Genomic DNA, 69645 nt, shown 5'->3' on the forward strand with positions numbered 1-69645 from the left:
TATTTGTTAAATAACCATTACCATAAATCATTTAATTACACTTTTTTTTTTTTTTTTGGTCTATTGTTTGTGCCACCTAAAGTCCCTAAACTTTTTTGAATTTACTTTATTCTATCATTTTTATTTAGATGCATCAATTTCTATATAAAAAAAGTTTCTAATTAAATGCATCACTTTTCTTCTATCTCTATCTATTTTAAAAATTGGTTACGATTCTGCAATTACAAAAGTATTTCATCTATTAAAAAACAGAGAAAGATTTGATTACCCTGATTTTAGAGGAGTATTATAAATACACATGATTGAATTTGATCAATGCGGAGTAATCATGAAGGATGTAGAAATTGTATAGTAGATTGTAGACCAACATCATTATTTTAATTTTAAAAATTGATGTTGGTCTACAATCTACTACAGTATATATCTCCTTTTGAGTAGGTTTTTTTTAATGTTTATTTTTCTTACATTGTATATAATTTTCAGGTTTTCATACCGAAAAATTAAGAATGATAGTATTGATTCTGAATGAGAGCATTTGATTTCGTGGAATATTAACCGCTGAATAAATACTCAATTATGCTAACATTATTCTCTATGTGTGCAGACTATATGATGAATAATTTTAATTTTTTAAATTAAATGTAAGAAAGATTAACATTAGAAATATGATGAATTGATGATATATGCATGGTATACTAAAATACTTATATGCTAATCGAAACATTTTGAGATTCCAAAAAAAAAAAAAAATCTGAGATAAAATACCAAAAATAACATTGCATAGATGCTGCCAATTGCATTGCCATGCATGCGGTGATTCCTATTATTATTGATTTGCAGATATTAACCATCTTATTCTAGCCTGCAAATACCATGATCATTATTTTCAATATATTCTTATTCTTTAATTATTATTTATGAATTTTATTTGAAAATAGTTTCAATATATAATATTAATTTAATTATCTCTACATATGTGTATATATATATAGTTTGCAAAATCTCCTAGATCATGCACACTTTTCTCTCCTTCAAAATTGTACGTTCTATATTTAAAAATGAATGTTAAAAGGGGTAATATTGACATTCACATTCCTATTAAAATAGAAAATACAAGTAGTACCATTGCAACCTCCAAAGAAACCACAAATAGTATGAAAGTTAAGGGAATTATTTGGGTTAAGAATGTTTGTAAGTTTTATGTAGACGACATTAATAGAATAATCTTCCCATTTGTTTTCAAAAAAAAAAAAAAAAAAAAAAAAAAATCTTCCCATTTAAAGTAGGATTAGCAGTTGTTATGGTTTCATTACTAATCTTAATTCCAGCTCCTTATCATTTTTTTGGTGGCAACAATCTCATTTGGGCTATTCTTACTACTGCTGTCATGTTCGAATACACTGTTGGTATGTACTCGTACTCCTTTACTTCTTCGGTTCACTATTCATTAGTAAGAGTTTACGGTCATCATTGATAAGCTTTGTTAATCGTATAATATTATTGTTTGGTACCAAAATCGCTACTTATAGTAGTGGTTTTTTTCTCCGAAAAACAATTACATACTCTGTATAGTATAGTTTGGTACCAAAATTGCTACCTCTACATAGTTATTAACCCGTATTATTACGAGATTGGAATTTAATTTTATGTAATTAATCCAGGCATGACATTTAGTAAGGGGTTCAACCGTGCAATAGGAAGCTCATTCGCTGGAATCTTGGGCATTGCCATTGCTCAAGTTGCATTAAGTACAGGAACAATTGCTGCACCTATAATAATTGGTGTTAGTATATTTTTCATTGGTACGTACTTTAAGTTAAACTATAAAGTCTAAAACTACTGAAACGTTACAAATAATGTTGCACTAACACAATACATGTGTGTTGATGTACATGTAGGTATAATAACATCATTCATGAAGATATGGCCATCACTAGTACAATATGAATACGCGTTTAGGGTTACCCTATTTACTTTCTGTTTGATTGTAGTTTCTGGCTACCGGATGGGACACTCTATCACGGTGGCTGTGGACCGCCTATACTCGATCGGTGGCGATTGGAGGGATCATAGCTGTTTTAGTGAATGTGCTTGTCTTCCCTATATGGGCAGGGGAGGAATTGCACAAGGAATTGGTTAATTGTTTTAATATGGTGGCTGATTCACTTGAAGGTAAGGGCTCCATCATACATATACTCTCTTTGTACGACTGTTCATCAGAATTGATTTTTCACTTTAAAGCTATACTATATATTAAAAGGCGTTCATAAAGAACTTAAGATGCCACGTAATGCTCTTCTCATTTAATCTGATTTTCAGTCCATGTCTAAAAATATGGTTCTTACAAAATTTGAACCCACGACCTCAAGTTTAAATTCCAACGTGGTAAGCTGTTACCATATTACATGTCATTCAATAAAAATCAATATTAATAAAGATTTTAGGCATGGAAATAATGCAACAATCCGGGGGATTGCCTGGGCCTAACATTAGTTTGTTGTTTAAAAGTAAGCCATAATATCACTCAAATTGCAAAACTAAATAAACGTTTGGTGTGTTTAAAATCTTATTGTTATCCAAGTATAATGCAGTAACACTGTCACTAACGTGCTCTTGTTTATACCTTTTTCGTCAGAATGCGTGATAAATTATACAGAGTTTGATGATCCAAAAGACATAAACTCTTCGAGGATTGTTTTTGATGATCAGTTTTCCAATGAACCTGCTTATAAAAGATGTAGAAACAATCTAGTTGCCTCTGTCAAGTTGCAAACTTTGGTAACTTCTCTTGTTAATATAATTTGATTAAGCGTTTTGTAATTCGTGTTTTTATTTATTTATTTATTTATTTATTATTATATACAAAAAAATCGATCAACGATCAAATATAAATTTCAATTTGAATTCATTTACAGTCAAGTTCAGCAAAATGGGAACCACCTCATGGTAGATTCAAGCAATTTTCCTATCCATGGTATCAGTATGTCAAAATCGGTACCATTTTAAGGGAATGTGCTTATGAAATTATGGCCCTCTATGGTGTCCTCCATTCTGAATCACAGGTACTTCAACCTTTCTATTTTTATTTTGTCTTTAATAAAAATTACAAATGCACAATAAGTATACCCTTGTTAAAAAACAAAACATTTGTGGTCTTTTCATAAAAAAGTTGCTTTATTTTGACTTTTACACTATTCGTTTACAACTACTCTATATTACGGAGTAGTTTTTGATAAAATTTTAATCATATGTAAAGTAAATATTATTATGCAAAATGTTACCGAATTTAATTAACTATTAAGAAACATGAGTGATTAAAGTTGTATATTCGTAAACTTAAATATTAAATTGTTTGTAGTTTCTATAAAACAATTGAATCCAAAATTGATTTACATTGACAATGTCAATATACATAATTTTACAGGCGCCCTACAATCTTCGAGTATTGTTCAAGCAAGAGATGCAAGACTTAACCGACCTAGCCACAAAATTATTGAGGGGTTTGGGGCAGGACATTAACAACATGAAGAGAAATCTACAAACAAGCACAACACTTCTTAAGGGGTTACATGGCTCAAAAAATGGTGAATGTGTTCTTGCAACATATGTTAAAGAGAAAATACTTTAAATATCTGTATGCTGTAAATACTATCGAGTATCTCTTGTAATCCAAATCTTACTTCTATATGAATGAGTAAGTCGTAAGTTTTGTGACTTGCATTGACTATAAACACATTAACACGGACCATGTTGAGCATTGACCAGACCTCGTCTAGCTCATCCCTCAATCCCACCAATTGAATTTGTCAAACCCGTTCAAACCCAACCCAACCCAACCCAACCCAACCCAACCCACCTTCATCTTCAGACATATAAATCCCCCATTTTCCCACTTCTTCCGCCATATCCAATTCTCCCCCATTTTCTCTCTCCTCCAAAAATGGGTAACTGCAATGGCTTACCCTCCACTCTCTCTCAACTCCGCTCTTACGACAACCGCCCCGACCCTCCCCTTACTCCGCCACCCCCTCAACAACCTCACGACCACCCTGACCCTCCGCTGCAACAACCGTCGCAGCAGCCGCAACAAAATCAAAATCAAAACCAACAGCAAAATCATTCTCACAGTAGTACTTCCAATATCGGGCGAGTCCTCGGCCGACCAATGGAAGACGTCCGCGCCAGCTACATTTTGGGCCGCGAATTAGGGCGCGGACAATTCGGGGTCACCTACTTAGTCACCCACAAAGAATCCAAACTCCAATTCGCTTGTAAATCAATTTCAACTCGGAAGCTACTCAACCAAGACGATGTTGATGATGTTCGCCGTGAAGTTCAGATTATGCACCATCTTACTGGTCACAGGAACATTGTTGAGCTTAAAGGTGCATATGAAGATAAACACTCTGTCAATTTGGTAATGGAATTGTGTGCCGGCGGCGAGCTCTTTGATCGGATTATTGCGAAAGGGCATTATTCGGAGCGCGAGGCGGCGAGGTTGTTTCGGCAGATTGTTACTGTTGTGTATAATTGTCATTCTATGGGGGTTATGCATAGAGATCTTAAACCTGAGAATTTCTTGTTTTTAAGCTCTCTTGAAGATTCGCCACTGAAAGCAACTGATTTTGGTCTTTCTGTTTTCTTCAAACCAGGTATGAGTTTTCGGTTGTTTTAATTGTTGATTTTTGTAGGTTTGTGTAAGAGATGGTAAATGACTAAATGATGTTATAATTATGTATTGTTGATTGTTAGGTTATTGCAAGATTGTAAATGATGATGGTAGTATTGATAGTGCCAGAATTAATTCTAATTATAGATTTTAATCATCGTATTAAATTAATCGGTATACAATAAAAAGCGGATTATTACTCGGTATACAATAGTTGCGGAAGCAATTTACTGCTAAGTATACAGTGTAATGGGCGTGGAAGCATAATCATTACTGAGTACTCCGTATAATGGATTTTGGTATTAGGGAATGTTGATAGGATATTATGTCATACGGAGTAATCCATTTATTTTTCAACTCTAATTTAATGTTAAACCAACTAAAAAAATGCGATTGCACATGTAAAGTTGGGTACTTGGTGAGAAAGGTATTAATGATTGAGATCATTATGTTCTTTGGGGTTTTATGGACTAATTATTTGGATTTGACAATTAGCTGCCAACAAGTATATTGTAATGTTTGTAGATAGGTGTTTCTATTTGAAACCAGAGATCATACCGGCCCTGTATAGCTTTATACCATACCATATTGTACCTTAGCTTCATTATTTTGCTCCTTGTTACGGAGTATATGTTTTTAAAAATACCCACCTAACAATTTCCTTTTTATTTGTCAATTGATTATACAACTGTTATCAAACTCATCAGCTTTATATCCCCTCCTATCTACCCCCCTTTCTCCAATTTCTGTTTGCGTGAGTCAGTGCCACCTATCTTGATATGCACTGAAAGCATGTTCGTAGATCAACTCTTATGAAATGGTTTCAACTTTCAAATTTTGAGATTGTAGTGTTCAAGGCTTGTTGAAAAGCGTGTACGTAGTAATTAAGTTTATTTGGAGTCTTAAGTACTACGACTCCCAAGTCACTGGAAAATTACCACTGAGTACTCCCATTATGATTATAAACAATTCTTAGTCATGCTTCCCTGATTTCCCCAGCTAGAGCAAGCCATCCTCATTTGTTTCCCACTAGTGACCATTCTTTGAGTGGGAGAATTCTTTCTGTTTGACTTGTGCATAAACCTACTGAATGACTTGTAGAAAAACTGAAAGAATTAACAGCACATATTTTTTTCATAGGAAAATACAGAGGAAGATTAGGTCCATTTTCTCTCAAGAAATCTTTTGTAGGAGTATATTATAAACTGTTTTGTTTGGACTTTCTGTAAATCCAAGTTCAGGCATTCAGGCCAAATTTAATCACTTTTGGATTTTGTCTTAAATTCATTGGAAGTTGTATAAAATCTTAAATAACTCAATTCATGTAATTGCATTCTAATTTGGATCTTAACCGCTTTTTTAGGACTCATTATTTGCACAAATTAAGCTTTTGTCTGTATAACCAAGTCATATAAACCCATATAAAGTTCTACGTCTGAGATATTACTTAGTGCATGAGTCTTGTGCTATGCTATCTAAATATAGTAATACAAAAATATATAATTATAGTTACAAATTTGGCTTATTAACTTTTGACTATCCAAATACCCAGTGTCCTAATTAAAAGTCTATTTTTGAATGTTTTTTTTTAAAAAAAGTCTGTTTTTGAATCTTTTTAAATTCCACTATCTATTAAGATTTCAGTTTGGTTAATTTGTCTTTGAACATCATCTAAAAATTTTCTATTCATATTTTGAATCCATTATGAAGGCAATTCCTGTCTTATCAAATCACCTAAAACCATAGTAAGCTTCTGTGTTTTATTTTTCCAATCCAATCCTCTTATCACAAATTTTTCATCTGGAATAGTAATTCATTTTTATCCACCAAATAAAGCATATAAAAAAATCACTCCATTTTTATGTATAGTCTTTGTTTCATATTGATGTTAAACTATAATTTTGGCACACTTCACAAATTTCACTTTGACCATCGTGTGTAATTTATATCTAAATCAATAGTGTAGTGATGTGCAATCTTACTAGATTCGCTTCAACTTGTATTTTCAAGATAATAATTGTTTATAATTTGTACAGACTACAGATACAGAATTAGGCTGGGTAGACATAATAATGATCAAAGTTTTACATTAACAAGCGTGAAAAAGTAAAATGTTAACATTAATATGAAATGGTGGTAGTATCTATCATTTTTTTTTTCTTGAAAAAATAACTAAATTTTAAACATCTGAAAGTACCTCTATTTCAGACGTAAATTAGCAACTATAATAGTCAAGCTTCTGGAAAATTTCCATCCTTCTCATATGCAGCACTTGCTAAAATGGTTTCAGTGATAGTAATCGCAGTCTTCTAGATTATGATTTCGTGCTCCCTAATTTTGCGCAGCTATTCTACTAGCCCATCAGCATGCAAATTGATACTTGGTATGGGATGACTTTGTGGACTAGTTGAACAGATCTAGGTAGTGAAATATGCTTCCATTTCTGTTTTAAGTGCCTCTTATGTTCCACATTTAGGTGAAATCAGTTTATAACAGAAAGAACACTCTTTATTAGAGTATTTGAGAGGATTTATCTTCTTAAGATTGTCTTGGTTGGAATCCTATTTTGTAGAGCTTGGCAACAAAGATTAAATTAGGCACTCACCACATATGATGAAAATTCTCAACTAGTCTTAAAAAGGCAACCAAGCTGATTGTTGCAAAGGCAACTTACAGAGCCTATTTATTTTTCTTCCTTCCTGAAATCAAAACTGTCTTCTAAGAAAAAAGGTGCTTAATTTAGGAAATTTCCCAGCTGTGGATGCAATAAATCTTTTTTCATCTTTTGGGCATTTTTCTTTAGTGAAGGTTTTAGAACCAAAATTTGAGTATTTGACCCACCCAATAGCTTCTTATTACTCGCGGTGCTTGGAGTAAAGAAAAAGTATCATACAGAAACCTCCCTTCCAATTCCTTGTCAAGCCGAATTTTGTCCTTGTTATCATTGTTAGAACATCGGTTTGAAACTTTTAGTAATCAAGGAAGCAGTGTTTTCATTGATGCCTATGGACTACCTTGAATGGATTAAAGTTTTCCATAATTTATTAACAAAGCCACTTCCAACAAGTATTTCCCCTGATAGAGCTGAGATTTTTTTCTTGTGAAAATCTGTTGTTTAGTTGCTAAGAAATCTGTATGGTTATTAGAAAATTGAGGTCAGTCGGTCACTAACAGCAACATCAAGAAGTACTGATTCAGAGAATGCAGACATAAGAAAGATGATAAAAATTCAAGGAAAACCAAACTACCAAAGGTGATTAGGATGGAAGGGGTGATAAGGGACATGAAACAATTGCGTCTTCAGGATCATATTGCATTGGATAAGGATGAGTGGAGACTGAAGAGAAAAAATTTATCTAAGAAACTCGCAGGGATGACATGTTGGTCCATGTAGGTGAACCATAGTAAATGGGTAGAATTTTAAAGTGGGAGTACTTTATTTTGTCCCAACAGCAAATTAGTCTCAAGGATAAGACTGAGTTTCCGGTGTTTTGTAAAAAACTACTACCTCATTTGCTATAAGGAACTATTTTTATGTTTTGTGTACTAAAAGCAAATTAGGTATCACTGATTATGGAGTTCATAATCCCTTCGCTTATTGACAGATGTTTGGCAATGGTTCTTTGTGAATTTCCAATCAAGTTAATAGTATTACATTGACACTCAATGCATTAGAAACTTGGGGAATCAACAACCACTTCAATGTAATAAAAGGAATAGTTGATGCTTCTTTTGGGAGATTGGATAGATCTTGTACAGTTGTCCTATTGTCTCTGAAGAAATTGAAATCCGTGAAGTTATTCTTCTTTCCTCTTCTAAAATGGGTCTTTCTAGCCTGATTATTAACTTCTTTTGGAGGATTATAAGAATCTACAGGAAAGAGCCATGGGCTCCTAGCACTTCCTCAAAAATACTCACATCACTACATTTGGCCGATAATATCTCTAAAATATGTATTGATTACTTTTGATAAGTAATTTTAGTAGATTCATATATTGAAGAACTCCATTTGTTCTTTTATGTCCTATCCAATTACTATAGATATGCAATTTTAGAAAATGTTGAAGAATGTAAGTGAGTGTAAGATAGAGTAGGATTAAGTAAGAGAGAGAATGTAAAAAGATGTGTTTGTGTAAGAAAAAGGTGAATAAAGTATGAGAAAGTGTATGAAAAGGTGTATTTATTGTAGAGTTGAAGGGGCAAGATGGTAAAAAGGGTATTCCATAGTTGAATAAAGCAAAACAAGTAAATCAAAGAAGAACGACTGAAAACAAAACATGAGTTGAACAAAAAGAATGGAAGAAATACTTTTAAATTATTAATCTATAAGAAAATTTTATGATATGTAACGAGATAACCTAGGCTCTCTCCATCCCTACTTATCTTAGTTGAACTTAACTTATTTTTATTGAAAACTTGCTGAACCTTTTTTTTTTTTGTTTTTTTTTGAAATGCCAAGGAGCCTTTAAAGCCAAAATTCAATCTCAAAAAGAAAAAGTGACAACTTGTATAAAGCACGGGGAATAATTTTTAGTGCCAATATGTTGTCGCAATATTAGCATTAAATACATTTTTGTCCTGGCTCTGTCTCTCTGGTTAGGTTTTACACTTTCCTTTGTATGTGTCTGAGTTATTTTTACACTTCTATTTTGGCAAATCTCCACTCTTATCTCAAAACATCTCTCTTTCCCCTACCAAAAAGCTAGGGCCACACACTATCTCACATTCAATAAAAATTATCATCTATTACATCTACCTTTTTAATAAAATAATACTTATATTTATCTTTCCACATCAATTGATAACCATTAAACAATTGTTCACCTGAAACTATGAGCCATGTTAAGTGTCAAAACTGATGTGGGAAGGAGGGACTAATTGCCAACATCAATCCAACAACATTCAACCGAACCGCTTTGGTTTTATGCTAGCTAACATATACCTAATAAAAAATTCCAGGTAATATTACTTTAAATTTTTCATAAATCATCACCATTGAGCAATTTTATTCTACATGAGACACAGTTGTTTATGGAGGAAGTTTATTATCTGTCCCTAGTTGAAGTTTATGAACAGTTTTGTACTTGTGGATGCAGGAAATGTTTTCAAAGACCTCGTTGGGAGTGCATATTATGTAGCTCCTGAGGTTTTACGTCGTAGTTATGGTGCTGAAGCTGATGTTTGGAGTGCTGGAGTGATATTATACATCCTCCTAAGTGGAGTTCCACCATTTTGGGGAGGTATTCTTTTTCTACTTCATTAAGATATCATATAAAATGGAAATTTTTTGAATTCTCTTGCCTTGTTGTTCATTTAAACATAGTTTTTCATTTCTGAGTGATGGAAACTTTTTATGTTGTTCTCTCAATTGTTCCATTATTACTTTTTATATATAAGCCTTACAAAGATTAATTGGCCAATAGATGCCTTTATATATATAATTTCATTCTTGTTTGGATAGATACCAACTTGAACTTGTTTTATAAGGGCTATATAGTTTACCATATCTTCTGCTTATTGATGCACAACAACAATACTGACTTTTTTCCCCCCTTTTCCATGTAAGAGAATGAGCAGGGTATCTTTGATGCTATTTTACGGGGCATTCTTGATTTCACATCTGATCCATGGCCTTCAATATCCAGTAGTGCCAAAGATCTTGTGAAGAAGATGTTGCGTCAGGATCCTAAGGAAAGGCTTTCTGCTCTTGATGCTTTAAGTAAGTTTTATGCAAGATTTATAGTCTAAAACAAGGATTTTAAGACAAAAGCATGACTATATGAAAGTGGTAAATGACTTACCATTTTCATCAATATGAATCACTTCATATATCGGAGTACTATAGTTAAATGAAATTTCGCCATCCCATAATCAAGAATAACATCAAAAACTGTTTAATTTCGCTAAAAATGATGTAATGTCATAAAATAATTGTTATTTGATGTTCATTAGTGTGGTCATCTTGCTGATAGGCTTACAGCTTACTTCATCCTTTTTAGATAGATTAGTTATTTTAATTATAATGATCCCAAACTCTGGATGATTGAACAATTATTTACTTAACTTCATACTAGGATGTCAATAGTCCCAACTTTAGGAGAGGGTGGGTTCTAATGACTGAAGTTATTATGTTCTACAAGTTTCTTTCCTTTTTTTTTTTTATTTTTATTTTTTATTTATTTTTTTATTTATTGGTTTTATAAAAAAAAAAAAGAAATTTCTACTTTTACTGCTGGTATTATTTAGTAACCTTGGGATCATGTGACTTCCCAATGCAAATTAATTCATCCTTTTGCTGTTGAGAAAATAACTTTTCAGTTACAAACCATGCAAAGTCTTCAAGAAAAATTGCTAACTTAGAATTCTTTGGGAAAATATTACACCGGTACCATCAAAGTTAGAAGGTTGATCCCCCCACCCCCCCCCCCCCCTCCCCCGGCACACGCAAACTCCTACAGTTTTGATTATATAGATCCAATTTTTTTTTGTAAATATGCCTTAATGCCCTTCTATAATTGAACTTGACCACGTATTTCTGAATGAACCGCAGACCATCCATGGATGAGAGAAGATGGAGAAGCTCCTGACAAGCCAATTGATATTGCTGTTTTAACCAGAATGAAGCAATTCAGAGCAATGAACAAACTGAAAAAAGTAGCATTAAGGGTGAGATTTGAAGGCTCAGTTATTCTCTCCTGAATTCCATTTCTATTTTCTGGCTTATTATTTAGGAAGCTTCATATGCCTGCTCTCCTTCCTTTCTAGGTAATTGCTGAGAACCTTTCTGAAGAAGAAATAATGGGTTTGAAAGAAATGTTTAGATCTATGGATACAGACAACAGCGGAACTATTACCTATGAAGAGTTAAAGGCTGGTCTTCCAAAGCTGGGAACCAAACTTTCAGAGTCTGAAGTCAGGCAGTTGATGGAAGCGGTATGCCCCTTGTGTTTTCATTCATTTCGTTGTTAATTGTGTCTTATACAGGGTGAATGTTCAACCTTTGGCATTATAGATTAAAAACCTTATGGCAACAGATTTAAGGCATGAAGGTATAGATTTTGAGGATCATTACATGTTCACTCTAGTCAATTAGTCAGTACTTCCTCTGTTCATATATTATTGCGGCACTTGGACTTTTTCAATTTTCATTCTTTAACTTTGACTATTTGTTTTACAATAAAAGGAAATTTCATTATGTTATATCTTGTTGAATTAGTCTCAAGGTATTTTTTTTTTTTTTAATTAATAGATAATTAAAAAACAATTGTTAGACTTGTGCAAGGGCAAATGTGAAATTACAAATGTTGCAATACTAAAGTGGGAAAGAAGTATACTTGACCTTGAGCTCCATATTATTTTGGGATTATAATAGTCACCTAACCTAAGTACCGATGGTTTGTAATTAGATTTTCTTAAATACCCAACTTATATTGATGATGGGAAAATGATAGGAATGAACCAACTATTTGAAAGACCATTCATAAATCATGTGAAATGCTACTTGAGTTCCTTTTTGTTCTCTACACTTGGACGTTGTTCTATTTTGGGAAATGATTTTCTTACACTTGCATCCTCCTCTTCTCTACTTAAGTAACCCAATTTATGAGTCACTAGTCGTAAATTAGTCCAATGTCATGTTTTTTTGCCATTTTTTTCCCCACTTTATCATTCTGTCTCTCCGCCCCTAAATTCTTGTGCAAATTGTAACTGTCAAAAATACTAAAGAACATAGATATTACCTTTTTAGTAGGTATTAGAACAATGTGACAATTATGGAGGAAGTACATATTTACTGATGTGAATTATATGGTATAATTTCATGCAATTAAAGCTGATATTATACTTGCCGATTTTATGGAAAAAAAGGAAAAGGATAATCTGTGCCTTGATTTGCTGGGTATGTTCCTTAATGCTTCACTACAATTGTCATTAGGTGTTTTGAGCTAGAGGATTGTGTGTTTGTAACTTTGTGTGCTGCCAAACTATGAAGGAAGTTCCTGTTTTCCATCTTTATATGAAGGAAGTTCCTGTCATGTTAAAGAAATTAGCTCTCATTATTAATTGAAACCTTTTCCTGTTTTCCATCTTTATATGAAGGAAGTTCCTGTTTTCCACGTATAAGTTCTTAACCTATAAGTATAAATGGGATTCAATGTGTAAACTAATTAATTTTGGAAATAACTTCATTGTAAACTTTGCTGCCATGTTTAGCTTTATCATAGCAATTCTTCTAACAAGCAGTTTCACAGATTTTGTTTTAAGATTACTAGCTCCGCAAATTGAGCATAAGATAACTTTATGTCAATGTGTTTCATCTATCACATTATCAATTGCAGGCTGATGTCGATGGTAATGGAACCATTGATTACATGGAGTTCATCACAGCCACAATGCATATGAATAGAATGGAGAAGGAGGACCATCTGTACAAGGCCTTTGAATATTTTGATGAGGACAAGAGCGGGTAACTCAGCTTGCTCATGGTTTTTAAATGTGTTGTCTACTTTTGAAATAATTTCAACAGCTTTGTATCCTGATAAATGAATACTGCCTTGCTTGTTTGTTTCACATCATTAGGTACATAACCATGGAGGAACTAGAGCAAGCCTTGAAGAAGTATAACATGGGTGATGAAAAAACAATAAAAGAGATAATTGCTGAAGTTGACACAGATAATGTATCTTCTTGTCTATGACTCCTTATGTCCCATGTAGTAGATAATCGTAACTCATAATCATGCTAGCTGCTGCCTCATTTTTTTAAGCATAGCTTTTGTTATTTTTATTGTTATGTTCTTATTCATCTCGAAGAGACTCAAATTATGCTATATGGCATTGTTATAAATTTGACTAAATTATAATTCTCCTCTCCTATGCAGGATGGTAGAATTAATTATGAGGAATTTGTAGCTATGATGAAGAAAGGCAACCCTGATTTGGGTTTAACCAGACGGAGGAGATGATTCATAGGACAGTAACTTTGTAATATGACTACTATGACTGTCGTATGAAGCTCGTCTACACCAGTTCTTGAACGATGGCAGAGATTTTGTCAATATCCAAACTTCTCCAATTATTTATGCCTTTGGAGTAGAGTGGATCTGATCCAGTGTTGTCCAATTATTATGTAAGGTCCTGTGTATATGTATTTGGTAATCCTAGAATAGTTTTTTTTTGTTTTTTTTTTTCCTTTGTCACTGTACAATTGTTAATTGTTTACGTATATGCCATTCATCTGGTGAGCTGAATACATTTTGCTGTAAATTAGTTGTGCCAGTGGTTTATACATATATATACAGGTCTGTAATTTTTCTAAAATTGAGCTACGGAGACTTGGAGCCTGTTGAGTATGGCAGGCATATGATTATTGAATGTATACTTTTGAGATATAAAGGGTATGATTTGGTCCCTAATTTGAGCTTGATTATAAAGGCAGAGATTTCATCTGTTCTTTCTTTGTGGTCGGGAATTTTATGTCACATTTCATGCATGCGGTGTTACATCGGTGATATTACCAATATATTGCTTATATAGTTCTAAGTCCTAACTATTATTAGTTCATGTCATCCAAAAAAAAAAAGAAAAAACAAATTGCTCCTGTTTCCCTTGTATGAAGTGTTATTTTGATTTATTGAACAGATTAATGTTTATGATGTGATACTTTTTATGATATGATACTTGTATATAGGGAAGATAGAAATACGAGTATACTCATATCATAAAGTTTTTTTTTTTTTTTGAAAGGATTTCATAAGGTTTTTATGTATCTTTTGTTTGGACAATATGCTTACTTTTACTCCAGAAATCTTTCTTTTGAAGACGGATGCACTGTGCTATGATGGTTATGTATTGGCTACATTTTAGATGTATTATTTTTTTGAAGAACATTTTTGATGTATTAAAAAAAAAAAAAAAAAAAAGGAAAATTGCTGACATGGAACGAAATGCCCTAGAGCTTTGGATCGGTTGCCACAACGTTCAACAAACTCATCATAATAGTTGTATTCCATTTTACATTTGTTTCTTTGTTTGCCAATCACCCTCTAAACAAACCATCGATTAACAACAATTTTCATATTTCATGCTTCCATGTTTTTGAGAAAGATTGCGAGAGATCATCTCCTTCGTCGACTATGGTAAGTTTTTTCTCATTTCTGAAACATCTTCATATTTATCAGACCTACATTTCCAACACTATATTTCATGTATGAAATCCTGATCTCCTTCGTTAAGTCACATGGAAATGATAGCTGGTTACTAATTCTTCTCCATAATCCAAAATTATAAGTCACTATGTAATTTAAATTACTCTGTGATAACTAAATGTGGACGGAGGGAGTAATTTGTGTGGGTAACTCAATGACAGATAGGTACATTTTTAATGGCAATGCAATACTGAAAACTCAGAGGAATCAAACTCTTGTATGTTTTTTTTTTTTAAAATATGCTCTACATAATGTGCTCTTCATTTGTGCAATTTTTGACACGGACTAATAAACCCTGTGTAAACTCTGCAATGTAAACTAGCAAGTTCTGAACTTTTTGTGCACTTAAGAAATCAGGAATAACTGTTGGACAGTAACATGAAGTCAAGTTTCTAAAACTGATTATTAACATTGCATCAAATGGATGTATTTCCCGTCTAAAAAGAAGCAATTATGTGGTTTTTTTGTAAGCCTGAAAAGATTGTGGAGTTATATTAAAGGGTGTGGTAAATGTTTCATGCAGAATGAAGAAGCATCACTTGGTAGTAAGAAGAGACATGTGCTTCTTTTATCATACCAAAGTCTCGGAATAGTTTATGGAGCCTTAAGTATATCTCCCTTGTATGTCTATAAAAGTGCCTTCTCTGGATCATTGCGTCAGCATCAATCCGAAGAAGTTATTTTCGGGGTTTTATCATTAATCTTTTGGAGCCTAACTCTTTTCCCTTTGCTCAAGTATGCTGTCATTATGTTGAGTGCAAATGATAATGGTGAAGGTAATTCTTTTTCTTTTTTTTTTTAAACGTCTTCGTCTCCAATAGAGTTTGAAAATATTATTTTTCTCAGGGGGAACTTTGGCTTTGTACTCGCTTCTGCGCAGACATACAAAATTCAGTTTGCTCCCAAATCATCAAGCAGCAGATGAGGAGCTTCAAGCGTACTATAGGCCTGGATATGTAACCAGACCCTCCTCTTTTAGAAGATTCCTTGAGAGACACAAAAAGTTCAGAACTTGTTTACTTCTTATTGTTTTGTTTGCGGCCTGCATGGTCATTGGTGATGGTGTAATTAATCCGGCTCTTTCAGGTAATATTGTCTCAATTATTTTGTAAGGGACTAGACATTTTCTGCTTATAATTCAGTATGTACTTAAGTTTAATTCATGCTATTTTCATGTCATTTCTCTAGCTCAGCCAATTTACTAATTGGTTTTCCACAGTTTTGTCATCATTTCAGGGGCTCAGAGCTCATAACGCGAGCCTAAATCATGGTTAGTTCATTGTCATTGTATATTTCTAGCTCTTCTTCAACCTGTATGAGGATACTCTCTCTTAGTGACAAAAATATTTTCTCAGGTGCGGTTATGACTATTGTCTGCAGTGTGCTGGTTGGCATCTTTGCTTTACAGCACTGTGGTGCCCATAAGGTCTCATTCTTGTTTGCCCCCATCGTAAGCATTTGGTTGTTGTCAATTGCTGCTCTTGGCATCTATAATATCATTAAGTGGAACCTAGGAGTCTACCAAGCTCTCTCTCCATATTACATCTACAAGTTCTTGAAATTGACTCGGAATGTTGGGTGGAGTTCTATAGGAGGGTTACTTCTGTGCATCACAGGTAAGACTGTCGTCTCCCCCTCTGTTTAATTATCTTCATCTAATACTTATACAAGGTTTGTCACCATTTACAGGTGCAGAGGCTATGTTTGTGAACCTTGGTCACTTCTCGACTGCATCAATAAGGGTTTGTCTTGTCAACATTGTATTTTTTGCCAACAGATGCATGATTTTGATGCAGCTTCCACACAGGAAATTAAAACAGTTTTTCTTGATCAAATTCTGGCTTAAATTACATGTCATGCTCAATTATACCTCAAATCATAGTCTAAAAGTTTGCTGTGCAATTTTTTTATTTAATATGTATGTAGTTACATATATTTAAGGAATTATTAAGCATAAGGTTTATTATGAAACTAACATACTGTCCTTTCCATATCTAATGAATTGTCAAATTGGATACATATTACTCCTGCTTTCACTTCAATTGATTTTATATCACCCTATTAAAATAAATTGCGAAGACTTTATGGACCTGTAAATTAATACATTTCACTATTGCAGAGTTGGCTGCTAGAGTTTTGATCAGACGGGTACTTGTGATGCAGGTTGCCTTTTCTTGTGTTGTTTACCCTTGTTTAGTTCTTCAGTACATGGGGCAAGCAGCATTTCTTTCAAAAAACTTCTCTGCAACTGCATCAAGTTTTTATAGCTCGATACCAGGTGAGTTTACAACACCACTCTCTTGAAAGCTTCATGGCATCTGTACTGCAGAAAAGCTACCAAGGTCAACTGCAAGCTTCACCCTCCTTTCACTTGAGAAGTTTTAATTACCTATATTTAGTGTACTTGTTCTGAACAACATTGTTGCTATCAAGTTCAGTATACTTGACCTCTACTTATCTAAATTCTAGAAGAAGGTTAGTAAATTGTCACCCGAAACAAGTGTCTGACAGAAATAGCCTCATGACAGTTGCATGTCCACATAGGTGTAGCCGTGTAGGTTGCACCCATTTGACTCCCTCCCCTCTGCCAAGGGTATCAAAGACACAGGATGGCAGTGGAAATGATAATTGTAAATACTTTCTTTACTATTAGGCTGCACAGTTCAAGAGTCTGTTGTCAGAACACTCAGAAGTTATTCTAGAGTCAGTCGAAAGAATTTATACTAGAGTTGATGATGTACAAAAATAAAGAGATGTGATTGAGTGTCTTGGAAAGCAGCCAAACAGAAGTTATTCTAGAGTACTAGGATAATCAATAAGAGCTCCATATATATATGTTTCCGGGGAGGAGAGATGTTATTTTATAATTTTGATATATTTGTGTTGCCTTTTTGTAGATCCCTTTTTTTGGCCAATGTTTGTACTAGCCATTCTGGCTGCTATCACAGCCAGTCAAGCTGTCATATCTGCAACATTTTCAATAGTGCAACAATGCCGAGCACTAGGGTGTTTCCCTCGCGTTAAGGTGGTACACACATCAAGATGGATTCAGGGTCAAGTTTACATCCCGGAAATAAATTGGCTACTTATGATTCTCAGTCTGGCTGTGACCATTGGATTCCAAGATACCACTCCCATAGGCAATGCATATGGTAAAATATTTTTGATAACTTGTGTTTAACCATTCATTATTATTTATGAACATAGTACTACAATCTGTACATTTTTTTTGTAGCTCGTAAAATAATTTGTATATTGGCCCCTGAATCATGGTTAGGATCTGATATTCATTTCTTTTTTTCGTTCTCCTTGTGCTGCTTTTCTTCAGGGTTAGCCTTCATGAGCGTGAACTTAGTGAATACATGGTTACTATCACTTGTAATCATTTTTGTATGGTATCAGAACATCGTGTTAGCATTACTACCCTTGTTATTCTTCACACCGATTGAACTGATCTACCTCTCCTCATCCTTTGTAAGAGTATCTAAAGGAGGGTGGACTCAACTTGTGTTCGCCGTGATCTTGATGTTTGTAATGTATATATGGCACTTTGGCAGTAGGCGCAAATACTTGCTAGAAGTACAGAACAAGGTGCCTATGAAATGGATCTTCGGATTGGGGCCTAACCTTGGTATTGTTAGGGTTCCTGGTATCACCTTCATATACACCAAATTAGTCAGTGGAGTTCCTTCCATTTTTACTGACTTTATAACCAACTTACCAGCCATTCATCAAATAGTGGTTTTTGTCTGCATCAAATCTGTTCCTGTACCTCATGTCACAGACAAAGAGCGGTATGTTGTAGGCCGAGTTGGGCCTAAATCTTATCGTATGTATCGCTGCATCATACGTTATGGCTACAAAGATGTTGCTAAATATGCTGATGACTTTGAAGACAACCTTGTCATGAGCATTGCAGAGTTCATCAGAATGGAGGCAGAAGGGTCCGAATCTTTTGATGGTATGGTTGATGGCTGGATGGCTTTGGTGAAAACATCTGATAAGTTTGGAACAAGATTAGTTGCATCAGATAGCAGTTCTGACTGTAAGGGTAGCTGCTCAAACCATAAAGAACGTATCAAAGGAGGTAAGTCGCCAACCTTGCGTAGTCTACATGACAAATATCTAGTGGAAGAGGCTCCAAAGTTTCGTCAGAGGCATACCAGGTTTCAGTTATCAGGTACCGAGAATTTAAAGGAGGAATTAAAGGAAGAACTAATACAGCTTTTGGAAGCTAAGGAGGCTGGGGTAGCATACATAGTTGGGCACTCATATATTAAGGCTCGAAAAAGTGGATCTAATCTCAAAAGATTTGTGATTAATGTTGTGTATTCATTCCTTCGAAAAAACAGTCGTTCTCCTGCTGTGATACTTCATGTTCCTCATATCAGTTTGATTGAGGTGGGTGTGGTTTATAATTTGTAAGTTATATTTCTTCATTTTGTTTGCAGATTCATTCAACTACTTGCTGCAAAATTTGGCAAATTCCCTGTTGTAATTCGTTCATTACAGAGTTTTTCGAGTATTTAGTGGATTGTGCAGACTATGCAAGGCTATTTTCTTTGAGTTTGATCTTGCTGAGCGCCTGAACTTGTAGTCTTATTGTGTGGCTCCATGTATTTGCCATCTCAAAGTGTGGCATTCAATTTCATTATGAAAGTGAAAGTATGACTTTTACACATCAAAGCATACTAGCTATTCTTTCTTTGTATGAATGCATCATGTTAATCCAAGCAAGGTAACCAAACGATTAAAGCATGCATATGGCTTTAACAGTTTTTATTTTAGTTTAAATAGCATGAGGGTTGAACCCTTTGGAATATAAAAACAATTAATTATATTGATTTTTCAAATTATTTTGATGGAGAGAAAGTCATAAAAGGCAAATGATGTAGATGAAATTTGATCCTAAATTTTGGATATCACTCCTTATTTGAATAAGTATTTGATATCTATAGCTAACAACTAAGTTTAATTACTACCCATCGAACATAGAGAAATGGGTTGATGTGAAATGTTATGGTAGATAGTTTTAACTACATTAGGCTTTACATCAATCAAGTAAATCGATAACAAGTAACAACTAACAACAATAACCAAACATTCCCTATTTTTTTAAAAAGGAGATCTTCAACAATAATGTACTATATTGAACTTAGTAAATGATTTTTAAGGAAGATTAAGAAAGAATCAAATTTAAGAATTTTTTCATTTTAAAGGTAACATATGATACTAGTACTTAATTATTCATATCTATCTTCATTATTATAAACGATAGGTGCAACAAACTCCACTACTCTTCATAAAATACATACGTACAATTGTACTTAATTATTCACATTTATGTTTATTATTATAAATGATACGTATAACAAAATCCGCTACTCGATCTGCCCATGAAGCACACAACATGTACAAGAGTACAAGTCCTATGGTAGTGGCAAAATCTTGAAGTGTAGCTAATGTAAGCTAATTGGAAGCACAAATGAATTGAGTGGTTGGTAATCTTGGTATGATAAAATTCAAGCCTTTCCTTTCTAAGAAAACTCGTGTGCACTTGAAGCTTCCTCGATTCTTTCCAATCCAAAATCCCCAAAAAAATTCTCAAAATCGAAATTTTTTGTCTCATTTCTAGCACTGGGAAACATTGAATTCAACAATTAGGGTTTATATTTTTCTGATTGATGCTTGTGGCTGTTTGAATTTGGGGAATTAGGGTTTTTGATTCATCTGTAATTTTCCCCAAATGCATAGGTTTGGTATAATCGACGAGAAGACGCGGAGAAAACCCTAAATTCTCACTTCAATGTTGAGCTCCTCTTCTTATTGTATCTCTCATCGTCCCCTAACTTTACCTCCATTAACTAGAATTAGGGTTCCTAATCGTCCTGTTAGCTTATCGTTACTTAATCGTAGTTATCGCGCAACCGATTCTCAATTTAGCGCTTCAAAATCTGTAAGTTATTATATAATGCTTGTTCTTTCAATTTAATTTGTAAAAAGTTCACTTTGTGTTGAAATTGCAGTGATTATGTGATTTGGGGTTTTATTTTTTATGCAATTAGTTGTAGCTGGGTTAGGAATTTGAAGTAATTGATTTTGTTTGTTTGTGTTTTGGGATTATTGTAGAGATGGAAGATTTGTTGCTTTAGGCAAGAGGAGTTTCCAGCTGAGAACTTGAAACCTGAGGTGGTTGAAGATATTTTAGCTGAGGAATTGGTAAAGCCGAAGCTCGATTTTCAGACAGCTCTTAAAAAGGATTGGAGGTCGGGTTTTCGAGAGGTAATTATGAGCTCAATTTATCTGCAAATGTTTAGTGAATTGATGCATCTGTTTAAGTTTATGACATCGTAATTGGTATCGACCTCACGAGCTGTGCAAGATGTAGTTTTCATGTCGAACTGTAATAGAATGAAATGATTGTCTTGGAAAATAGTTACTTTTATATAGGCTATAGACGTGTTATGGCAATTAATCTTCATCTAGAGCTTTAAGAGTGCACTTTGTCATTGGCCTCCCTTGAATTTATTTGTGGTTTGCATCAATCCAATGACAAAGCTTTCGTTCAAAACTCCTGAGGTTGGTTAATGAGCTTTTAAAAGGTGAGGGTTTACCGTAGTGAATATGTCCGCTCCCAAGAATTGCAGCTAGAATAGAGGAATTCGAACACACACTCTAAGCCGAGTTTGCTGTTGGCCTCTGTCAGTTGATGTTAGCTATAGACGTGATCTTTTTCCATCACACAAGTGACATAACTAAAGAGATTGTTAGAAAAATACTAGAAAGTTATAGATTTATATAGAGGAATAATATTAAGTTGTCGGAAATCAGGGCTTGCCGTCAATTTCCTCAATTTTCCAAGTATCTGAGATAAAAATCTTGACCTAGATGAGAGTTTTTAAGCATCAAAGCCTTGTACTAGTGGCTGCACAACATGTACCTATATGAACCTAAATCTCTCCACTAATTAGATCCAACATTCTCCCATTACGTATATATTTGGTATTGTACATGAGGCTAGCAGCTACTTAAAGAGCCATTACATACAAGACTATGTTTTCTTTAACCACATTGAATATCAACCAAAAACCTTCACATTGAATTGTTAATGACAGGTGATTGAATCTTTAGAATATATCTCTATATTTCAAAGGGACTTTTTGTAAACTTGTTAAATAAGAACCTAAGCTAACTTGTATATCTTCTTTGTCTATAACTTAATGACATATAAACATACCTAAAAACTCTGAGTTCTAGACAGAAATCATTTAGTATAGTTTCACTTTTGTACTTCTGCATTTCCTGATTGACATTATACCAGAGATTTCTTTCATGGATAATCATTTCATAGCACTTGATTGTCTACTGCTTCTTCGTGAATGCCAGAGGTAGAAGTTTTATATTCATCATGCTAGTGAGTTTTTGATCCATCTTCTTTTCTTTCAAAGAGGCAGAATGTATTAACTTGATTGAGGGATTTGAAGCATAAAACTTGTTTAATGTATTGTATGTCCCAGATCAAGCCCTGTTTATGACTTTATTCATAATTTTTCCTTGTTCCCTGTTTAAATACTTCAAATTTCTTTTTTCCATTTGCATAATTGCATGCAATATAATACTAGGTATAGTCAGCCGAAATGTAACAAACTCCTGGCTGGTTCAAACCCTTTTGGAACCAAATTATTTTCTGTATAGGTGTAACATTGCTAGTATATTTATGCCTTACATTTTCCCTTTATTTAGGTAAAAAGAAAGTATGTGATCTAACTGGGTTGTAGCTATATGAGTGGATTAATCTGAGCATAAATTTTAGGCTAAGACTGGATTGAGAACTATGATTGTATCGCTAAGTAGAACAAAGGCCAAATTGTCTTGTCTTTACATCACAGATTTGCTTAATCATTTAATTGCATAGATGCTTACGTATTTCTACTTAGCAATGAAGGGATCATTGAACCTAGATGAACTAGTTAAATTTCAAACCTTAGCCACCATTTTGTCAAGTTATACATGGATCACATTTTTTAGGCTTTTTTGGATGGACCTGAGTCTCTTTCTGCAATATTTAAATGAATATACTGTCTCCAAATACTATGTATCTATTTCTTTTAGGTGCAATGTTTAAGAAAGTGCACTTATGTGGCAAGGATGAAGATAAATGTAAATGTAATTGGAGATAGTGGGCAATTATATATTGAGGAGGGGCAGTGGAAACAGATGTGAGTGGAGGTAGTGATTTGGAAGGTGCAAGGCACAACTGGTGAATTTGGAAATGGAGTAAATGCAAGCCAAATAAGTTTTCAGGGTGGAAGGCCATAAATGCAGTGGCTGTAAAATTCTGTCTTGTGAAAACTGAAAAGTTGCTGGTTCTTAAGGTACACATCAAAGTAAGATCAAGGAGGATGGGAACTCGAGCATACAATTAGGTTTGGAGATTATAAGGCAGTCCACTAATTTGTTTGAAAGAAAGATTAACCTCTAGAGGTATTAGTATGTCCACTTGATCAAGTTGAAGGGTAGCATTAGTAATATATGAAGGAAATTTTTTTAAGAATCCAAGAATTTTCATTGACGTTGGTACAACATGGTAAAATGAACCGTGAGATTAGAAGAGAATATTGTGTACAAGGATGCAATAGCAAAGGCAGCGGCAGCGCCTGTATGATTAATTAGTACTTGAAGGATGGAGAAAGCAATACTAACAAGATGGTGTGAGAATAGGAATTGAAGTCCTGAGATCTTTGTTTAGTAAGTGAATTAAGAGTAAAGATGTTAGGAACTTAGGATCAGTGAACATTTTCATAAGGGTCAAATTACAATGCAAGAGATCTCACTATGCTCATAAAATGCAGAGAGGTCAATGAATAGAAGTGGAGTAAACACTAAAGGTGACAAAAGTATAGAACTCACTCGGTTAGATTAGATTGCCATTAAAGTGTGAAGATGTTGATATTTTGTTGATTCACTTAAGGTTTGGCCGTTTGAGTAATAGGGGCAGGTCATTTGAATGTCAATTTATAATAACAAAGGATATGTGCATTGAGAGAGAAACCAATGAGGTATACTAAAAGGTTGTATGAAAGAGTGATATAGCATGTACCTATGAAGTGGTGAAGGTTTTGAAGGAATTACTTTAGGTTTATACCCCAAAGGTCAACTTTAGATTGAATCTTTCCTATAGGGAATTAGGGAGCATCAACGTATAATGAAAAGTTTACACATGATTATCCATATTTAGAAACCTTTTAATAAGGAACGAAAGGAACTACTTTGGTGGATGCTGGCAAAGAGAGTGTATCTCACTAATATATTGACAATGTAAGGTACTCCGATACAGCTGCACCATATGAAAGAGAGAAAGGGAGGAAGGGAGAAGGAGCTGAAGTACTTTTAGTTTACTTGATTCCCTTTCCTACTTATTCTCTCTCCCTGGCTGTAAAAAAAAAGGGAGGAAAAAGATAGAGACTGAGAGAGCCACACATAAGAGAAAAACTCAAACAAAGTCCAAACAGAAAATGGAAAAATACTATTAATATTTTTCTTAAAAAAAAAGTGATAATATTGTCCAAAACTCAAACAGAGTCCTCATCATGAAATTTTGGGATTGATGTATCACTCTTGGCTCCATATCTGTACGGTAGCCTCCTACCTAAGTTTGTGTAGCATAGGTTGGGACATGAGATTAATTATGATTGGGTTACAGGTTGCAGGTCTTTCATCTTTTCATTGGTTATCAATGAGCTACACTAGATTGTTAGCACTATAACAAATGAGGTGTTAGGTGTATGTTGTTTGCAGATAAATTATTTTAGTGGGTGATCATAGCGTAGGTATTAAAGACAAGTAGAGCTATGGAAATCAGAGGTGAAACTTGAAATATTAATTATGAGTCTAAGAAAAGTGGAATAAGTGCTAATTTGGTATAGAAATTGATACAAATCAAGATACTGTGAGATTTGTCAATAGGGAAGTGAGTATTCAGGTGTTTGGGGTCACTCATTATGAGATTTTAGGTATTGATCAAGATATTGGTCCTTCATCCACAATGGGGGAGCATATCACATCGTTTGACGATGTTAAGTTCCCTTTTTAAGTGTCAGAAAGATATATTGTGGACGGTGGGAGTATATTGCTAGTTAAAGTCTGGGATATTTTGTGGTCACATTATGTCTCTAAAGGTAAAGGAAATGTTATAGATTTGTTGTTTGTCCTGGATGTTGATCTGTTAGATAGATCATGTTCTGACAATGAAAGTGTCATAAATGTATGTTGGGGTGGATGCTTAATTGCATGAGAAGTCATAGATATAAGCTGCAATGAAGTAAATGACATAATTCACAATTATCTTTGAAAACAAAACTTATGGAAAATTTTTATTAGGTCATAGATAAGATTGCAAAAGAGAGAGAGAGAGAGAGAGAGAGAGAGAGGAAAAAAAACTTACCGTGAAAATACAGTTAGAATTTGCTTGTTATTGCATACTGTATTTATTTTGTTAAATAACCACAGTTTTTCTGTTAGTTTTGAAGTTATGAAGCTAAATGAACAGACCATAATTGATCCCCGCCCCCAAAAAAAAACTAAAATTTGGGTATCTATAATTATATGGATACTTCAACTTCTGTGCTACATTTATGTTATGAAACACATTTATAGTAGTTTGTTGGAATTAACTTGGTAATTTTTTTAATTTTTTGAGTGGTTGTACTATCTTCAATTGTTGTTTATCTAGGAAATAACTATAGTTAGTGCCGAGAACCTTTATCCCTAGAAAAACTCTATGGAACTGTGCCTTTTAAAGACATAAATGCTCTTTAGATGTGAGGGATGGATAACTTAGTGGCTGAAGCGGTACATTATTGATCTCTACCTCGGCTGAATTCCCTAGAGCTGTTCAAAGTTGCAAACTGTCTTGCTTTGGCATGTTGCCATTTTGACCTGGAAGCTAGAACTTTTATTTTTGATGACATTTTCAAGGCAACGTCATGAGTAGTCCCTGCGGACGAGAGGATCGATACTTGAATACATGCTTTTGACTTTTTCAGTAAGAACGAGAGAATTGTTTAGAGACATTAATATTATGATACGAAATACAATATAACGTGGACCATGTGGTGGGCAAGGAGGGATAAAATTGACTATTTTCTTTACTATTAAGTTAAAGAAATTAAGCAAATGAAAGAAGATATAAAAAAAAATATATATATATATATATATATATAAAAGAATAGAGGTAGCTTTACTTTCTCTATTTTTGGGGTGATTTATATTTAATACGGAGTAAAAAAATATAGTCATGTGGGTTTTTTTAGATTCTTCTCAATGGTGAAATATGCATTGGCAAAGTTGAAAAGAGAAATGTTTAGTTTCACAAAAACGGAGCAAGTATATAAAGTTTACTTCCGAGTTGACTCACTTTTTACTTAGTATGCAATATGAAATCAGGATTATGTGAAAATGTAATATTTTTCTATTCTTCCAAGGTGATTAAAATCCTATAAATGGCTTAAAATGCTTCAGGCTGCTGCTTCCGTGTTTAGAGCAATTGGTGACCGCTGGAATGTACCATGGACAGGAGAAACCATATTGCAAGTAAGTTCATTTCAAATAATATATCATTATTTATGCTTCCAAGTTAGTTCATTTGAAATAATATATCTTACCTAGAAACCAAAGATGCTGCTGTTTTGTGTTTATGCATTTTGGGTGGAGGAGAATTGGTTGAAGGAGGGCTGGGTTCGGTGTTCCAGTTGATGTGCTGCTGAAATTTTGACACAGCTATGCCAGCTCTGGGGACCTATTGGCTTCCATTTTAGCATTTAATCCAGTTTAGCAATCTTTGCCATATCTTACAGAAAGAAAGGTCCTCTGCAGTCTGTGGTTTCAGCTTCATTTTTACACAATGTATACACTTTATCACAGTTTAGACCAAACATTTCGCATTATGTTGATTACATTATAGAGTTGTGGAGAAAAGGCACAACAGAATTTGCTCATATGGTTACGTCGTATAGCAAATGAGACTTTTCCATGATATATTGTCAAAGACCTGCATCTCTAATTGAACCTTGCTTGTCTTCATTGCCTGCCTCTAATCTTGCATCACCTGCATGTGCTCTCAACTAAATTTCATAATAAAACCGAACTATTAGCAGAACTAACTCAGATATTCAATACAAAAACCAAACTTTTACCAGAAGTCACAGCAGCATCTTGTTCTTTAATACCTGTAGGAGCAGCCATCTCTATATGTTGTTACGTGTCCAAACACTAAACTGTTATACATTCTATTTGTTGACATTTTATTGATTACTAATGTGTCAATCATGATTGGCAAAACTTATTTTGTAAACTTTGCAAGGTTCATCCCCTCAGTCTTAGCAACTCTGAAATTATGTGATCACATGCAAAAAGCTCATTGGACTATCTTCTCTGTTTATCCAGGTTATGTTATTATGGATTGCCTCATTTTGGTTTGTGGGTTCTTGGATGATGCCATTTGCAGCACACATAGCTGGCTTCAGTAAAGAGTCTTTGACATATAGGGGACAAGCATTTTACAGTCTTTTGACCGATGTGACAGAAGGCCTAGCAGGGATTGCCATCCTTCATCGATGCCTGTCACGTTTTCGTCCACTTCCTCCAGGATGGTTTAAATTCAGCCTGAAAGGGAACTGGCATTTTGATGTTGCCCTTGGATGTCTCATGTTTCCCCTGGTTAATCGTCTCTCTCAATTCAATCTTGACATACTTCCTTTATTGCCATCAACACCTGGCACTCTGTCAAGCGTTGAGCAGTCTATCTTAGCACGGGATCCAGTTGCAATGGGATTGTATGTTGTGGTTGTTTCTGTGTGTGCTCCCATTTGGGAGGAGATAGTCTTCCGGGGTTTCCTTCTACCCTCCTTGACAAAGTACATGCCTGTATGGTGCTCTATTCTGGTAAGCTCAGTTGTCTTTGCTCTAGCACATTTCAATGTACAGAGGATGCTTCCGCTTATTTTTCTGGGGGTTGTCATGGGTGCTCTCTTTGCTCGAACGAGGAATCTTATGCCCTCCATGTTGTTGCACAGTCTCTGGAATGCATTTGTATTCTTAGATCTAATGAAGTAATACCTTACAACTTCACCTGATATATAAACCAATAATTCATTGGCAATGCTTCAATTGAAGCATTACGGTCTACAAAGTTGCTCAACCGTTTGGTGTTCCATTCAAGCAAAATCATCGCATAGATTAATGTATTGGATTTTAATTGAATTACGAAACTCGCTAGCATTAATGAAGTTGGTGTCCTTAATGTATAAATTTTTATATTTGCAGTCCTAACCTAGTGAGAGCTTAATGGTAGAGCTCTCACTTTGCAACCTAGAGGTTGTAGATTCGACCTCTCCTAACCCATCATTGGACTGCTAGCATGGCTTCCGATCAGGTAATTTACTCAATTACCAACCTTAGTATACGGCCGTAAACAGTTTCTGATTGAAATCTGTTCAGAGGGTGTATGCCTGTGTTTCATTCCCTTTGATCTTGAAGGTGATGAGTTGTAACTTGTAAGCTCCTAAAAGGATCCGATTCGGTATGATATATGGAAAAGTTTCCACAAATTTGATGAGTCTGTTACTCTGTTATCTAGTCTTAAACCTAAAGAAAGTATGGACTATGAAGTAAGGAGTATAATTCGGTATTGTAATTCTATAGAGTGTATAGGGTCCTTCGAGTTCATCCATCCCTGTATGTTGGTTGAACATCTCATGTTTGATGCACAGACTATCCTCGATCCTCCAATTTGTACTGTCAATATGTCCATATCCAATTTAACCTCACAAAAAGAACATTTTTTTTAACTAACAGTTAATCAGACCAACTGTTTTCAGCAACTTGTTTGTTCATGTAAGGGAAGAAGAGTGTAATAATTTGAAGATATGCTTAATTATACAACTCTCATTTTATCATAACCACCAAGATTTCAGTTTTACTCTATCACCTACTAAAGTTCTATTTACACTCCATATAAAACTACGTATTATTGTGCTAAATTATACTTCGTATACAATTTTTAAAAAGTAAAAGGTGAAATTAAATTAGGATTCCTTCTTATCTAGGGTCAATCCTAACTTGTCACATGTTTATTTTATTTTTAAGTAAGAAAAATATGAAAAACGTTAGAAATCCCTTCTCATGAGGGGAATGTCAAAATGTTTTAATTGAATGTAATTCACTACTGTCATTACAATCAATATCCAATTTCGCCAACAATGATTTAAGTTACGTTGTTTACAAACCAATCAGTTCCACAATTTCCTTCTTTATAAACATCAATTGTCAAGCTTCCTTCCCATAAGCTTGATTTGATGAATAGTGGAGCCTTACCAGTCAATATTGTCAAAGAGAACTACGGGTACAACGTTACAGTTTTAAATCAATACGTTCATACTCTAATTCAATTCATCGACATAAATAGCATAATCATAGTGCAATAGATCACAATTCTAACTTAGCAAACAATACTTGACTTATGAGATGCAAGTATGTGATACAAGAGCAAAAACAACTAAGGTTCTCCCAACAAAGGGAATCACTCTATTAGGGCTTCAATTTCATCACCATCCTTCAGCCGTTCTTCCTCTACTGTCTTTGAACCCATGAGTCTGCGCCCCTTATACATGAAAGTAGCTTCATTTTGCACTGATAAAAGCTTACGGTATCTATTGAACACCTTGGACAATAGAGAAGTTTGTCTCACTCTGAAGACGTAGTCTCTGTGATTCGGATTCACCACTTTAAGAGAAATACATGGTGGTTCATATATACTTAAGGAGGAACCTGAAGGTTGTAGAAAACAAAAAACAAAAATAGTTACAACAACTGTCATCACAATATGTAAAGAGTTTGAGGCTCTTGTTAATAAGTACATGGCAAGTGCAAAGGACTGCAAACTGAAATCCCAGAAATAAACAGTGCTACTAACCATGTTTGCCCGAAATAAGTCTGATCCAAGTATATATACATTATATACACATTGGCTGTTTACCAGCAGACAAATTTTGAACTCCAAAACTTGAACAGATACTACAGAAGGGCACGGATATTAGATACTCACACAGACACTGTGTCTGAAAGAAACAAGCATGATGATGAAGTTATGCATAACTACACAACAAGATGAGTACTGAAGCTACATTATTGACTTAAACAAAAGATGAAACTTACTGCTCTTATCAAAATCAAAGGCATCAATAATGTCTCCATCCTCCAATTCATGATCATCAGCCGTGACATCCCCAGTCAACCGACACCAATCATAAACAAAACACAAGGAACCAACATCATCAGAGAAGTTACGCATAAGCTGAGGCAGTAATGGTGCAGCACATCTCACTCTAATAAATGTGTCTCTCTCCTTGGGCACACGAATGCACAGAGTTACATAATGTTCAGCACATCGTTCCTGACCACCTGAAATCCCAACAATTTGGAGGAGCCAGATAAATACAAGAGAATCAAGGTAACGGCACACGGAAGAACAGTTTAGCATAATACACAAATAGAGGAAATCATATACTCCGTAGCTATTAAGCCTCACGAAAGTGGAAGCTCAATCTCAGCTTTTCCAGTTCCTTTTTTTTTGGCTGATTCCTATCACTCCTCAACAAGCTAGTGGGGAGAGTATGTTACTGGAAATTATGTCTTGGATAATTATGGCTCTTGTACTATGTAGTATGTAATGCTATATATAGTATGTGCAGGAGGAAATATAAGGTTGAAGAACTGGAACCAGTGACAATAAGTTAATAGTACTCTTATGATCCTATCTAAACTCTAAAGTATCATTAAACAATAACTTTTCTCCCCTATTCAACTTTAAATTGTCTCCATAATCCTCTCCAAATATAAAACATTGCCTTTCCTAGTTGCTGACTAACTACTCAAATTGCAAATATGCAAGAGGTATATGCACCAAAGGTATAATTTCGACCCAAACTTATACCATTATACCGACATTAATAGTCTTTCAAGTCATAATGCCATGCATTTGTAAGCTCCTATTAGATAGAAAAGTAGATTTTCTAATAAGGGGCAATAGAGGAGAGGTTAAAGAAATTGAAAATAAAGAAAATTGACAAAACGATACAATATATCCTGATAAACCACTACTAAGACCTCGAATTTTTTTTTTGAGAAATTTTTTATTTATTTATTTTTTTTTTTCTAAGACCTCGAATTTAAGTTTTTTATACTCTCGCAAAAATGGTGATAATGAGAATTAATTTATACTTTCGCAAAAAAATATGATGTCAATGTCATGGAACGCAACACAGCCTTCAAGGGCTTCAACCATGTGAATTTCTTCCAAAATTTCCATTTCCTCCCATTACCGCCCTTTCAAGTGTTAATGAATGATAATAAAAATTGTAAAAAAATAAGAATGCTAAATAACCAAAGACAATGGAATGAGACTTTTCCAGCAAATTAACTCAAAAGATTTATTCATATCACCACCAATTATCTCTTACCAAAGGAGCATTAAAATTTTAGAATTCTAGGGTTAAAGTTAGAATTTTTCAAATTTTAACACAAAATTATTCAAAAAACAATATACAGATACCCTTATATATTAGAAATTACTAAAGTACTAACACACATAGAGAGTATAATTCAATTTATATTTATATACAGATACCCTTTCAAGTGTTCTGTGTTCTGTTTTCATCTCTTCTCTTCCTTTCAATTCATCCAATAAATCAAAACTAACAACAAATTTATGAAAACCCAAGAAAACATTAGATGCATAATTAACTAAAATTACATATAAATAAAAAATAAAAAAATAAAAAAAAGGGAAAGAAGAAACTTACATAGAAAATGATAAGCATAAATGAGGTCAGAAGAAAGCATGGAAAGTTGAAGAGGGGTATCAGTTCCTCGCAATTTAGCACCTTTGAATTCGAAACGAGTAGTGTGGAAATCAACACCAATTTTATCACAGTAACGAATCATCAACCATCTTAGTGCAATATCATTCTCAATTTTGAAGTGAATATCCCCAAATTTTCCCTCTTTCTCCTTGTCTTCTTCATCATCAACCCACTTCACTCTAAGGGTTATAATATTGCTTTCTTCTTCTTCTGTCTTGATAGATGCGCCTGATTCTGCTGATGTTGCCCCCATTTTTACTCTTTCTTTCAAAACCTTTCAACTTCCAAAACTTGTAATGTATTAGTATGTCTATGTAATATGTACTGACCTATAATAATAATATGGCTATGTATGAGTCTTTGGCCCAACTTTTGTCACTTTAAGCCCCTGTGCAAACCCATGGCTAATTTGACTAGGTCGAGGTCAACCCATATGGGTCTAGTGAGCGAACTTTGAAAAAAAAATCGATATATTTCCTTGAATTCCTAATTTATGACTGATTTATTTTTAACTATATATATTCCCTCTGTTTCAGAATAGTTGACACACTTACTTATTTTATCAACTTTTGACAATCTTTTATTATTATTAATTGTGGAAATATAAAGATCTCTATATTTTACTTCCTCCGTTCTTTTTTACTTGACCCGCTTTGACTTTTACACTATTCATCATTCCTCCTTTGACCTTCTTTTGTGAATAATATATAAGGATAAACATATTCATGTAAGATCTTTTTGAATTCGTTTCAATAATTACTATCATAAATATAACTTTTATAATTTTTACTTGTGGAAAATTAAAGTTATTGATCGTTAAAGTTTTGCATTGGCAAGCGTGATAAAAGAAACAGGTCAAGTATAAAAGAACAGAGGAAGTAGTTGTTATGGACTTATAACTAATATAAGAGTGTAAAATGTAAAATATTTAGCATTTAGAGATCTTCATATCATAGTTGTTAAATTGTTATGGAAACAATTTTCTCAATTGTAGTTGTTATATTTGCATATTGTAAAATATTATAGTTGCTAAAAAAAGATCTCTCTATCGTGGAAATTAGGAAATATAGAGATATCTATATGAAGTTATGAATTGTAATATTTCATCAATCAATCAATCAATCAATCAATCAATAACTATATACTAAAAGACACACCAGCAATGACACGTGTCATCTTCTAGTGTGTCCATAGTATATTTTAAAAAAAATTGATAGAACATATATGCAAAATATTTACTTCCAAATTTTAGGAAAAAAAATCGTAGAATATTATATTTATAAACTTAAATACCTAACCATATCTTTGTATAAATACATTCCTTTGTTAGTAATTACTTTTTAATGTATAATGATTTATTTATAGTAAAAAAAAATCATGAATATATATCTTTCAACTTAACATAGTTGGTGAATGAAAATTATCATATTTGAAAAAAAAGAACGTCACCAAGGTTCAAAATAGAAGAAAGCAATATAATATGTATCCAAAAAAGATTTAAAAAAAATTATTTTAAGTGGCTTAATTTGGGGTAAAATAGACTAGTAGATTTTTAATTGATACTCTGTAACAAAGATTGAAAAACCGTGCATGACACGGGATCTAACCTAGTAAGTTCATATGTTATAGTTGCTAAACACAGTCTCAACGATCTCATATGAACTACAAAATGTTATACTTGTAATTGCTAAACAAGATCACTATTGTAGTTGTTATATTTTTTGGAGACTAACCATCCCTCCATCTCCTCGTTCCTCTATTGTAGTTATTATATGTAGTCTTCAATGGTATGGATTTAAGAGTAGGAAAATTCTCCCATGTGAAAAGTAAATGATGGATTTGATGTGTTTATCAACTTGTGTGTGCTTTGTGTAACAAAATGTTTTGGGGCTATATATAAGGTCATGGGCATGGTTAATTAATTAAATAAGGTTAACTCGATAGGATTTCACCGGTGTATTTGCCAGTGGTAAGATCCCCAAAAAATTTATTTAGTATCTATGTTAGTTCGTTTGACAATGATCGAAGATTTAGGGTTTTATAATCTTTGCATTAGTGTAGTGGATCTCAAGCCGAATTATTGTTAACTGCATATTGTATTATATCTTCAGATAAGTTTTTTATTAAGGCAGTTGTTGATCAAATGATTCAAATCTATAGTGTAATTAGTTTTAAGTTGTTATGTAATTTTGTTTTTAGATTTTGTAGGTTTATTTGTAAGTGTTGTTTGACTTTATTTTATTAATGAAATCATTTTTCTTAATGTTATAACAAGATTGCACTTAGGATTTCCAAACAATCGATAATATAGATCCTTAAAGAGCCGTAATTTCGTCACTACATCAATATGCTCCGATGTTAACATGGAAAACCATTATGTTTGATTAGATGGAAGCAGGATGAACAACAATGGATGCTATGACATCCCGAATTTAAAGTTAATTAAACATGCACCTTTAAACAATACCTAGGAATTGAAACGATCAATCAAATAAATGGAATTACTTTTTTTTTTTTGAAAACAATAAATGGAATTACTTACAAACGCACTATTTATAAGGAGTACATAATTTATTTATTTTTTTGACGAGGAAGGAGTACATAATATTGTTATGCCAAGCATAATGAAATTATTCAAGCGTTAAAGCTATTAATATATTGTATTATTACCGCCATGAATGAAGTCACAACAACATAACACTTCATTCATGCAACCACCATCGTCATAATTACCATAGTTAGACATACAAGTATCACAACATTTTGCATCCGTACAGCCTTCCACTGTAAATGGAAATACGCCACACCGTAAATCACTGTACTTCACATCTATGTTATTGGATGAAAAAACTGCACCAGGAAAATAATATAATTAATAATATAAGAAAGAATGTGTAAGAAAAAGTTTTATATATTTAATTTAAATTAGCTCAAAGTAATTAAAAAAAAAGTATGATATTATAAATTATTACACATGTGTATGATTATGGATGATTTTATCTATCTAAATTATCAATAATTTCTTAGATGCCGCAACAAAATTATAAGTAATTACCATTAGGGAGCAAAAACAATGACAGTATGAAGAATAAAGGAAGAAACCCTTTAGCAGCCATGGATGATAATGGGGATATAAACAAACACTTTTTGACTTTCTTAATGGTAAAAATTTAGTTTAATTTAATTTGCAGACTAGTAACCTAAATATACTTAAGGGTCTTAAGCTTATATAGGTAAATATACACGAACCTTGATTTGAACTTTGAGTTATATTAATATGGTATAATATAATTCTATGTGATTTGTTGCAGTATTGGACCTCAAATCACTTATGATTCCTTCCTTTAATTTAATTTATATACTCTATATTGGTTTTCTTAACTTGTGCGTACCTATGATCCAATGAACATATGTTAATAATTTACACTATTATTTTAGTAATGAGAATATTTTTTTTTTTGAGAGATAGTAATGAGAATATTTTAAACAATATATCTTGTATAATCTCTTGAAATTGTTTAATTGTACTTGCAAATAAATAAATAAATAACTAAACACAAACTTTTAAATAAAACGGATGTTCAGTAAATTACTGAACATCCGTTATAAAGTGACAATAAAATACACAAAAGTTACACTAAAACGCACAAAAGTTACTCAACATATATAAGAGTTATTTATGCTTCATTGATAAATTTGACAAAAGTGACACCAAATTTGACAAAAGTGACACTAAATTTGACAAAAGTGCACCCGATGTACAGTAAATTACTGAAAACCGGGTGTATACAAAAGTTTTCCATAAATAAATAAATAAGTGTATACTTGTAGCTGTATCAATCACATTATTAATATGGCATCAGCAGGCACCTCAAGGGAAATTTGGAAATTAAAATCTGCTGCCTAATTTCTTTGATTACTTAAACACTGATTAGGCAAGTTTGTAGCAAAAAAATTTAAACTTTAACAAGGAAAATATTGCGAGAGAAAATAAATTCAACCTACCTCGTTTAATTAACATGAAAATAATTATTTTAATCAACTATTTAATAGAAATTAGTGTTAGGCCGGGGCGATGCCCCGAGTTACAGCATTATTTCCATGATAAAAATCTTTATTAATATTTAATTTTTATTGAATGTCATGTAATATGGTAATAGCTTAATGGCTAAGACGTTGGAGTTTAAACTTGAGGTTGTGGGTTCAAATCTTTTTAAATATGGAGTAAAAATTGGATTAAATGAGGAGAATGTCATGTGGCACCTAAACTTATTAAGAACGCCTTGAGGAGAGCGCCACGTAGCACCTAAATGTGTTTAGAAACGCCTTTTGTACTTGTTCAATTTGCTAATCAAATTCGATTATTTAGATAGTAAGACTTATTGGTTTTGAGTTTAAGTCTTGCTATAAACATTTTTTAGTTGTCAAACTTAATCATTACATAATGGAAACAAATAGTATAATAAGACACAACTTAACTTATCTAAGTTAACTATTATTTTGTTGGATTAAAAAACACAATTTATAAATGGCTTAGATGGTAAGACTCTTAACTTAAGATTTGTTGGTCTTGAGTTCAAATCTTATTATAAGCATTGCTGACATGTCGAACTTGAAAAAGGTGACATGTGGAACATATTCTGTTATATATATATAAGCCCTTAGTTGTTGGATTAGGTTGAGTCAATGTGGTTTATTGAGGCTTAATTGGACTTGATTGGATCTTTTTGGCTCTTCATAAGATCAGTCTATGTATAGGAAAAATTAAAACTATGGGTTGTTCCTTGAGCAATTGACCAAATTGGTAAGCACTGTAATTGGCAATGTATATATCACAGTAATTACGAGGTTATTTTTTTTTTTATTTTTTTTTTTTTTGTAGGAGTAATTACGAATATAAATTTACAATATTGTCATTTTATTTACAGTAAATTAATTTTAAAAAATGAAAAGAAAAATGTCAGAAGTGGGATTTGAACCCACGCCCTCGTTAGAGGACCAGAACTTGAGTCTGGCGCCTTAGACCACTCGGCCATCCTGACATTGACGTTACCTTTCACTAAATCTGTAATATAACTGTTAACTTAAATGATTTTATGCTCTTTATTAAAATATTTAAATAAACATTGCCTACATCCATCCCCAATAGCCAATCCCCCACGAGGCCACCACTGTGTTGCTTCGGTCATTATTGTCAACCCTTCCTTGAAGATTAACTATTAGGCGGGACCCATCATACACGAACTATATGTAATGACTAATGAGTGATCGTATATATTTCAAACAACATTATACAACCAATATGCATCTTGGGGAAATGATTTTGGCACATCCTTAATTGATTTTGGCACACCCCTATGTGAGAGCACAGTTTTCTATGTTTTTCTCACATAAGGGTGTGCCAAAATCAATTTCCTGCATCTTGTTATAATTATACTTAAGTTTTTGACACAAGATTCCAAAATTTTCGAAAAATTAAAATAAAAATAAATAACAATTTAGTCTTCAAATTGTTTTAAATATACTAAGAAGTAAGAGTATTATTTGTATTTCAATGAAAATTTAAGTCTTTTATCATTAGAAATGGATAAGCTTGCTATACTATTCTTTAATGTTTATATTGATCATGTAAAAGTATGAAACCTAATATGAGTAGAACTATAACCAAGTAAAGCTTGGTGAAGTTGGTGGGGAACTCACTTTATGATTTTGAGATCACGAGTTCGAGCCCCACCAATTACGAAATGCTTGGGAGTAAAGGGATTCCCTAACCTCCCCCTATACTCTCAATTCTCAAGCGATGGCCTATGGCTAAAATTGTGAGAGATGCCGACTCACTAGGGTCTTTCTTCGAAGAGAGTAAAAATTAAAAAATAAAAATTCAAGATGAAATAAGTTGTTAAGATTTGTTGGTACCTTTATTGACGTTGGAGCACGGCATCGAGTTATAAAGAGTTTGCTTGTTTCATATCTAGTGGCTACTGAGAAGCCTAGTAGCCTACGCCGCTATTGAATGTACCATTACGAAAAGCAAGACGTATCGCATGGAGTTAAGCCAGAGATATGCACTTTTGATATGCTCATCTACTCTACTCGTACTATGCTATCTATGCACACATTTTACTCGTACTACACTTAAAAACTTGAATGAATGATGCATATGAATTATGAATTATGAATTATGAAGTACTCCGTAGAGTAGATTAGGATCAAGGGAATCAAGCACCATAAAAAAAAAATTAATATTGCCCATTATTCCTGATGTTGGACTCTATGCTGATTCGGATCATCATATATTCTCAAATCCCTTTTTGTTATCACCGGCGTATACGATTAAATCTCCGTAAATATTATACACATAGGGCCGGTTCTCTTCAGCTTCATTTCATTTCAGTTCTTAATTTCCTTATCTCATGAACAATTCATTTCAGCTCTATTCAGTTCAGTTATTTTCAGTAAATAAGAACAGGCTCTTATAAGTATTGTGTTCATTGTACTCTCGAATGTAATTTTACATTTATTTTATATTCTTTTTTTTTTATTCAATATATGGAATATTATGTAAAATTACAAACTAGTATAATTAACTACGGAGTATTTGTATAGCTCTAAAGAGAAATTTAAATACTCTTCCGTAGTTTACCATTAAAGATGCTCTAACTTCTTATGGAGTAAAAATTAACGTTATGACACGTAATAATTAAGGACATTCCACAAAGCAATGGCCATGTTTGGGAGAAAGCTGAAAGCTGAAACTGATTGAGTTAGCTGGTTTTGACTAACTGATTTTATTAACTGATTTGACTAACTTATTATATTAACTGATTATATACAAGTGTTTGGTAAATAGCTGATAGCTTAAAGGTGATTGAGTATGTGAAATGACCAATAAGCTAATTGTGGGGTAGGTAGTTTAGATAGGATTTTAAATTAAATGAGGTTATAAGTGTCATTTCACAATAATTAATGAATAAGCTAATTGAAAAAGCTCCTAAAGTGAGCTTTTTCAAAAAGAGCTTATTTAGTGGAATAAACTCTTTCAATAAGCTTACTACCAAACACTTGTATTAGCTTGTTTGACTAGTCAATCAGCTAAAGTTAGTCAAATAAGCTAATATACCCCCAATAAGCTTATTACCAAACAGAGCCAATAACTTTCTTTCACTTTTAAGATCTACAAATATATCCAAATAAAAAGTTAATCCAACTTTTTTTTTAAAAAAAAATGTTTCCCCTATAAATATCGACAGTGTACATAAATAGCACTATTGCAATGAACATGTTAGGCAAAGTCCAAAACCGCCTTCTTTGTTTCTCTGCAAAATAGCAGCAACCGCCTTCATTCTCCTTTCTTTACTCACCGTTTCTTCAATTTCTTTCTTTATCCCCTCTTTTTTCCAATCTCTCTCTATTATTATCCATTTTTCCTCCCAATAAAGATTTCCATTTTTCCTTCATTCTCACTTTACTCTACTAAAAAGAGTGAAAAACAAGAACAAAATTAACAAAATTTTGCAGTATAACAAACTAACACAGACTGTTATTCATTTCTCTAACTAGTTTTGACTCGTTAAATTAAATTATTTTTTCTCACTTCAAGTTTTCTCTTTGATCCTGAAGTTCTTCACGAATTTCAGTTTTGTTACTCAAGAAAATAAAATTATGAATATATGATCTACAATTTCTGTAATTGGTGTTCACTTTGGATGAAAATATAATTTCACAAACATAGTTAAATTGGTGCAAAACTATCACTTTATTGTGATTTCGTGTCTCTGTTTTTAGTCGTAAATTTTTTTAAGCTAAATACACAGATTTGTGATTTAAAGTACTGAAAAGTGTGTGAAAAACCACCAATTTTATTTTCAGTGTAAAAATACGTATTTTTGAAGTACTCCGTAATAAATTGAAAAGAAGTAAGAAATGGATCAGAAGCAAATTCTAATGTCAGCAGTAGGGGTGGGAATCGGAGTGGGTGTCGGGCTCGGGTTGGCGTCCGGGCAGACGATGAGCAGATGGGCGGGAAGTTCATCGGGTTCGAAAACGATAACAGCTGATAAAATGGAGCAAGAGTTGCTTCGGATGATCATTGATGGAAGAGATGCTAAGGTCACCTTTGATGAATTTCCTTATTATCTTAGGTATTTTCTCTCTTTTTTTTTTTTTTATGTTTTTTTAAATCTTAATGCTTTTTTATACAAGTATAATGTTTAGATTTATTGATGATATGATCTGTGGTATTACCGTATTAGATACAAGCATAATGCGATCATTTATCGTACACAGGTCCTCAGTATATGGGCCTGTTCTCGTACGATTATTTTCAGTTCAGCTTCTAATTTTCTTCTCTTATAAAATATTCATTTTAGTTCTGTTCGGTTCAGCTGAGTTCAGTCAATGGTGTGTTGCATTGCTTGCCTTGTTATAAAGTTGATTTAGTAATAGGGAGAAAGTGAGAATGGTACAACTATTGTGTTAAGGGGTCTTGAGTAAAATTGTGCCATGTACATATAATTAAGTACAGGAATATTGTATGAAACCATTTATCGCGAAGCCAATTGAGCCACAGATTAGTTAACTAGACAAGGGAATGAACGAGGGATTATGCAAGTTCGGATTCTGTATGGTAATTTAAAGAGAGTAACACGAGAATTTCATCGTAGTAGTCTGTGATCTAGTATATTATAATGATTTTCACTTTGTTTATGTTTATAAAGTACGAGTACTTGCTATATTTTATTTGTCTTGTGGTTAAGTAGTAACTAGAAAGTAGTGACTAAGGATTCTGGATAAGGTGACTTCAATTTAATAATGTGAAGTGTTGTAAGAGATATTTTTGGACCTAAAACTCTGACTATTGAGCTTGAAGCACAGCTGTCTGATTCTCTCAATCTTACCTGTTGAGTTCTGGCAGCTGTGTGTCTGTGGTATGTTCCGTTGTCGAATTATCATTGATTACTGGTCACATTTGTGCAATTATCTATTGATGGTCTATTTAGGATTACACAGGAGGAAAATGGAGGTTAATTCTCTTAAAAACTCAAGATTATGTTTTTTTAGTGTGCTTATTCTTCCTTCCTTCCCATATATAATATAGAATACATTCCCGCTGTTTCTTTTTGATGATGTAAATTAGAATCTTGTAACTATTTACAATTTCACGGAATCTTATTATTGATTTCCAATATATGGAGTATTTTCTTACTCGTATAAAAGAAGCACAATCTTGTAGGGTCTTGTTTCAATGGTTTTAATGAGTGCATTAAAAATATCAATAAAATTTAATTTTTACTAATACATAATTAGAGGTAATTGTGATTAATGGTTAATGATTTCGAAAATGTGCGTATAAAAAAGAAACGGATGTAGTATATTGAATACTACGTAGTTATTTTAATATATTTTTCCTAATATATCAAATTGCCCAATATATGATTATTATTTAGGGTACCATAATATATCATGCAAAATATTAGCAAGATGAGTTGGATCAATGTGGCTATGAGCCTAGGAGTATTATATTTGCACAGGAAATATGTATCACTTTTGTTGAGTTTGTAATATAATTATGCTTCTTATGCTTAAAAAGAAATTCAGAGAAAAGAATGAACAATAGATCAAGAATGTCAAGCAGAAGGAAATCCTAGGGATTCTTTTTTTCTTATATTTGAGGATGGATCTCGAGAAGGAACTCAGCTTCATTATGTGGATTAACATCAATAAAAATACTAGTTTGTATGTTGCTTCAGAGAACCCTAGCATATTTCCTTTTAAATGGCAGATTATTTGTCCTACTGTTGAATAGTTGTGCTATGTCCCTATGACTGTGTCAAAGTCTCACTGATTGTTAGTAAGACCATCATCTATTACTTGAATGAAAGTTTAGCTGGTCAGGTAATGAAAGGAAATTTTGCAAGTCACTTGGAGTTTCATCATTATAAATGTTAATCCATATACCTTGTTCTATGTTGAATGTTGTTCGCATTAGTAATCTTGGATGCCATTATGTGATTTGTCAGTGAGCAGACCAGGGTTCTGTTAACAAGTGCTGCTCATTTCTATTTGAGGAAAGGTGACTTCTCAAAGTATACTCGAAACTTGTCTCCTGCAAGCCGAGCTATTTTACTCTCAGGGCCTGCTGGTTAGTCTTCGAGTAATTATGCTTCCTTTTGTTGGCTAATCTACATCGTATAATGCATTTGACTAAAGAGGCTATGCTTTATGTAGAACTTTACCAGCAAATGCTTGCGAAGGCTCTAGCACATTTCTTTGAGGCAAAGTTGTTGCTGTTAGATGTTAATGACTTTGTACTGAAGGTTCGTTACTACTATCCCCCTTCTTCCTAAGGAATCCATACAACTACAGAAGAAACAAAAGTGAATTTCTTAAACAGAATAGCAGGAGAGCTTTGCAAGAAAAATTAGCATGTTTCTCTTATTAAATTTCACTTGCTTTTGCAGATTCAGAGCAAATATGGTGTTAATAATGATTCTGTAAGTTCTTTTAAGTTTTTTCTTTAGTTTGTTAAGAATCTTAAGATAATGAATTTGCTTGTATCTCAAACTTTCTTTGTGTGCATGAAGAAAATTAATTGCTCCGTCTTATTCATTCATTTTTTTTTTCAGTCCTTCAAAAGGTCTACCTCTGAGACTACTTTGGAGCGTCTTTCAGGTTTATTTGGGTCATTTTCTGTGCTGCCAGCAAAGGATGAACCCAAAGGTAATCTGTTGAAATTTTTTGGAATATCAGTAAATTTTTGGAGACCAAATTTGTCATTCTATATATTATAAAGCAGAATCACAGGAGTACAAAAAATTCACCTACAAGAGTACAGATGTATAATTATTCAAACATATTAGAACTTATTAACCATATGGTTTGCTCTGTTGTGTCTGTTCATTTATGTTAAAATTTTCATGCTCATTTATCTGGTCTTCAGCTGGTACCTTGCGTCGACAGGGAAGCGGATTTGACAATTTAAGGTAATTACATTCTGGCCATGAGCTAGACCCAATCTAATATCTAATACAGTAAAGTTTAAGTGCCACTAACACCAATACACCATCTGTTTTTGTGCACAGGAATATAGAAGGCTCTTCTAGTTTTCCCAAGCTTCGCAGGAATGCTTCTGCCTCTGCCAGTATACATGATTTGCTTTTGCAAGCTGCTCCTACAAGTACAGGTCTTTGCTCTGTCTTAATCAATTAAACTAATCTTAATTGACTTACTGTCTTATCAGTGTGAGTGGTTCGGTAGTGATTTTCCAAGGGCGTGAATAGTTATATCTAGCTTCCAAATTTTAGTTTGTCATTGATGTTGTGACTCTTGTGAGGTACCGAGGTAGTGCTCAGCTGCATGGTTAATATCTTTAGACTTTAATCTTGTTGACCTACTATTTTCAGCTTTGCTTTTTGTTGATTCTGCTGTTTTGTAACTAGAGGGTTCACATCTGCACATCGGTCTTGGGAGCTTTACAAAGACAATATCTTATTAGAAGATCGATGATTTACATCTGTTGCAGTTCTCTGCTAATGATGAAAGTTTGTATAATATTAAGAGTTCCATGACATACTTATAATTTACTCATTTATATTTCTACCAATTCTCTTAAGGACCGCAGTTTGTTTATCTATGTTTGTCGGCTACTTTATCCTTTGTTTTCGGGGGGAGGGTATGGTAATATGGGAGAGGGAGCTTCCAGAATGGTTTAGGGAGTAATTGAAAGTGGCTATGCTGATTTACAAATCTCATTGTTAAGTCCATTATACTTGAGAGTAGCTGAAGTTTATTCTTCTGTTGATTATACTAAGGGCTTTGCAAAATGGCCAAAATCCCTGACAGTGCATATAATGCTGTATGTATTATTGTCTTTCTCTTTCCCTGTGCTTATGGTTACTTCTGTTCTTCAGCTCCCCTTAAGCGAACAAGCAGCTGGTCCATTGATGAAAAGCTACTCATTCAATCACTATACAAGGTGATGTGCTTATTTATACTTAATGGCTAGGTTGCCAGCCGTGCATCTCTCTATGTCTAAATATTTGTGATTTGTGAAGTTTGGCATGGGTATAAGGCGTATAACCTTTTTTTGTTTTCCGTATTCTGTGGACAGGTTATGGTCTCTGTATCTAGGACATATCCAATCATTTTGTATCTAAGAGATGTTGACATGCTCTTGTTCAGATCTCAGAAGCTATACAGACTGTTTCAAAAAATGTTACAGAAACTTTCAGGACCAGTACTCATACTAGGTTCACGAATAACACATTCTGACAGCAATGAAGATGACATTGATGATATGATCATTGATGTATTTCCTTATAATATCGAGATTAAGCCACCTGAAGATGAAACACGTCTTGTTAGCTGGAAGTCTCAATTGGAGGTGGACCTGAAGATGATTCAGGGTCAGGACAACAGAAACCACATTATTGAAGTGCTAGCTGCAAACGATGTCGAATGTGATGATCTTGGCTCCATTAATGTGGAAGATACCTTTGTTCTCAGCAGATACATTGAAGAGATCGTTGTATCAGCAATTTCTTATCATTTGATGAATAATAAGCATGAATATAGGAATGGGAAACTCCTGATTTCATTTGAGAGGTCTACTTTTACCTATTTTTCAACATATTTTTCCTACCTTCAAATCTTCTTATTTCTTTCCTTTGCTTTGAGTTGGGATATATTTTGGTCATGTGAACCTTTTAATAATATGTTTTTGGGCTGTTGAACAGTTTATCCCATGGACTGAGCGTGTTTCAGGAACGTAAATCAGCTGCCAAGGATACATCAAAGCCAGAATCACGTGCCAGACCTTCAAAGGTAAGTTTGCTATTAGAGTAGAGTAATATGTAAAATTGAGGAGCCATCTAGCCCAACACTCCATCATGCTGCAATTGTAGGGAGCAGTCGGAGCACGTGGAGATGTTAAGCCAGAAACTAAAGCTGAAGGTGCAGCTCCGAAAAACAAAGTTGGAGAAGAAGCATCTGTGCCAATGTCAAAGGATACAACAGATAATGAGGCTGCAAGTCCAAAGGTCCCTGTAAGTACAGTTGCTCAACTGTGGTGATCTTAATAATGTTGTTCATGTGATTGATAAATTCAAAGCATTTTCTATTGCTTCAATAGAGAGCAAATTAGTGCTTCAAGTTTGCGCTGATTTTCTTTTTGTTGCCAACTTTGATGTTCAATCATTAAAATATTTCTCCTTCCAAATTAGAGGACGTTTTAATGTGGTCCATTTCATCGTGTCCAACAGGAAGTACCTCCTGACAATGAGTTTGAGAGGAGGATAAGGCCAGAGGTCATACCTGCAAGCGAGATTTCTGTGTCATTTGCTGATATTGGCGCCCTGGATGAAACCAAGGAGTCACTGCAGGAACTAGTGATGCTTCCACTTCGTAGGCCAGACTTGTTTAAGGGGGGACTTCTGAAACCCTGTCGAGGAATTTTGCTTTTTGGACCTCCTGGTACTGGCAAGACGATGCTGGCTAAGGCTATAGCCAAAGAGGCCGGAGCAAGTTTTATTAATGTATCTATGTCAACCATCACATCTAAATGGTTTGGTGAAGACGAAAAGAATGTTAGGGGACTCTTCAGCCTTGCATCTAAAGTTTCCCCAACAATAATATTTGTAGATGAAGTTGACAGTATGCTTGGACAAAGGACCAGGGTTGGTGAGCATGAAGCTATGAGAAAGATTAAAAACGAATTTATGACACATTGGGATGGGCTTACGACCAAACAAGGTGAGAGAATCCTTGTCCTTGCTGCAACCAATAGGCCATTTGACCTTGATGAAGCAATTATACGACGTTTTGAAAGGAGGTAATTAGCAGTACTATTTAGTTTTATTAGATTTCCATAGTGTTTTGCAAAGGTAAGAATAAGCTCTGGATGGACTTAATTAGTTGTAGGTTGTTGCTCACTATTTTGCGCTTTTTTAACCCTCAATCATAGGATTATGGTGGGGCTTCCATCAGCGGAAAATAGAGAGAATATCTTGAGAACACTTTTATCGAAAGAGAAAGTTGAAGAAGGACTAGATTTCAAGGAGATTGGAATAATGACAGAAGGGTATAGCGGTAGTGATCTTAAGGTAAGTTCTGCATTTGTGGTCCTGATCTGAGGAAGATAATTTATTTTGGGTGGTGTGAGGTGGGGTTTTGATTTTGAAAGTAAGGTCTTTTTTAGAATTCTCTGTATAATTGCCATGGACCATGACAACCATTGCTATGTGGCAGAATCTGTGTACGACTGCTGCATATCGACCTGTTAGAGAGTTGATACAGCAAGAGAGGTTGAAGGATATGGTAAGTTCGTACTCTTCTGGAAGGTATTGTTTCCGCTGTTGTTTTTTATCTACTTCTGGTATTATAAGAATTCATCTTTTTATTCAGGAGAAAAAACAGGAATCAGAAGAAGGTCAAAATTCAGATGCACAAAAGAAGGAAGGTGCTAAGGACAGAGTAATTTCTCTGAGGCCTTTAAATCTGGAGGATTTTAGGCAGGCTAAGAACCAGGTAGGTCTCCTGCTTGAACACCAAATGCATGAATTGACATGCCAAAAACTTTGCATATCATATCGTCTTCTCTGATTGCTTGCTTTACCTTTGTTGGTGATTATAAGTAGTTTTAAGCTTTTGTTTCATCTGTCAACTCTACTTGTTTGCAGGTTGCTGCGAGCTTTTCATCTGGGGGAGCAATTATGAATGAGCTGAAGCAGTGGAATGAGCTTTATGGGGAAGGGGGCACGAGGAAAAAGGAGCAGCTTACATACTTTTTGTGAATGTGAACTTGGAAAAGTCGGCTCATTACCTAGGTTCCTTCTATGGCATAGATGAACAAGGAAATTGTTTTGCGACTTGTGTTCTTGAATGCGGCACTGCTGAGGTACATGGAAAGCTCTGTGGTAGGGTAAATGGTGAAAAGACCATGATGTATCTTAGTCAGACATAGTTTAACCTTGCTTACCCTCAACTCCTCAAGTTTGATGTCTAAATGTAGGTGCAATCTTCCTAGACCACGCCACTCTTCATTTTGTGCTGTTTCGTGTAAGGGGTGTTGTTTAAATTGTGTTTGGCCTATGCAGTGTAATAATTGTAAGAAATTAACTGTGATTTTGTAATCTACTTAAATTTCTGACATTTTCATGATATTTACCTTCAATAAACTTTATAAATATAGAATTGTAGGCATAAATGGTTAAGGATATGCATTGGATAAGGTATGAAATGCAAATGAGAAAATTTTGTAATATTGAGGGAGTATGTACAAAGTTGCATGAAATTGTATTCCATGCCTTTAAACAATCTTAAAACGAAAATTAAGTAATTAATTCGATGAGGTCTTGGCCTAGTGATTACGAAGTTACATGTTTAAATTTCTCAATTCCTACTTGTAATTTGTATTGTTCTTGTGGTTTATTTGTATTAGTTCTTATTTGTAATTTGTATTGTTCTTGTGGCTCTTCGTATAAAGAAAAAATAAATAAAAAAATAAAAAATATTCATTCATGAGGGCTATTTTGCTTTTGTTTTTTTAAATAATATAATGGAATAAACTCTAAAAATACTTGTCATTAGATTTTTTTTTTTTTTGACGGGGTCATTAGATTATTTACATACATGATATATCAATATTAATTTATATTATTATTTTTTTTTTAATTTTTTTAATTTTTTTTTTTTTTTTTGTAAACGGATAATAATATTACTAGTGAGGATAGATTTATAGTGGAGTTGTCTTTGAGTTGGATAAAATTTCCTAACTTCGATAGAAATTGTGTAATTTAACTATAATGTGATATATTTGTAAATAACAAATTTATGGCTACCTTTAAATATGTGGAAAAGGTTTATTTTAATGAAACCACAACTTGAGAAAAATTCACATTGTTAGGGCTATAGTTACGTTCTCCGTACAGGCTTAGTGAGATGGCGTTAAGCATGAAGCAGATGGCTATCCTAATTGCCTTATTCGGCGTCGTTTCATTAATATGCGGCGTTATTGCTGAAAATAAGAAGGTATTTCGATTACTTTCTCTATGCATCTACATGTATGTGCTGAATATTGCATTGTGTATTAATTTCAAGTCTACTGTTTTTGAGATTTGAGAGGATTTTTTTTTTTTTTTTTTTTTTTTTGACAAGAGAGATTTGAGAGCTGTTCTTATGTTTTAAACTTTTGATTCGTTAAGGAACTTTCCTTGTGTAAAGCGTTAATAATGTTAACTTAATTCGATTGAAATAGTTCTAAAAAAAAAATCGATTGAAATAATTGTAGATAGTTTATCTGCTTCAAATTTAATTGTGTAGATTCTCACACACCATGGTGTATGTACAATATTTTTAATCGTTGCTACCTTGCGAGGCATGTGCTAATGTGCTATAGGCGAACCCTCGTGTTACCTGATTCACGCACCACTTAGGGCATATAGCACATCCACCTGAGTTCGTGTAATTTATGAGCATTTCACATAAACTGTGATCTTGGATCATAGTTTGAAGCATATCAATATCTTAATTTGTTATAGAAGATCATATGCCTCTATCTTCAAAAAAAATAGTTTATAAATTAGGGACAATATCATAAACATAAGGAAAATTTGTTAGAAATGTCCTTTTAAGTGGTTGACTTTGTGAGATTTATAAATAAATAATTTTTTTTTTTTAAAAAACGGTAAAAAAGTCCTTATGTCCCATTTCGATTGTAAGGAAGGACCTTTGACCGATATTCCAGCGATTTAACTTTATTTTCAAGCCTTGTTTTGTCTTTTTCTCTCTTTTCTTCTTTTCTCTCCAATTCCAACTAAGCGTAATTCCACACCCCCCCCCCCCCCTATTTCTCCTTCCTCTCTCTAAATTGCGAGCCCTAGTTTTAACGAAGTAGCTTGTTCACCTTAATATATTAGAGAGTTGCAGGAGAAATAAGGGGGAAAGTATCATGTGTAACTGGGTAAGTTGAAATTGAAGGGAAAAGGGAGAAAAAGACCAAGTTTTTTTTTTAAAAAAATAACGTGATAGTTCATAGTCGGAAAATGAAATCAATTGCCGGAAATTGGTTAAAGGTCTCTCCTTACAACCTAAATGGCTAAATGAGATATAAGGACCTTTCCCACAAAGTCGATCACTTAAAAGGATCTTTCTCACAAATTTTCCTAAGTATAAAGTATAAATAAATTGGATCTAACAGGTCTCTCGCATTGCCTACGCGTCTAATAAGTCACACTTATGATATGCAGCCTTCAACCGGAACACCTATTGCAGGGAAAGGTGTTGTGATCTGCAAGTATCCCTCTGATCCAACCGTAGCTCTGGGATATACATCTTTGGCTACTCTGGTAATAACTACTATTATCGGGTTCAAGTCAATTTTTCACCCCTATGACAACAAGGCAGTTCCCGCTCATGCCATCTTTGGTAGCAAAGTCAGGACTGTTTTCTTCAGCATTACTTGGTAGGCTGTTCCTCCCCTAATTTATTCATAATTTTTCAAGTTTTGTGTAATTTTAATGTTGTTCTACTTAATCTGCTAGTGTCTTCTGCATGGATTTCTGATATCGAAAAGTACATTTGATTGTCAAACAAATATCCTGCTAAACTTATCATAGCAAGATCATAGTAGTTTATTTAGCAAATTTTCTAAGAAAAAACAGGGTTTGCAAATATATTCTGAGCAAACTCATGTATTTTTCCATGTGTTAGTGTTGCACATGTTATTAGTGATTTGATTTTGAGCAATATTGATGAGATTTATCATATTTTTGGAACATAAACAGGCTGATAGCGGGTTTAGCTGCTACACTGCTCTTATGGCCAACAATCAGTCAACAGCTTCATTTGAGTCACACAGTGCATCACACCCCACACTACGCTTGTCCCACTGCTAAAACGGGGCTCATGGGAGGTGGCGCCTTTATGTCTCTCAACTCAGCCCTCTTCTGGTTGATGTGCCTAATGTTGGCTAAGAATGCGCGAGATGATTACTTCGAGGGATCATCCCGAGTTTAGTTTCTTACAAGTGGTGATTTGAGTTAGCACTTAGCAGGAACATCAATTAACAGAGCTTGAATGAGTGACTGGAACTTCACTGGCTGAACTTCTCTCTCATTCACAGTAGTTTATATTAGTTATAGTGATCAGAAATGTGTTAAATACCTTAATTTATACTTCGTATGTAAATACATCTATTTTAGGAGGTTTTGTGTTCTTGTGTTTTGTTACTGCCTATACCAATCATTTACCTGTAATCTTTCACACTAACTTTTCAACATGGTTAGTAGTATTGTTAACATTCCCCACCATTATAAATGAACTCTTTCCCTCTAAACTCCATACAGTCCATAGTAGTGTGATTTTTTATGCAGAATGAGCTCAGAAGCTCAAAACCTATCAACGATTATACAGCCAGAACAGCTAATTAAGAAAATGATTGAGAACCTGCTAAGTGCATACTGCATACTACACGTCAAGATGCCAAGTGCTGAGTGCATACTACAGCTCAAGACTCGGGACATGAGAAATAAGCATTTTATTGCCATGGAGCATAAGTAGTTCAGCAAGCATGATATTCCGTCAGTTTAATCATGTTTCAAGATTACAACATATTGAACACCATCAAAATGAATCTTATTGGAGGAGTAACACATTATATGCATACAGATTATTGTCAATTTAAACATCCATTTATAAACATGATTTGATCTACCTATTGTAGCACAAACTAAAGCAGTGGTAAAACCATCCACAAAAACAGAGATTAAAAATGAAATGGAAAAAAAAAAAAAAAAAAACACACACACACACACACACACACACAATGATCAATCAAACAACCATTCACAAAGAATGGCATCACTTTATATATCAGAAAGTGCAGACGTATTAATAAAAACTGCTGTCTTCCCCATGTTTAGTATGAAATATTCATAATGGTTATCACTGTATACTTAAAGTGCTTACAAATTCCAGCAAGCAATTCCTACCCGAGTAATATAATTCACTGGACAAATAAACCTACCATGAATACGGCCACCAAAACCTCGTACTTAACATTCTACCACATTAAGCCGTCTTCTTGTCTTTCAACGGACCCCTTGGTATTTTGCTCAATACTTTTGCATCGAAGACTGCATATTGCTTCTTTAACTCAATCATGGCCTTCTCACCAAAAGCATCTACTTGATCCTCATATTTCTCATATAGCACAGGCACGGTGTGAAGGAGAACAAAGCCTATTTAACCCATGGGAAACCAAACAAATTAAAATAAGCCAACTGTATAGTATATATAAACATACAAGACGTATTAAGGGAGCTTAAGAATAAATGGACATTACATATGTAGAACAGAGTCAAGAAGTTGCAGCAACTGCCCAAAATTGAGAAAATCCACAAGCCAGCAATAACCTGATAAAGAGGTATCAAAGTAAGTTCCACACTCACAAAAGTTTTGCATAAGCAGTTATAAACTCCTATAAAGGTTATCAAGACATACAGCCAGAAACTTTTTCAGGTCTCTTCCTGAAGCAATCTCACGAAGAGATGCAAGACCTCGATTGATCTCATATCTCAAGGCAGAGGCAAATTCTAGGATAGGGCCTTCTGGAATCCGTGCTTCGGGAATTTGTGGGGGTGCCCTGTAAAGATCAGGTGCGTTAAAAAAAAAAGTACGAGAACTTGAGTTACAGGACATAGCAATGACAATAACCACAGCTTACTTGCTCATGAAAGTTGAAGCGTTTGACCACAAAAACAGCACGGTAATTGTAAGCATCAAGAGATGGCAAACCAGAGTGAGCAAATGGTACTCAAATACTTCAAATAGAGCCCAAACAGCTGTGACAGTCCCAAGAACTATCGCCGAAGTTTTCTTGTCCCTCCAGAGAAACACATCCGCAGCTGCAGCCATGTGGAATCAGATTCACAAATGCAAGCAAACAAAGTGGAAAGTGGAATATCCCCACATACTATGAATACTACTATAACAAACAAGAGACTTGTAGATTACACTTACACCAATTCTTAAACACCTCCCCTGCTTTATAGCCAACTAAAAAGGGTAAAGGGGAATCTATATTATGATTTTAGAAGATTCATATTCAAATTGAAATAACTTCTAAGCTTTTGCATAATTTAATTCCCTTAATTGAATCTCTTTACACCAATGTTTCGCCTCGCGATAAAGTAATCAGGTACTTTAAACTTTCACACCATCACATAATCCCTTTTTGACTACAGTCATAAACATCAACATTGGAGACCCAGATCAAAGAAGCTGTAACTTGACATGAAAAAGGCCAATAATAAATTTCAACTAACCGTCTAACCCAACTCAACTTTTACTTTTTCCACCTAAAAAAAAAAGCATCAGTTTTCATTATAATCAAAACATCGAAAAGTAGTAACATTATCATGCCTTATTAGTTATTACACCAATTCCTCCTTAAACTTAAAATTCTAAAATTATGAATTATGATCACAATATTTACGATTTCACATGTAACATATATCAGATCAAAATTTAAAAACAATATCATAAAATAGATCTATATCACAAGCATCCTTCAAATTATAATCACACCAGCATTAATCAATCAAATATGATCAAATCCCAAGCTTCAGTTAAAACAATCACGCAAACAAATCATTCAATAAAAAAAACACAATTACAATCAAAATCACTCCCGATCTCCACTAATCAACCATAATCAAGCTAAAAATAATCATCAATTCAACAAATTGTACGAAAAACAAGCAAATTCAGAAGATACAAACAACATTTCAATGAATAAAAAGCGAAAATCGAAAATTGAAGAAACATACGTTTACCACCACCAAGGACCTTATGAACAGGCTTATCTCTACCAAAAAGACGATAAATCTTAGATTTCAAAGAAGAAGGAGCGGATTTATCGTCATCGGAATCAGAAGATGAAGAATCATGGTGATGAATTTTCTCGGCGATCTTGTCCAGGAGTGATTCAGACTTAGGTTGTTCTTCGTGTTCCGCCATAACTGATAAACCCTAGAAAACTTCGGTTTCTCTCTCTGTAAATTTCACCTGACAATATTTTCTCTCTCTGAATTATGTGATGATAGCTCGCCTTTTAATTTATTTCGTCAAGAATGGCCCCTTTCTCTGTCTTTAATAATGTCAGCCGTTTCTAGAGAAGTTAACCCAAACCCAAACCTGTTACCAATGGGAATTAAATCAAGGCTAATTACGTGGGGTTCGGTTGAGTCGGTTTAGGTCAGGTTGTATTTACATGTTTAAATTTGAATGTTCACTTTTGGATTAGGTTGGGTCAAGTGTGATTTTAATTGACACCTCAATCTATGAAATATAGTCTTGAGCCGATTTGTGCGGGTCATATGGTGCATTTTTTTTAACACGGTCATATGGTGTATTTAGAAATACTTTCTCCGTTAACTATTATTTGCAACAAAGGGGTGTTTGCGGACTCCTAGGCAAAATTTGTTTGTGAGAGCAAAATGGAGAGAGAAAAAGTTGGGTGTATGTGATGTGGAGAGAGATAGAGAGAAATGATTACCTAAAAAAGAAAAAAAAAACATTTGTTGCACATAGTAATTAGCATTAATTTATAGTATATGTTGCAAATAACCGCTACAGAGATAGTATAATCTATGTTATTTTTTTTGTTTGTTTTGTCATCTTTTGGTGACGTATAGAGATTGTTTTGTTGTCTTAAAATAAAATAATGGACTTGAAAAGTAGTCTTTAGCTTAGTGTGGTGTATTTGGAAATAATTAAGAATTTATTCGGGTTTTGTAATGAATAGATATAGACTTATAATGATTTAGTTTTTGTTGTCTACTTGTCTTGTTACGTAAAGTAAGGGTCTACAAATTTAGTAAAAGTTATCTCATCTTGTGGAAATTTATGTCTAATGAAGATTTGGTTAATTAGAATAATAAACTAATCTATGTCAATGTCAACCCCAAACAAAGAATAAATAAGAGGACAATCAAATAAAACCTTATAAAGCAAGAAATCGAAATCCTTTGAAGATAATAGTTAATTGCTTGGTTACACACAATGAAAATCAACCAAAATTGTAGAACATGAATGGTTTAGAACTATAATTGTCTCATGTATGTTTTGACATGTTACTTGTTGATTATGCACCGGTGTAGTGTACTCGTAAATTAATCGAACACTTCTTCACGTCTAAACCCTACACTTTCTCTTTTGTTTTTATTATTACAATTTTCCCTTCCTTTGTTTAACAATACTTTACATGTTAACTTATAGGTGGCTATAATTTTTTGAAGTTTAGAGAGCAACAAGGGCGGGGTGAGAATCGATCCTAAGATCTCCCGGAATTGAGAGGGAAACTCTAACCACTTGAGCTATCCCTCACTCTCTATAGATGGCTATAATTCATTTTAAAGAATTTGACTAAAAAAAACTCTATGGTGACATACTCTCTACAATCTACACCATTGGACCTTTGTGACGAAGTATCCTCAACGACCTCAAAGGGGTCAATAAGAAACAACAAACCCATAAATTGGTCTTAAGAGGTAACTAATACTTGTACAAAAATAAGCAGGTTCTAGAGGGTTTACGTGAAGGCCAATAGTAAAAGAACGTGAAAGCAAGCAAGTCGCCTTCCAATTCAGGTGGGACAAAGTATGTTGATACTTTCTTTGTCATTTTATAATCAATTGAATCTTTCAAAGTGAAATTACAGTTGAACTACACTTATCATTCATTAATTCTTAGTATCTTTATTAGTCATAGACGTGTGACATGTGGAAATATTTTAGCCATGATTTATGCTTCTACATAATGTAGTTTTCTTTGGTATAAAATCTAATATATATATACATAGGGGAGTTTTTTCCCGAGATTTTAGAGCGCCATGTAGGATTTTTATTTTTAAAAAATTATTAGAGCGCCACATAGGAGTAATATTTTTAAAACACTACAATAGGATACTATATTTTGAGATTAGGAATTTTATCTAATATTTTAAAACAAATACAGAGAAAATAATATATTACGTACAACTAATAAAATAACAAATGTTCTCTCAAAAAAAAAAATAACAAATGTAATCACATAAATATGAAAAATTATTTAAAAAAAAAATAGATCGACCCGTGCATCGCACGGGCTTCATCTAGTATAGATTAATGATATGTTTATAATACGTAGTATAAGGTTTGTCACGGAATTCTTATGACCTAAGTATTTTGACAATATGACTAATTAGTTTCTTAATCGTCAAGTATAGGTCCTTCAATAGGACATATTATATGTCGACTTCATTGAAATGGGATGTTTTTCATTCTATGCTTATTGTTAGGGAAGATACATTTTTGTTACAAAATTTTCAACTTAAATAATATATTTAATGCACAAAAAAAAAAAAAAAAAAAGGTTGATTACAACAAATAAATTCAATTGGTTTGAAAATACTAACTTGATTCAAATCATCCAACTCATATTCACATACATAGTCACCAAACTTTTTTTTTTAACATAACTAGAAGATATCATAGTCACCAAACTGTATAATCTAAATTGGAGTAGAATTGTTTCAAAAAAAAAAAAAAAAATTGATTAAAAAAAATAAAAATACTGGAGTAGAATTAAAGACAAACCAAATTGATCAATTTTCCTTTCTAATGACCTACATACTCAAAAGTGAACCTACCTTACTCAAACTCAAATAACAATTTTATTTTTTCCAAAATACAACTTACTTGAACAAGGCCATATTCTCACATGATATTTAATGAATTTATATTGATTCACAATTACACTGATCTTTAAAATTTTATTTTTACTAATTAAAATTGAATTTACCTTATCTTTATTGAATTAAATTTCATTTCACTTAGTATCAACTAAAACACATTTTTTCAACAAATATATATATATATATATATATATATATATATATATATAGTATTAAAAAAAAATAGTACTTCCTTTGTGTCTTTATACGAATATTGTACCACATTATTTTAGCACACTGATTAAGAAAGACATTAGACTAGGTAATCAGACAAAATTAATTTTAAAAAAAAAAATTAACATCAAAAATATATAAAGTCGCCACGGTTTATATTAATTTTTTATTTTTAGTATGAGTAATCCACCCATTAAATTCTCTATCCTCAATCATCGTGCCAACAAAAATGTGTCACAACTATAAAGAATCGGACGAAGGGCCTGTCCTAAATTTACCGAACTGAACTGATTGAAGCTGAAATGAATTGAACTGAACTGAAATGAATTATTTATACGAGAAAAATATTAGAAACCGAGCAAAATTGATTGGAGCTAAACTAAACTGAAATTAAGCTGAAGAGGACATGCCCGAAGTACGTGTCCGAACCAAATGGCTAATCTGTCCAAGTAATCTAACCTTCCTTCCACTTTTGGGCTCATGGTAGAGAAGTAGAGAACCAACACAAACAGCCCAAAACCAAAAAACAATCTCCACCATTTCCAAACACTCCAAAACCCTCAGAAAACCCCTCATTCAAACTCACACATTTTCTCTCTCCTCAAAAAAATGCTTCTCCACCGCCCACTCCTCGGCAAAACCCACCTCCTCCTCAACCTCCACCACCACCTCCGCCACTTCAGCCACTCTTCCGCCGCCTTAGTCCTCCCTTACGACCCGGAAACCACCCTCTCTTATCTTCCCGGGTTCCCCAAACCCGACCCGTCTGAGACCATCATCGGCATCCCAAGGTCCGAATCCGGGAAGAAAATCTGTGCCCATGAAAGGAAATCGGGTCGGATTCCAAGTATTGTGTTTGAGCAGAAAGATGGGCAACATGGTGGTAATAAGAGGTTGATTTCTGTTCAAACTAAACAGATCAAAAAACTTGTTAATCAAATGGGTCGATCTTTCTTTTTGTCTAGACTTTTTGATCTTCAAGTTAAGCCTGATTTTGATTCTGATGATGTTGTTGAGCATGTTCGTGTTCTTCCCAGAAAGGTACATTTCTTATTACTAGTACAATTTTTTCTAATTGGGGTTTTTGTTTTTTGATTATTGATTTATATAAAACAATTATTTGCATCTTTGTCAAATTAAGGCATGTAAACCTGATAAAAATTGGTGCTTGGAGACGTTATAGTGCGAAATCTTGTAGGAGATGGACTTACTATAAAATTGTGTATGATTGTTGTTTCATACTGATTGTTGAGAACTTTAGATAGTGGTAACTTTGCTTCACCTGAGACTCGTTGGTGTGTATTTTGTATAGGATATTGGTGAGAAAAATGGGGGATTAGTAGTTGGAGAAATAATGTAATGTAAGACCTAAATAATGTGTAAAGTCTTGTATGAGGCAGAATTAAGTTATTTTATCATATGATCAGGGTGCGTTTCAAATGAGGGAGCATGTATACATAATAAAAATTGGTGCTTGGAGAGAACTAACAAGACATTAAAGCGCCGAAATCTTGTATGAGACGATCTTACAATAACATTTTGTATGATAGTAGTCTCATACTGATTGTATAAATAATTGTAACATTGTAACTGCGCTTCACATGAGACTCGTTGGAGTTTTTTTTGGTTGAAAATTGCTAGTAGAGTGTTAGTGAGAAAGATGGGGATTATTGCCAGAAGAAATAATATAAGACATCAATGTGTTAGGTCTTGTATGAGGCGGACTTAAGCTAATTTATCATATGATTAGGGTGCGTTTCCACTCTAAGATAGTCCTGTACTCATTTTAGAGGTAATTAAACTCAGTTTGAGGGATTATATTGTGGTTAACAATTGTGTAAAGGGAAATGGGAGAATGTTATGTAATGAATTTGAGGATGATATGGCCAATTGGCCATTGAGGATTTGAAGGGCAGCTTAAGCGTGAACAAAAGATTGAGGATGATTTGTGAGCTACTTGGTTAAATGAAGTTTATTTTTGTGTTGTTAATTATTTAGAGTAGCATAAGTCGTGGGATCGAGTAGTTGTCTAGTTGAGCCTATTTTGTTTTGAGTTATGGTGAAATGATTGGCTATATAGCTTTTACTTAGGCAAGAGTCCCAATGCAATGCAATCATCAGCATCAAAGGGGCTAAGAATATATGTGATGTTTTCAAATGTCTTCTTGTATAAATTGCTGGACATGGTGAGATGAATCTGAGAAGCATAAATGGTTATCGTCTCTGCACTTTGTGTTGGTATGGTATATAAATTTGGTATAGAGTGAAGAGTTTGCAGAGTTTATGGATTTTGATTGCTGAACATATGAAATTGGTGTGTTGTGAAGAGTTTGGGAAGCTAGATGTTGTGTTAGTTGTTCAGATTTCACTGGCTTGTCTCTCTCCTGTACTAGGATAAGGATGTGTACACAGTGACCTAGAAGAAGGTTTATAGATATACACATTTTACTATGGTAGTGCTTTTATGTACTGTATGACTCAATTAGAAAGGATGGGAAAGTGGCTGTTTGGACTCTTTGGAGTCTGTACCTAGACTACCTACTTGTGAACTCAATTAGAGTACTGTATGACTCAATCAGAAAGGATGTGAAAGTGGCTGTTTGGAGTCTGTACTTACTTGTGAACTCCAGTGATGACTACAGTGCAATAGTTGGGTTAGATGCTAATGTGCTATATGTATGATCAAGTTTTCCGTAGAAGCTTATGAGACATTTTGATGCTGGAGGATTCCATGTAATCTTTTGAATGATGATGCCTTGAAGTGCGAGACATGTTCTAGAAAGAAGAAATCTGTCTTCTATTTTACCCTTATGAAATGCTCTATTCTTTGAGGACGGAAGAGAGAATTTGGATAATGAAAGTATTTTTAATAGAATGATGGATATTTGACCTGGACAGCTGGACCTTCCCTGAGGACTTCAGACCTTTGTATTGAAACTTGTGTCTTGTGAAGCTTTATTGTGTATGATGCATGTAGTATTAATTTATTGCTGGGCTTGTGGGTTAGGGTGACTTTGTAAGTTTTAATTCAGGATTACTATTGTAGCAAAGATTCGAGAAGAGAACATACATGGATTGCCTATTAATTCCTAGCTATCAGTAGGTCACTTCTATTCATTTCTGGTGTGTATCAGTGGTTGTTGACTAGAGTGAAGTTTTTACCATTGCAGGCTATAAATTAGTGCTCCTAGTGCAGAGACATGTCTTAATTGTTCTTGATAACTTTGTACATAATCAGATTGTCAATCAAAAGCAATGCCGATTTGGAAATTTTCTTTGCTTTCTCCTCTTTGGGAGTGAAGATATATGGGTAACATATTGCTGATGAGTTTGAGGCATGAATCATTTTGTTTATCTAAATTTGTTGCTGAACTATACTCCGTATTCATATTCTAAATAATCGCGAATAACTCACTTTGTTGGTTCATTCTAAAAGTTTAGTGTACTATAGATGTTCTAGTTGGAGGCCTTGTGTTTCTGAAATGGTTTCCTCTGTGCTTAACAGCTCCACATGCATGCAGCCACTGAAGCTATTCTTAATGTCACTTTTATTAGAGCTCCTCCTGATGCTTTATTGAAGGTTGAGGTTCCCCTTGTATTTAGAGGAGAAGATGTGTCGCCTGGATTAAGAAAAGGTATCCAATCATGTACTACTTCCATTTTAAACTAATAGGCCATATGTGATTTCTTGAGTTAAAATATCATTTTATTTTAAATTTGTGCTAGTCCTAAGTTAAATTACATTCTTGGTAGTTCTGTCCTCACATTACATCAATAAGATAATCATTGTACCAGTACAAGAATAATTTTAATGGTTGAAGTTTATTAAACAAATAAGATTAAATTCAGTCTTTCATTTGGATGCGAGGTTACTATCATGCAACAAATTCAGTCTATGATTTTGCATTAGAAGGTTATTAAATTTACTATGTGCTTCATACCTGCTTAACTGTTTGTGTTATACATGAAATTTCATTATTCTAGAGAAGATATCTTTTGGATATTTTTGCAAATTTATTGATCATATTTTTGGCCTACTTTAAACTGTTTATGCTGTGAAATTTCTGATTCTTGCGTCATATAAACGTTATTGCTCATCAAATCATGCAGGTTCGTATCTGAATATTATTAAAAAGAGTGTTAAATATCTTTGTCCTGCCGACATAATTCCTCCATATATTGATGTGGATTTAAGTGAGATGGATGCTGGTGAAAAGATGGTAATGGGGGACCTTAATGTTCATCCAGCACTAAAGCTGATTCAGTCAAAAGATGAGCCAATTGTTAAGATAATGGGTGCTAGAGTTTCTGAACTAAAGAAAGCCGCCAAGTAGAAATTGATGCGTGTTATCAAATACAAGATACGTGAAGCTTCAAGATGTGATTTTTTGCATCAGTATTGATTTATGTGGTGGAACACTGGAAACCGTAACCTATGATCTTGGTAAGGATTTTTTTGTCCCACATCATGCCTATATGACCCTTAACAATGGCATATGGTGGTTTTTATTTCCTCAAATTGGGGCACATAGGATGATAGAAGGTTTGAGTTGTAATAGACTTTTCACTTTTGTCAGTTTTTAGGCTACAAATCATGGCAATTTCTCAGATTTTGGTCGAGTTAGGATTCCTGCTTGAAGATTATCTTTCATATGTACAATTATATCTGAATAATATTATGCATGGTTTCTGTAATATCTGAATATAATATGCATAATAAATCTCTGTAAAATAAAAAAAAAAAGCTTTGATTGATGAATTATCAACTAACCTATGAAATTTTCAGGCCAATATTGGCTTTTCATCTTTTTTTGAGTTCCAAGCTACTGGACAATGTGATAAACTTTCATATATATTGGCATGGATAGATGAAAATACTGAAGTATTTGATTCTTATGGAGGAGTATGTTAACACTTTCTCCAGCTTAATTCTTTAATACACTGGACCGTTTTGGTTGGGCCTGATTGAGTAATATTTTCCATTTGAAAGCTGTCAGTGGGTTCGAATTGGGCCTACTTCTTTATTAAGCCTGATTTATAAACTGCAATGGTTTGGTTTGGTTAGTGATTCAGACATGGTATTGTCTTTTCATGGACCCCTTCTGAGATGCCGAGCCCAAGATGAAGATATCTAGAGCATGTCATGATGTAATACTCCTTTTGCTTTCATAATAATTGACACGCTTTGACTTTTATTATACTATCTCTATTAACTTTTAGTTGCAACTTTGAAATATTTTATAACTCACAAATAATACCCCAAAGTTGCAACTAAAAGTTAACGGAGGTTGTATATATGTTCATCTTTTTTTTCGTGATAATACAAAATAAAAAGTTAGTATTACCTCCGTTATATATTAGTTGTAACTTTGTGTATTATTTGTGACAAATAAAGTATTCCAAAATTGCAACTAATATCAGTAATATACTAATATGTAATGGAGATAGTAAGTAAAATGATGTTGGATTTATGTTGGTTTATATTATTAAAACATCAATTTTTATATTATTTTTTTACTATAATTACTATTTCCGTTACATATTAGTTGCAACTTTGGAATATTTTATCTCTCACAAATATTGCTCAAAGTTGCAACTAATATGTAACGGAGGTAGTACATAAATTGATTGTCAATCATTATGTAACAGTGAATTACATGTATTGTTTGGTATGTGAGGTAAGGCAAGCCACTTCATATTCTAAAATTTATTAACTCTCCTTACCCCGAATAACTAATTATGGTAACACATAACATTACTCTTCCATCTTAGAAAGGTTCAAACATTGGTGGCGTGGGAAAATCTGCTACATAATTAACTATATTCCAATTGTTGGTGTGTGTCTCTAACTCTCTCACACACCTGGGTGGCGTCCAACAACCCATGCAGTCATGCTCTCAGTTTCTAATTTTGGGATGTATTGCACAAATTGTCACAAAACTAGGTAATGATAGATCCAAAATTCCATATATTTGACACTTGTGGTGAGTAGCAAATTGTGTCCGATTACAAGATTGACACCATAGTAAATCTTAAATATTCAACATGAATATCAGAATATATGATAACACTAAATGATAGTGTGACTGTGTGACTGTGTGAGTTACAGCAAGATAAAGTGATAAATATTTACCCCTTCAAAAACAAAAACAAAAACAACAAAAAAAAAAAAAAAAAAAAAAGTGATAAATATTTAAGCCAAGAAATTCTCTTATCTTTTCCCTCTTACTCTCCAAGAATTGATAAGCCGAACTGTATTAACTTGCACACTTGTGAATTTGTGAGACACGTCTGGCAATTATATCAAATAATTTCCATATAGTTGTAAAACTTGTACTCCCTCCATTTTTTTTTAAATATGCATCACTTTGACAATTGCACTGTTCACATACCATGGTTGACTTAATTTTTCACCTCTAAAAATTAAATATATGTTATTATATAATATATCATTAGATTTGTCATAATGTCTAGTTTCATAATATAATTTTGTTACCACTTTTACTAATTCACAATTAAAGATATTAATGGTCAAAGTAAAATCTTGGCAAATGTGCCGATCAAACTGATGCATATAAAAAAAACAGAGGGAGTAACTCGCTTAAATTCTAGTCTTGATTTTGAATGTAAATAAGGGTTAATGACATATTGATATAAATTGAAGTGACATATGAGTTGTCTAGAACAAGTGTGATTTAATTTAAGTGAAGCCCAAATTTAAATTGTATTTTGTACATGATACTTACTACAAGTATTAATTAATCAATGAATTATAATCATATTGACTTTTGTGTCAAGTCAATTTCAACCTGAGTTTAAAAATCAGCTTTCATAATTTCAAATATAGTTGGAGTTCAGTTCATATAGTACAAATTCGAAGATGCTTGTTAGCATTATTGACAAGTTAGATAAATCAAGTCAAAACTTTGGGTTTCGACACAATTGATAAGCACCATTCAATTTCGATCTAAAATCATGAAGAATTGCACTTCCCTCTTTAGTGATTACTGTACTCAATTAAATAACCTTTACCACCAAACTTTGCGTTCTTTTAGAGTTCAATAACTATAACTGCTACGCAACGCAAGCAATTTATTTTTGATGGGTCCTTTCAATTGCATGCATGTAAGCCACGTGACTTTACTTTGGGGCTTTGGGTGCACCTTACGTACCCAAATATTATAAGGTCCTACCCTAAACGGTAAAATGTTATACTAGAGTTGTTAAATTGAGCCTCCGATTAATTACAAACTAACTCTGATCAACTCGAGTAATATCTAATACAAAGTAATTTAAGGCCATTGTATCCATAAGTTTTTCGGGTCATCTGTTAAATTGCAATTAGATTGAGTCATTTTTTTACAGCTCTAGTCGTTATTAAAGTTATTTTCTAATATAGCATGAGTAAAAATAAGCCAAACATTACTAATCGTCTTTCCTTTTTAAAGTGAACCTAGTATTACTAAAATATGCAAAAGAAAACACAGATAAAAAAAGTGGATTAAGCAAAGTTACCTTAGGTTATCGAAGAGGTCCATCGCCTACCTATAATCCCCTTTACTTGTTCTTTTTACTGTGTTAGTCTTGGTTTCTTTTCTTCCTTTTCTTTTTATTTTTACTTTTCTTTGCTTTTGTCTAATCACCCACCATTTTGGAAAATCTCATCTAGTGCCTTATTACCAACTTCCCCATGCCTTTGTCCTTCATCATAAATTGAGTGTTTATAAATTATAATGGACCAACTTGGTGTTCACAATGATTTGGGTAGACTTTATTTATGAATTTCAACGTATAATAAGTCGATTTGAAAAAATGATACCTAGGTTATTAGGGTAACTCAAACAATGGAAAAATCCATACGCCCATAGTGTGACAACTACTAAAGTGATCTTTAAAAATCGGTTTGGACTAGACTAGGCCGAAAAATTGAACTAATTGGACCAAGTTGCATCAACACATACTTTACAACTCTTGGATGAGTTAATGATGTGCCCTAGAAAATTTTCATGCTTTTCTTCAACTCCGCTTTGACAAGTTTTTTGTGAATTCTTGACTATATAAACAAGACAAACCAACAATATAGTGTGGGATAAGAATATACAGAGAGTGTTCTTAAATGAAGGACCTTTTCTTCTAAATATGTATGGTAGTAAAAGCAATACAAAGATTTGTTCTTGAACCTCTGTTTGTAATCTTTGTATGATGCACGCAAAATCCTTTATTATCTTTGGGTGTAAATCGTGTAATAGTAGGATATATTTCATATATAGAAACATGCAGTATGATATAGGACCATTATATATTGATAAACTAATTAAATGGCTAAGATTAGTAAAATATGTATTTTATGGAGATAGTGAAACACAAATGTCTAGCATTTAATAGACCAACTTATAATCTAATGCATTAATGTATCGTGAATAAATTTATATGCTAAGAGAGGCAAGATAATGATGGGCTGGTGGAATAATTAGATTGAATTTGTAATTGATTTCTCATCATCTTTATTAATATGGTAATACTGAGTAATAGACCATACTTATGGGAAGATTGTTTATGTGAAATGCTTCATGTGCTAAGAATGAGCAAACTTATGTCATATTAGTATATTACCAGTTATATACACAGGGCTAAGATGACAAGTACTCCGTAAATACTTTAATTTGGGACGGAAAAGTAGGGATTATATACGGTAATCAAGGTTAATTAATAAATAGTGTGAGAGGGTGGGGTGATAATGGAGGTTTGACATGCATCACATAAAAGGGAAGTGGATGTCAATTCTTCGATGGTCATTATCAATTTGAATGTGGGACGTGATGACTGATGAGAATTGGTTAGTAAATCATACAATATTAAATACTCCATTATTACTATTTCAATTAAGCTTCTACGAGTACTTTTTTTATTTTAACATTTCACAAATTTTATTTAAATATCGTTAAATATAAATACTACTCAATAAATGAACCAAAAGTCAAATTGCAACAATTAAATTGATCAAAAAATCAATTGTTAATAAAATATATTTGTCTTGTATATAAGAAATTATATTATCACTGAACATATAATTTCTTAATCACTCTTCATCCAATAGCTCAATATTTTCTTTGGTTTAAGCTAATTGACATATAGTATTATAGTACCTGAAAATAATGAAATCATGCATGTGTCCTACGTCTTTAAATATAGGCATGCATTATTAAATACGAGTTGAAGAAAAAGAACAAAAAGGGATGATTGATAAGTTTGGAGTACTGATGATTTTGGGTCCATCCTAAACAGGGGAAAATCCGAAAATGGTTGCCTCATCAATAAGGAGACTAGGCCAAAGTTAGAGACAAGAAACTTGAATGAAGCCACATTCAAAACATGCCAAATAATTTAGGGGTTCATGACTTTTATTCATTGCATCCCGTTTTATCAAATGAAATACAGGATATACACTACAATTCAATGCAATTCAATACAATGTGTACGATGTGCAAGGCATAGTGACACTTTAGAGAGTCAAGTGTAAGGTGTCATAGTATGGTGTTAGTAATGGTCCTAATGATGGATACATATGGGCGACCATATGAGAAGATTAAGGTTTTATTGATTGTTTTGAACTAGTTTAGTGGACTTTAGTCCTCGGATGATACGTATACTATATACAACTAATATACAAGTATTATTGTAAATTAGTAATTACATATCAGATCAATTTTTTAATCGGAATTTTACCTTGGTATCAAATTTAAATCTAAAGAAGAGTTTGGTATGTGAGACTGAAAGTTAGAAGATTAAATGAGACAAAAGAACAAAAAAAACTTCCATTTTCATCCCTAATTTAAGTTACGCAAAGCTTAAAATATTGATGGATTTATAATTACAAGTCATATTTTATGTGTGGTTCACAAGAAAATTTATTATTTATAATTATTAAGTACGACTTGCTTAGGAAGCTTAGAATTGAAAAGACAAAAAGAAGTTTGAAAGGAGAAAAAAAAACACAAAAAGGAAGAAGGATTAGGTTGATAAGCATAATCAAGCTTTAGTTCATGCTCTCTAGTCTCCACTAAATTATCATACATAAAGTATTAAAAAAGGAGTTAATGTGGGGTAATTAACAGAAACCAATTCCTATAAACTCAATTAATTATTAGGTGTCAGTTTTCTTTTACTCTGCCCAACCCTCCTAGGATATACTCCATAATTCAATACTCGTATTACGAAAATAAGACGGTCATAGTTTTGCTTATGGTCTTGTGGACTTGAATTTATTATTCAAACATTCATCCTCAATCTTTGAAATCACATTTTATAATTATATCATTCTCAATTTCTCATCCTTCTCCCCTATTCTCCGTAACGTAGTCCTAACTCCTCAGATGAACACGTTTAAATAGCACCGATTGACATATACAAAGTATAATTTTACTGTATTAATTTTGATAAGGATTGACTCTATAACTAGCTCATACTAAGTGAAATACTGAAATTATCAAGTAAAGTTTGATCTAGTGAGAATTTAGATCCTTTATGTATCCCCTAACTCCTACTACGTGAACTACCCCGGCTAACATGAAATAGGTTATCTTATATGAGGGAGGGGTAGATTAGTATGTTCATTTAAAAATAAAAGTGTTACCCGGTAAAAATCGAGTGTGATTTAGTACCTCTTAAAACAATGAAATTCATTGTTATTCTCCTCCTAAACATAAATTGATAAACTAAAAGCTTGTTTAGTTAACCTGGAAATTAAATTCCTATAGGAAGTTGTATTTCATGGAAAATTATTTTTTTCATATACAAGTAATTTTTTAAAAATGACCATAAGTTGTTTGGTTTTCATTAAGGAATATGTTTTTCATGATAATTTTAAGTGATCAAGGGAGAAGTAGGTAATTAATTCTACATGGTTTTGTAGGAAATTTTAAATCTCGTAAATTTTCAATTCCTCTATATTTCACTTTTTATTGTTAATCAGACGGCCACGATTGTGAATTCTTATGAATTTTCACTTCCCATATTTTCAAAGCCAAACAAACTCTTACTCTTACATGTAGCAAAACCTCTCGTTTAAGAGAAAACTAAAATCCTCCCACCCTAGTAATTGAAGAGTCATTTTCCATTGTTGGCATTAAAAACCCTGGGTCTGACAGAAAAACAGAAACAGAGACACTCTGAAACTTGACTGCCTTTCTCACATGACTTTCCTGCCATCTCCCGTGTAACCCAATTTCACCCCTTCCTCTCCTTCTTCTCTCTTTCTTTCCATTTTATCCCACCTTTCTTCTCAAACCCATTTTTTTTGAAAAATAAAAAATAATTACCAAAGCTGTAAAGCTTGTTACCTGTGATTAGTCTGGCTCTCCCAACCATGGAAGCTTTTAGCTTACTCAAGTACTGGAAATCCGCTGCTGGTAGTGGTGGTCCACCTCTTTTATCTCTTCCTTCATCTCACAACTCTTCTTCTTCCTCCTCCTCCTCCGCTACCACCACCATTATCTCCGCCGCTACTCAAAACTCCGACCACGACTCCGACGCCGCCGACGACGATGACGGTCCTTTCTTTGACCTCGAATTCGCCGTACCTTCCGAAGACGACGATATCAACAACAATAACGATGATAACAACAACGATGATGACGATGTAGAAAGTAATGAAGAGGATGAAACAGAGGAGAGAGAAAATGAGATTGATGAAGATGTGGAAGTAGTAGAGGAGAGAGAGTTGGAACCGAACCTCGCTTTCTCACCGTCGGATGACTTGTTTTTTAAAGGTAGGATACTTCGAATCGACGGTTCTGAAGAGGAGGAGATGATGAACTCCGGTAACAAGTCCGGTCAGTTTCCGATTCCGGTGTCGCTTGCTAAATCGGCGACCAAGTTTCGCGTGTTTTTGTTAGGGTTAAAACGGTCAAAGTCTGAGTCAAACCAATGTCAGCCGAACAACAACAATACCAATAACAACCACCAAAACAAAAAGTTTTTCACTGTGAAATTCAAAGTAGAAGAGGTTCCGATTTTCTCTCTCCTCACTCGCGCTTCTTCTAACTCCAAAGTTAACTCCACCGCCGCAACCGCAACCACCACCGCCGTGAGAGGCGGCGAGAATGTCGAGGATGAGAAACAATCCGACGGTTCGGCGTCGCAAACGGAAGGTTCTGGAGACGAGAAGAAGAACAAGAAGGAGGTGGTGCAGAAGTACTTAAAAATGGTGAAAATCAAAGTGTCGAAAAAAGGGGAAAAAGAAACAGCGACGACGGTTGAGAAGAGGAGAGAGAAAGTGTCGCAAAAACAAGGGTTGAATTTGAAGGTAATAGCGAAGAAGCATTTAGGTAAGAGTAAGTCGGCGGTAGTGCATTCCATGGTGCAGAATACGACGTCGTCTAAGAAAAGAGATGATTCTCTTTTGCAGCAACAAGATGGTATTCAAAGCGCCATTTTACATTGTAAACGCTCCTTCAATTCCTCCACTGGTAATTTCCAATTTTTTTCTTTTATTTTTAAAATTTGCATGATTTCCACACACGTCGTCGTTTTGATTCTGTTACTTTGAATTTAGATTTCTTTGATGGTGTGGAGGCGAGTTCGGTGTTACTGAATACGACGGATGTTGCAGCGGCGGCGGTGGAAGAAGGGAACGGCGGCATAGCGGTGTAGTAGGGAAGAGAGTAGGGAATAGGGGTAGTATTGTAAATTATTAGGGTGCACAAAAAGGGAATAAAAATTAAAAAAAAAATGAAGGTAAAAGGGGAGTATTACTGGTCAGTAAAAAAGTACTGTAGGACTGTAAAAGAAGGTAAAAAAAAAGTGGTGTGGGAGCATCTTTTTCGTGCAAAAGAATGGGAAATATATAAAAATCCGTATCTTTTGTCATAAGTTAATGTGTGTTCAGAAATGTGATAATATAGTATAGTCTCTATCTAAAAGTTACATAAAAAAAAATATAGGGAGGTACCTCTCAAATATAGTAATGGTTGCATCTTTTTTACTGAAAAGGGTTAATGACTAGTCTATGATTTGTATCATATGCTTGGTTTTATTCAAATATGGAGTATAAATTACTTCAAAATCATGGTTATTTTAATGTTAGTTGGTAAAATTTGATGCATTGTTATAATAAGTTGACTAGTTGAGTTAGAGGAGTTGGAACTTGGAAGTTTGTTTTTTTTTTTTTTTTTTTTGAAAGGAAAGTTGTTTTTAATTAAGTAGGTGTGGTAATTTTTGTAGTTAGCGATGGTTAAAGGTTATGAACTTGTGATTATGATCGATGTTTATATGTTGGGTTATTATTGGATGGTAATGAAACAAGCACAGCTTAAGGCCCGACCTATTAGTCAAATCCTAAACTTGTACGTAAGTGCGATCAAAATAGTGGAGAAAAATCTTCGCTATGAGTTCCTAGGGAAGATTGACGTATAATACGGAGTATAAGTTAAAATTCAACCACGTACGAATTGTCTAGATTGGTATGTTTATGTGGTAGATGAACGAAAGATATACTGTATATTTAAAAAAAGTTCATAGTCCATGTTTGTGAGTTGTGACAGAATGCTTAACCATGAGTGTTGGAAGCTCATTAGGATGTGATGATTGTTGAGCTTACTAATTTGAATCGAATCGAACATAAAAATTGTATTTTACATTTAAGTTATGGCATAAAATTTTATTTTATTCCTTTAAATAAAATTTGTAATATTACTTGGGAAGGGACAACAAAACTAATGCGGTTTACCCACAAATTGTAGGTGGGTAAGCCTATTAAGTGCTGCACTTAAGAGATGTCAGTAAGAGCATAATGAGTGTTTGATATGTAAAAAAAGGTTTCCTAAAATAGGTATGATGCAATCAACATCCAACTTCCAAATTAGATATTTGTTGAAAAATTACTTTCAATTACGCAAATGGTGCATGAGAT

General features: G+C 33.6%; 9 protein-coding genes and 1 non-coding gene across 10 annotated transcripts; 7 read left to right on the plus strand and 3 right to left on the minus strand.

The window, feature by feature from the left end:
• The first annotated feature begins 3923 nt into the window (after positions 1-3923).
• Positions 3924-14108, plus strand: LOC145596485 (calcium-dependent protein kinase 1-like). The gene is made up of 8 exons (XM_081652652.1): positions 3924-4652; positions 9766-9909; positions 10236-10388; positions 11220-11335; positions 11435-11602; positions 13006-13133; positions 13247-13346; positions 13548-14108. Exons 1-8 carry the CDS (start codon positions 3941-3943, stop codon positions 13629-13631), a joined length of 1605 nt encoding a protein of 534 aa, XP_081508778.1. The 5' UTR covers positions 3924-3940; the 3' UTR covers positions 13632-14108.
• Positions 14109-15386: 1278 nt separating this feature from the next.
• LOC145598820 (potassium transporter 7-like) lies at positions 15387-19298 on the plus strand. Its single transcript, XM_081655207.1, has 8 exons — positions 15387-15649; positions 15720-15959; positions 16093-16143; positions 16229-16489; positions 16563-16615; positions 17037-17151; positions 17771-18025; positions 18202-19298. The coding sequence occupies exons 1-8, from the start codon at positions 15391-15393 to the stop codon at positions 19296-19298; spliced, it is 2331 nt and encodes a 776-aa protein (XP_081511333.1). The 5' UTR covers positions 15387-15390.
• Positions 19299-20270: 972 nt separating this feature from the next.
• LOC145596486 (uncharacterized) lies at positions 20271-28058 on the plus strand. Its single transcript, XM_081652654.1, has 4 exons — positions 20271-20829; positions 21003-21155; positions 26394-26465; positions 27318-28058. The coding sequence occupies exons 1-4, from the start codon at positions 20680-20682 to the stop codon at positions 27984-27986; spliced, it is 1044 nt and encodes a 347-aa protein (XP_081508780.1). The 5' UTR covers positions 20271-20679; the 3' UTR covers positions 27987-28058.
• Positions 28059-29245: 1187 nt separating this feature from the next.
• Positions 29246-32058, minus strand: LOC145599497 (uncharacterized). Its single transcript, XM_081655865.1, has 3 exons — positions 31733-32058; positions 30087-30332; positions 29246-29699 (listed from the first exon to the last, which is right to left on the minus strand). Exons 1-3 carry the CDS (start codon positions 32043-32045, stop codon positions 29452-29454), a joined length of 807 nt encoding a protein of 268 aa, XP_081511991.1. The 5' UTR covers positions 32046-32058; the 3' UTR covers positions 29246-29451.
• Positions 32059-36750: 4692 nt separating this feature from the next.
• TRNAL-CAA (transfer RNA leucine (anticodon CAA)) lies at positions 36751-36834 on the minus strand. Its single transcript has one exon. It is a non-coding gene; the product is annotated as a tRNA-Leu (tRNA).
• A 2881-nt stretch (positions 36835-39715) lies between these two features.
• Positions 39716-46684, plus strand: LOC145597951 (uncharacterized). The gene is made up of 16 exons (XM_081654231.1): positions 39716-39933; positions 41812-41933; positions 42020-42108; positions 42253-42285; positions 42418-42511; positions 42732-42774; positions 42874-42974; positions 43702-43766; positions 43902-44395; positions 44527-44618; positions 44729-44835; positions 45052-45620; positions 45753-45891; positions 46037-46105; positions 46193-46315; positions 46468-46684. Exons 1-16 carry the CDS (start codon positions 39716-39718, stop codon positions 46579-46581), a joined length of 2472 nt encoding a protein of 823 aa, XP_081510357.1. The 3' UTR covers positions 46582-46684.
• A 1044-nt stretch (positions 46685-47728) lies between these two features.
• Positions 47729-49804, plus strand: LOC145596685 (uncharacterized). The gene is made up of 3 exons (XM_081652905.1): positions 47729-47818; positions 49036-49250; positions 49573-49804. Exons 1-3 carry the CDS (start codon positions 47729-47731, stop codon positions 49802-49804), a joined length of 537 nt encoding a protein of 178 aa, XP_081509031.1.
• An 809-nt stretch (positions 49805-50613) lies between these two features.
• LOC145597322 (reticulon-like protein B2) lies at positions 50614-52882 on the minus strand. The gene is made up of 5 exons (XM_081653458.1): positions 52618-52882; positions 51513-51693; positions 51290-51431; positions 51132-51201; positions 50614-51027 (listed from the first exon to the last, which is right to left on the minus strand). The coding sequence occupies exons 1-5, from the start codon at positions 52805-52807 to the stop codon at positions 50858-50860; spliced, it is 753 nt and encodes a 250-aa protein (XP_081509584.1). The 5' UTR covers positions 52808-52882; the 3' UTR covers positions 50614-50857.
• A 3376-nt stretch (positions 52883-56258) lies between these two features.
• Positions 56259-60431, plus strand: LOC145598365 (uncharacterized). The gene is made up of 3 exons (XM_081654710.1): positions 56259-56777; positions 59242-59371; positions 59847-60431. Exons 1-3 carry the CDS (start codon positions 56346-56348, stop codon positions 60068-60070), a joined length of 786 nt encoding a protein of 261 aa, XP_081510836.1. The 5' UTR covers positions 56259-56345; the 3' UTR covers positions 60071-60431.
• A 6624-nt stretch (positions 60432-67055) lies between these two features.
• Positions 67056-68675, plus strand: LOC145599284 (putative membrane-associated kinase regulator 2). The gene is made up of 2 exons (XM_081655681.1): positions 67056-68203; positions 68290-68675. Exons 1-2 carry the CDS (start codon positions 67102-67104, stop codon positions 68385-68387), a joined length of 1200 nt encoding a protein of 399 aa, XP_081511807.1. The 5' UTR covers positions 67056-67101; the 3' UTR covers positions 68388-68675.
• Positions 68676-69645: the final 970 nt, after the last annotated feature.

This window comes from Chenopodium album, chromosome 20 (assembly GCF_948465745.1).
Source record: "Chenopodium album chromosome 20, dcCheAlbu1.1, whole genome shotgun sequence".
Taxonomy (NCBI): domain Eukaryota; kingdom Viridiplantae; phylum Streptophyta; class Magnoliopsida; order Caryophyllales; family Amaranthaceae; genus Chenopodium; species Chenopodium album.

What these genes read in the sequence shown, in the direction of transcription:
- LOC145598820 (XM_081655207.1), top strand. Translation starts at nt 15,391, where the DNA reads ATGCAGAATGAAGAAGCATCACTTGGTAGTAAGAAGAGACATGTGCTT. An exon ending in AATTAATCCGGCTCTTTCAG is followed by an intron (nt 15,960 to 16,092) that starts GTAATATTGTCT and finishes GGTTTTCCACAG; the next exon opens with TTTTGTCATCATTTCAGGGG. An exon ending in TAACGCGAGCCTAAATCATG is followed by an intron (nt 16,144 to 16,228) that starts GTTAGTTCATTG and finishes ATATTTTCTCAG; the next exon opens with GTGCGGTTATGACTATTGTC.
- LOC145599284 (XM_081655681.1), top strand. Translation starts at nt 67,102, where the DNA reads ATGGAAGCTTTTAGCTTACTCAAGTACTGGAAATCCGCTGCTGGTAGT. An exon ending in CTCCTTCAATTCCTCCACTG is followed by an intron (nt 68,204 to 68,289) that starts GTAATTTCCAAT and finishes CTTTGAATTTAG; the next exon opens with ATTTCTTTGATGGTGTGGAG.
- LOC145599497 (XM_081655865.1), bottom strand. Translation starts at nt 32,045, where the DNA reads ATGGGGGCAACATCAGCAGAATCAGGCGCATCTATCAAGACAGAAGAA. An exon ending in TTATGCTTATCATTTTCTAT is followed by an intron (nt 30,333 to 31,732) that starts GTAAGTTTCTTC and finishes TTGGGATTTCAG; the next exon opens with GTGGTCAGGAACGATGTGCT. An exon ending in CTTTGATTTTGATAAGAGCA is followed by an intron (nt 29,700 to 30,086) that starts GTAAGTTTCATC and finishes TACAACCTTCAG; the next exon opens with GTTCCTCCTTAAGTATATAT.
- LOC145596485 (XM_081652652.1), top strand. Translation starts at nt 3,941, where the DNA reads ATGGGTAACTGCAATGGCTTACCCTCCACTCTCTCTCAACTCCGCTCT. An exon ending in TGAAAAAAGTAGCATTAAGG is followed by an intron (nt 11,336 to 11,434) that starts GTGAGATTTGAA and finishes CTTCCTTTCTAG; the next exon opens with GTAATTGCTGAGAACCTTTC. An exon ending in TCAGGCAGTTGATGGAAGCG is followed by an intron (nt 11,603 to 13,005) that starts GTATGCCCCTTG and finishes TATCAATTGCAG; the next exon opens with GCTGATGTCGATGGTAATGG.
- LOC145598365 (XM_081654710.1), top strand. Translation starts at nt 56,346, where the DNA reads ATGCTTCTCCACCGCCCACTCCTCGGCAAAACCCACCTCCTCCTCAAC. An exon ending in TTCGTGTTCTTCCCAGAAAG is followed by an intron (nt 56,778 to 59,241) that starts GTACATTTCTTA and finishes TGTGCTTAACAG; the next exon opens with CTCCACATGCATGCAGCCAC. An exon ending in GTCGCCTGGATTAAGAAAAG is followed by an intron (nt 59,372 to 59,846) that starts GTATCCAATCAT and finishes CAAATCATGCAG; the next exon opens with GTTCGTATCTGAATATTATT.
- LOC145596685 (XM_081652905.1), top strand. Translation starts at nt 47,729, where the DNA reads ATGGCGTTAAGCATGAAGCAGATGGCTATCCTAATTGCCTTATTCGGC. An exon ending in TTATTGCTGAAAATAAGAAG is followed by an intron (nt 47,819 to 49,035) that starts GTATTTCGATTA and finishes TATGATATGCAG; the next exon opens with CCTTCAACCGGAACACCTAT. An exon ending in GTTTTCTTCAGCATTACTTG is followed by an intron (nt 49,251 to 49,572) that starts GTAGGCTGTTCC and finishes GAACATAAACAG; the next exon opens with GCTGATAGCGGGTTTAGCTG.
- LOC145597322 (XM_081653458.1), bottom strand. Translation starts at nt 52,807, where the DNA reads ATGGCGGAACACGAAGAACAACCTAAGTCTGAATCACTCCTGGACAAG. An exon ending in GGTCCTTGGTGGTGGTAAAC is followed by an intron (nt 51,694 to 52,617) that starts GTATGTTTCTTC and finishes ACATGGCTGCAG; the next exon opens with CTGCGGATGTGTTTCTCTGG. An exon ending in ACCTGAAAAAGTTTCTGGCT is followed by an intron (nt 51,202 to 51,289) that starts GTATGTCTTGAT and finishes CCTCTTTATCAG; the next exon opens with GTTATTGCTGGCTTGTGGAT.
- LOC145597951 (XM_081654231.1), top strand. Translation starts at nt 39,716, where the DNA reads ATGGATCAGAAGCAAATTCTAATGTCAGCAGTAGGGGTGGGAATCGGA. An exon ending in TGCCAGACCTTCAAAGGTAA is followed by an intron (nt 44,619 to 44,728) that starts GTTTGCTATTAG and finishes ATGTTAAGCCAG; the next exon opens with AAACTAAAGCTGAAGGTGCA. An exon ending in AAGAGAGGTTGAAGGATATG is followed by an intron (nt 46,106 to 46,192) that starts GTAAGTTCGTAC and finishes CTTTTTATTCAG; the next exon opens with GAGAAAAAACAGGAATCAGA.
- LOC145596486 (XM_081652654.1), top strand. Translation starts at nt 20,680, where the DNA reads ATGTTGAGCTCCTCTTCTTATTGTATCTCTCATCGTCCCCTAACTTTA. An exon ending in AATTTAGCGCTTCAAAATCT is followed by an intron (nt 20,830 to 21,002) that starts GTAAGTTATTAT and finishes GGATTATTGTAG; the next exon opens with AGATGGAAGATTTGTTGCTT. An exon ending in GGAGGTCGGGTTTTCGAGAG is followed by an intron (nt 21,156 to 26,393) that starts GTAATTATGAGC and finishes AAAATGCTTCAG; the next exon opens with GCTGCTGCTTCCGTGTTTAG.